Source organism: Astatotilapia calliptera, chromosome 4, assembly GCF_964374335.1.
Source record: "Astatotilapia calliptera chromosome 4, fAstCal68.1, whole genome shotgun sequence".
Taxonomy (NCBI): Eukaryota; Metazoa; Chordata; class Actinopteri; order Cichliformes; family Cichlidae; genus Astatotilapia; species Astatotilapia calliptera.
The window spans coordinates 32,896,881-32,957,828 of NC_137425.1; the positions used below are offsets into that span (position 1 = coordinate 32,896,881).

The 60,948-nt window shown below is 41.0% G+C and overlaps 1 protein-coding gene and 1 long non-coding RNA gene across 3 annotated transcripts; one reads left to right on the plus strand and one right to left on the minus strand.

Moving 5' to 3' along the window:
• Nucleotides 1-7,859: 7,859 nt before the first annotated feature.
• LOC145428619 (uncharacterized) lies at nt 7,860-13,327 on the minus strand. Its single transcript, XR_013908921.1, has 2 exons — nt 13,133-13,327; nt 7,860-8,207 (listed from the first exon to the last, which is right to left on the minus strand). It is a non-coding gene; the product is annotated as an uncharacterized LOC145428619 (long non-coding RNA).
• An 11,969-nt stretch (nt 13,328-25,296) lies between these two features.
• On the plus strand, nt 25,297-56,520 carry LOC113021421 (serine/threonine-protein kinase BRSK1-like). 2 transcript variants are annotated; one of them, XM_026166074.2, is made up of 20 exons: nt 25,297-26,434; nt 26,814-26,908; nt 30,246-30,331; nt 30,539-30,679; nt 31,983-32,099; nt 32,480-32,513; nt 32,592-32,660; nt 33,822-33,968; nt 38,624-38,655; nt 39,325-39,489; nt 41,516-41,613; nt 41,774-41,924; nt 42,051-42,111; nt 43,405-44,011; nt 44,258-44,306; nt 46,645-46,768; nt 46,893-46,994; nt 52,231-52,339; nt 55,935-56,024; nt 56,117-56,520. In XM_026166074.2, the coding sequence occupies exons 1-20, from the start codon at nt 26,347-26,349 to the stop codon at nt 56,329-56,331; spliced, it is 2,580 nt and encodes an 859-aa protein (XP_026021859.1). In that variant the 5' UTR covers nt 25,297-26,346; the 3' UTR covers nt 56,332-56,520. The 2 variants fall into 2 exon arrangements, with proteins under 2 accessions (XP_026021859.1, XP_026021861.1); XM_026166076.2 differs by having other exon boundaries at nt 43,741-44,011.
• The last annotated feature ends 4,428 nt before the right edge of the window (nt 56,521-60,948 follow it).

Genomic DNA, 60,948 nt, shown 5'->3' on the forward strand with positions numbered 1-60,948 from the left:
TAAATTGTCGACTTGAAATGAATACTTATAAATGGTAATAAAAAGTATGAAATACTTGGTATAAAAACCAACTTGTGATTTCTGGCCTCTTGATTTGTAATACTGAGGATGCAGCAACCTTTGACCCAATCCTAGTTGTGCCTTGTAGAGGTTAGAGGTTAGCATGTACACCAAGACAGTAAATACGCAGAATAACTTCTAAATAACCGAGTAGCAATCTGAACATCTTTGTGATCATCAAAAGGATAGAGTGATGACACTGCTTCTGACATCAATGCTAGTTAAAATGGCTGTACAGAGACACATTATTGTATTGCTACAGTATGTCTTTATTTTCTGCAACATCTCCAATTTTTCCCAACATACTGACACTTTTTCAAAAACATATATATTAATTATTAATGACAGTTTATAAAGTAAATATGTCGTAAGGACTGGTTTGTCTAGTGACTGTTAATGCTTAGCTATCTTCAGTGTTAGCATTTTGATGCTAAGGATGAAACAGTGGAGTTCCAAGTTATCAGCTAATGCTAGCTAGCTTAGTTGCAATACACATATAATAGGGTGACCAACCATCCTCTTTTCCCCGAACATGTCCACTTTTCACGTTCTGTCCGGAGCGTCGGGGAGGATTTTCGAGATTGATGAAAATGTCCGGGTTTTTCTATAGGCCTACAGAGGAACCATATGTGTGATGTCATCTCCGAGCTGATGCTTTGTGAGCGCTTGTTCTGCGCTCACAGACCGGACAGACAGCGTGCAGCAGCGCGCCTGATGATGTTTAAAAGACGTCAAAGCGCAAGTGGAGCTTTTCAGATAAACTGCAAAATAAATTTCCCTCATACGGTCCCGGTAATTTTTCTTATAAAGGTGAGGCATTCTTTCTGCACCATTATTTAATTCCAGAGGTTTTTGACTTATTTTTTTTGCCCATGATGACTTGTAAAAGCCTAAATGACATTTTTGTTTCACCATTCATTGACCGCACAGAGAAGGCATTGTTTAAATGTGTTAAAAATTTCTTTAAGCAAACAGTATTATTAAAGTTGGGAATCAAAATATGGTCACCCTAACATATAAGATAGTTAAAACTAATAAAATACTAGAATCTCACTCACCAAGTCTGAAGGACAAATTTGTTGGATGGTTTGTACCACACAGCAAAGCACGTGATCAGTCAGGCAATCTGCAAAAATGCTCCAAATGGCACTAACAGCACACACAAAGAGACAAGGTCAAGTTCAATGAGTCAGAGTAGTGAAGGAGAGCAGATTTGATGGGGACACATCAGTAGGGATGGGTATTGATAAGATTTTAACGATTCCGATTCCATTTTCGATTCTGTTTAACGATTGGATTCTTTATCGATTCTCTTTAAAAAGGAGAACACTAAGGTCGATTAGCTTAGAACTTTGTTTTATATCTTCTCTTTGAACAAGATAGAAATTTAGGAGTAACATGGCCTTACAAACCCAACAGTGAGATCTTAAGAGATCCAGCCTACGGCTCTTCAATGGGGTGTCACAGGGTCCCCAGGAAAAAAAATGTAAATGTAAAATAATAAAATAAATATTCTTCTGTAGCAATAACAAAGTGTAACATAAATTATTCTGTATCAATTACACAAGAATATCCAGAAATGTCCCTGCCTACAATTAAACACATTCACTTACCAAAGTGAAATCGGGGGCATCTGCTGTGGCAAATGGGTGCAAGCCTTTGACCACAAACTCAGTCACTGCTCGGTGACATTCGTCTATCCTGGCCTGAAAGGAGACGCTACCGGTAGACTGCAGCGAGAACTGCCAGCATCTGAGCCAAACTCTGTCTCTCTCATCATGGTCGCCTAAATGCACAGTAATGGCAGGTTTTGTAATAAGGCAGATCGCGCTAACATAATATGCACCGTTAGTTGATTATTTACCTGCCGCATTAACGGGAGAGGACGTGCAAACGTTACCGCTGCTGCTGGGCTGAGATTCACGAGTCCGGAGCGGAATTAAAAACACCACATTCATTTAAGGTCATCGCGTGTTTTGTGAGCAAATGCTTTTGCATATTCGTAGTGTTTCCTCCTTTAAATGAAATATCTACTTTGCAAGTATTGCAAGTTGCCCTGTTGTCATCCGTTCTCGTAAAGTATAACCAAGCTTTTGAGCATTTGAGCCGCTGGCGCCGTGTTTCCTGCCAGGTAAATGACGCTCCGCAACGTGGTGACGTCATTTGGGGTGACTGGAATCGATAAGGGAATCGTTTGCAAAAATGGCAAACAATTCCAAGGAATTGAAACAGTGGGAACCGGTTCTCAACAAGAACCGGGTTTCGATACCCATCCCTACACATCAGTGCTGACATGTCCCTAACATAACTGGACAGGTGGATGACTTTTAATGAAGGTGTAAACTATTAATAGAGGTCTAAACTTTTTATTATTTTTTATTATTTTCTTATTTATACCTGGCTTTTTGACCATGACTGTTCTGTTTTCCGTCCGTTAGATCAATCAGCTTTGCTTGATTAACTGTATTCAGACTAAAATACTTTAAAGGCTAGCTTCAAAGCCAAATGGTGCTCAACTGTTTCTTTGTGACAGGACTGGCAGCCAGTATGACCCAAAACACAAGAATCAGTTTTTAATGAAGAATAAAGTCTATAAAAAGATGATTTTTGAGTTCTAGAGGTTGTTCCTTTAATGAATGTTGGCAATCTTGATAACCCAGCAAACCAGAGTTTTCACACAATATTTTAGGTTACATTATAACTAGGGATGGGTATCGAAAACCGGTTCTTGTTGAGAACCGGTTCCCACTGTTTCAATTCCTTGGAATTGTTTGCCATTTTTGCAAACGATTCCCTTATCGATTCCAGTCGCCCTGAATGACGTCACCACGTTGCGGAGCGTCATTTACCTGGCAGGAAACATGGCGCTCAAAAGTTTGGTTATACTTTACGAAAACGGATGACAACAGGGCAACTTGCAATACTTGCAAAGTAGATATTTCATTTAAGGGAGGAAACACTACGAATATGCAAAAGCATTTGCTCACAAAACACGCGATGACCTTAAATGAATGTCGTGTTTTTAATTCTGCTCCGGACTCGTGAATCTCAACCCAGCAGCAGCGGTAACGTTTGCACGTCCTCTCCCGTTAATGCGGCAGGTAAATAATCAACTAACAGTGCATATTATGTTAGCGCGATCTGCCTTATTACAAAACCTGCCATTACTGTGCATTTAGGTGACCATGATGAGAGAGACAGAGTCTGGCTTAGATGCTGGCAGTTCTCGCTGCAGTCTACCGGTAGAGTCTCCTTTCAGGCCAGGATAGACGAATGTCACTGAGCAGTGACTAAGTTTGTGGTAAAAGGCTGCTGCAGCAGATGCCCCCAATTTTCGGTAAGTGAATGTGTTCAATTGTAGGCAGGGACATTTCTGGATATTCTTGTGTAATTGCTACAGAATAATTTATGTTACACTTTGTTATTGCTACAGAAGAATATTTATTTTATTATTTTACATTTACAATTTTTTTTCCTGGGGACCCTGTGACACCCCATTGAAGAGCCGTAGGCTGGATCTCTTAAGATCTCACTGTTGGGTTTGTAAGGCCATGTTACTCCTAAATTTCTATCTTGTTCAAAGAGAAGATATAAAACAAAGTTCTAAGCTAATCGACCTTAGTGTTCTCCTTTTTTAAAGAGAATCGATAAGAGAATCGATAAAGAATCCAATCGTTAAACAGAATCGAAAATTGAATCGTAATCGTGAAAATCTTATCAATACCCATCCCTAATTATAACTTTACATATCTTGCTGTTCTCAGTGCAAAAGACAACTGTTTGGGCAAAGGTTCTACAAGTTGCAACAAATGGTAGCAAGAAAAAAAAGAAGAAGAAAGAAAGAGCAAGCAGCTAATGTGCCAGTTACAGTTCAGCATTGTAGTGGTCCTTTCTAGTAAGTCCACAACTTCCTGTATTTTTAAAATTCACTGACAACACACGTAAGTGCGGTAGATCAAGATCTTTGTGTAGGTCAAACTTTTTCTGACACATCCTTGAAATGCTCGATTAAATTTAGACCTGAGGGAGTTTGGAGACTGGACTTCAACAGTATTTGCATTTTGGTGAGGTGAAGTGTCTGAGACCACTTCCACTGTAGCAATGGTTTATTGGGTAACTGAATGTCAGAAATCAAGAACATTGCACTGTAACAGAATGAACAGTATTATACACTATTATATATTGTACATATATTTATTAGTTTCAGGTTGGCCATTCTTGTATTTTGCTCGTTTGTGTTGTTGTGTTTGCACATCTCTGTTGCTTGTGGGGCTCGCACACAAGAATTTCACTCGCATGTGCTGTGCCAGTGTGCCTGCACATGTGATGTGACAATAAAAGTGATTTGATTTGATTTTGATTTGATACATGAATCTTTTATGGTTTTCCTGTTCTAGTGTAAATATTGCAGATGATCAGTGTATGACAGAGTAAGTAGTAAATCCAATATAGGTGCTACAGTATATATTACCATCCTAGATACCATTTGGACTTATACATAATCATATATATCTTGCATGTTGACATAGATACACCAACAGCAGGGATTACGTAAGGTTATAAATTGCCGAAGAGAGGGAAATTCAACATCTACCCCCAGTCATTCAACTTGTTCAAGTAAGAAGCCTCAAACATGGGCCTTAACTGTCAGCTGTCTGTTTGGCTGTCCTAATCCAGCCCCAGGGGGTAAATTCGGACTCTTTTTGGCATCACACCCATACATTCCCAGATTAGTCTGTCCTCAGCTTTCACACAGAGCCTTGCTTTCAAGAGGTCTCGAGTTTGTACATGTTTATGATACTTCAGACATATAGAAAAAGTATATTAAGACTGCATAATTTGCAGTAGTACCGTACAGTCACTTCAGAGGTATAAAAGAGGTATTATTACATTCAGAAAGTAGCACCAGTGTGATAAAAACATTTTTCTAGACACCTCAAAACACTTTTTTTTTTTTTACTCCTGCAATTATTTTTCTTTTACTTTAAAAAAAACACGTTCATATAAAATCTGTCCACAGTTGTATCTAGAGCAGGGCGATATGGCCAAAAATATTTATCACGATATATATTTGAAAATTTGCGATAACGATATAACCGACGATATAATTGATGCGAGACAAAATACAACTCCACAACATTACTAGCGCAAAAAGACAACCTTCCATTTATTTTCACTTAAACAAGAAGCTGGTTTTTATGTACATTAAAGCTTTATAAAAATGTAACAGTGCAAATGCAAATTCCTTGCTGAACGTTTAACCCAAAGGCATTTCCAGTAGAAATGGGCTGACATATCCTGAGCATAACCATGTATAATATCCACTGAAGTTAAAAAGAGGTGCTTTGCAACATTAAACTGCAGTGTGCAGTACGTATTTTTCGGACCATAAGGTGCACGGGATTATAAGGCACATTAAGCGAAACAAAGCAGTCAGATAAATCAAACTTTATTAAACTCATTCTTCTTGCTTCCTCCACTTCTGTACCATTGATTCATTAATGTTGAATTCTCTGGCAGCTGATCTATTCCCATGTTGTTGCAGTATATTAATGACTAACCTCATATTGTGGATGGATTATCTCAGTTGTTCTCCTGACTGAAGTTTGGTCCGTTTACAGCATCCTGCCATGCGATTGCATTTGTCTCTAACCATGAGGAACCTTCACGTTAACTTTTATAAGTGGAAAAGTGTTAGTGTTCGTCCTCCAGCTTCACTGTTTATGTTATGCTAACATAGCTGTGTCGCTAGCGATCACGTAGCACATCATTATATACCAGCTAGCCCAACTTCAGTAACCCTACAAACGTCACTGCTGTTTAGTTTCCTGTCTTCATTTATGTTGGAAGTGATAGCAGAGCTGTACGTTTGATTTTTTTCAGAAATCTCTCAGTCAGAACATGCAATATCATGCTTAGGTAACTAGCGAAACTAGCGAGCTAACTTCTGCTAGCTTCCTGCTAACTTCTAACTCCGTTAAATGTAATAACTTTTGTTTTCATGGATGCCTGGAAGTTAAACTTCATAGTTACACCTGGTAAAGCAGCAATGCTGATTGTTTTATTAAAGATGAAAGAATTTAGACAGTTTTCAACTCTAAGTGATGCTGCAGTGTTGTTTGACCTGAAACATACGGAGTTTAGGACCCAGATTACTCCCAGATTTAAGAGCATCTTAGTCCGACAAATACGACAATAACGACGGCTGCTTGCATGTTCTGCAAAAAAATGTGCTTTGTTGTGTATCTGACGGACAAACACCAAACCAGTTCCACATCACGGAAGTTGCACCATTTTTACAAACCAATTCTGGTTCATTTGTTTCACTCAACAATCGGCCATGTGCGTATGAAAACAAAGGCACTGTGCATGCGCGTTTTACTCCCATTCTATCGCGATATTTCATTTTCCTATCGTTGCCTAACATTATACCGGTATTACCGTGAACGGTATAATATGGCCCAGCCCTAGTTGTATCCACTTCTTTTATTTGTAAAAGTACCCATAGTGAGCACAAGAGGGAGCCAAAGACCCTCCGCTCACTTTCCATAAGGTCTTCTTTCTTCTTTGAAATTGTCTTTCCTGTTTAACCCGCTGAGCTCTAAGGGATCTTCTGTGATGAGTTGAAGGCAGGGTTAAGATTATAACCTCTGCTGATCTGGAACTCAGAGAGTCTAAGTCAACTGTACTGAAGAAAATGTGACCAGCAGCCCACATTATGCAACGTTACACATATGCACATATTGTCAGAGCAGCCCCGCTATGTTTCCAGAAATATTCCCCAGCTATCAACACCTGACAGGACACATCATGTCCTACATTCTCAAACACAGATGCACATGTATCCCTGTAATGTCCACAGTCAGTCTGTAGGCCTGACTGTATAAGGACCAGGCACGTGCAGCGGGGGGGCTAGAGGGGCTTGAGCACCCGCCCCTTTCCTGATGGGTGCCCAAGGTGCCCTTTTGTTGAGGCCACTTTTTTTTAAAAATTATTATTATTTTTAATGTGTGTATGCGTGCGGAGTCCTGTCTGTGCTCCTCAACAATAATATTTAACTATTAATCACAGTTTTGCTAAATAAAAGGATCTGGCTCGCATCAGTCACATGATCACATTTAACCAATGATCGCCCTTGACGGCAGAACACGCTGGTTACGAGCCGGGAACGAGCTCACAAAGAGCACGCGCATTTTTAGCGGTCCGGAACTGTAGGAAAAACACAAGTTAACTCAGAGACACAGACTAATGCGACAAAACCAGTAAGTAGGTGTACAGCGTACACTGTAGTGTGTAGCACACAGGAGTATTAGCTTATTACGTACACGTTGGTAAGCTGTCTTGTTGCAACTGACGAACTGAAACAAACGAGCGTGCTGTGTGTGCAACAGCGCGACAAACATTACCTGTCCTTTTATTAACTGCACAAGTAGTGCTGGTCATAGCTGCTGGCTACCTGTGTAAGGCTGTCATGGGTCTGTAGCTCTGTCACCGTTTTAGGGAACATATTTAGTTTTAAAGTAAGTTACAGCGCTTTTCCTGCCTTTCTGGAGGGATTATATTTCACTAAAAAACGATCTAATATGCATGTCCACATAATTATGCATTATTATAATTATAATATATTAAAAAACACACGCTGTATTTTAAAGAACATACATTAAGAAGCAGTTTATATTAGATTTATATTTTAAATAAGACTGTAACACACGATACTTTACCACTACTGAATGTAGAGAAAGTTAGGATCTTAGGCTTATGGTCTCTAGGAATCGACTAAGGAGCGAATGACACACAGCTAAAAGAACAGTCGACATTTATTCAAAACAAAACCAAAAACAGTCATTCAACAGTTCACAACAGTTCCAATTGTCCATATTTGTCAGTCTGTGTATTCAGTTTTAGAGTTCAGAGTTCAGTGTTCAGAGTTCTTTTCAGTCTTTTCAGTTCAGGCGTGTGAGTGTGTGTGTATAGTGTTAATGTTAGTAGTACTACCCGGGTAGTGTATTGTTCTGAGATCTCATAAGCTTATCTGTCAAGAAGTAACGCAGTTGTCACTTCTAAGTAGGCTGGAAATCTTTCCTGCATCGCAGCTGGGGATCCGGAATCCTGGCTCGCAACTTTAGACTCCAACAAAAAAAACCAACCTGCACAGGGCAGTGAACATATTTTACATGAATATCATATAACAACTAGAGCTGGGCGATAGAACGATAACGATATGTATCGCGATATAACTTTTACTCGATAGAGAAATTAAGCTATCGCGATAGACCTCGCCGCTCTTGTCCTCTTAAAAAAAAAAAAAAAAAAAAAAGGTCAGCCAATCCAAATTAAGCAGCGCAGAGCCGAACCAATCACAGCCGCAGCGTCACGTCGCGTGACTTGTTAGGTACAGCACAAGTGCCAAGCCGCACGTGTGTTTGTTTGGGAAGCAGCCAGCGCATAATGGAGGAAATGAGTGTGCCGACTAGAAAAATCAACCGAGCGTGACCGAAGAGAAAACAGATGATGGTTCCAATGCCGGAGAGATTGTCAAACGGAAGAGCCATAGAAGTTCCGTAGTGTGAAGGTATTTCGGCTATTTCAAGTCTGACAAAAAACAGAGTAGCGTGCACTGTAAATTGTGCCGAAAGCAAGTCTGGAAATACAATAAACTGGTGCATGCGTCACACTGTGCGCCACGTTATTGTTTCGGTGAAATTAACTTCTACAATACTGTTACTGTTAATTCTACTCTCTGCAGTGTTTAAATGCTTACATATACACACAGTTACTGTCCGTCCACACATACGACTCAGTTCTGCTTCTATGCCCCAGCTTTGTTTACTTTTTCCCACCGAGGCTTCTAGACTTCTGATTGGCCAACATTTCGGCACGGTTAGGAATCTAGCGCCACCTGCTGCTTTGGCATGTTCATAGCAGCGTTTTCCTTCATTTCTGCCTTTATGTGCGGACGGGATTATTTTTTAAAACGAAAACGGAAAATCTCCGTTTTCAAAAATACTAGGGGTGCAACGATACACAAAATTCATGGTTCGGTTCGGTTCGATACTTTGGTGTCACGGTTCGATATTTTTTCGATACAAAAAAATGTTCATGCATTTTTAATTTGTCATTTATTAAAATTATAAATATATATTTTAACTCAAAAGTACAGTTTTTAAATTTAACCCTAACCCTTGTGCGTGTTTTTTATTTTGACAGCGAATGCGCACCTGCGGACCACTTATGTGCAGCCCTGGTTATTTAGCTCGTCATATCACAGCCACAGAAATTCTTTTGTCCATGAAACCATGAAGCTGCACTTTCTTTTTGCCTTATAGTCTGATTTGTCATAACTTCTCCGTTTTGTGGTAAGCTTTTCTTTGGCTGTCACTTCTTCACCCTGACCTGTCTTATTTGGCTCAGCAGAACTGAAATGCTTTTACACACACACACATAAGCTCAGCGATTCTCTGCGCGATCAACCTCTCACATGTTTAAGCTTGCTGCGGGAGATTTCACTTGTCATGTTTGCATAGTAAGCTAACGATTAATAAGACGATGTCAGAGGAATTGGTGCACAAATTATCATCACTCACAGATCAGTGCTGTCGCTCTCTATACACAGTTCGCACGATTGCAAAGTGAAAGCAAAAAAACGAGCGCAAATTCAAACGCGACTTCAATATGTCACATATTGACAGTGGCTCACCGATGCCAATGACATAATTACCCAGCTACATTTCTGAAAGAATGCAAAAGCATTGACATATATTTTTCCTACAATAGCCCGACGGGCAGGGCAGAGATAGATTTTGGTAGCCCGACTGAAAAAAATCGCTAGCCCCAGGACGTCGGGCTAGTGATATTGCAAGCCCTGTATCTGATTGAGGAATCACTCATCTTTGGAAAAGAGAGTTTATTACAGAGAAATGGCTCTTTCCAAAATAAAAGCTATACTATCCGCTTCTTCTGGGCTATATTCTTAGCAGGATAAGGAGAATCATGTGATAACAGCTGTCTAAATGACTCGGCTAAAGTTAGTAGCATGCTTGCTTTTTTTTGTCTGCTTCCACTTGTCTTTGCACTAGGATGATGTCGGCGTAAATGTGCAGTCATATTCGTCGTGTTCCCACTAGTGCTTTCAGGTTAATCTCGTTGAAATGACCTTAACGCCACAACACGGCAAATCTCCGTTAACGAGCTACCGCCGATCGCTCTGTGCATGGGGCTAGACGGCCAACACGTTAACGAGCTAACTGCGCTAACACACTAGTTCCCACCCATGTAATTGAGCATTGCATGGCACATCCAACATACTGTTTTACTTTAGTCCATGACTCGCTTACCTTCAGGGTCATACGTCACATGAAAACCAAAATAATTCCAAACGCCAGATCTGAATGAGGGTGGGGGAGGTGCCCTGCGGTCTTCCTTCTGACGATGCTGTCTGTGTTGAGCGCTCAGTGAATCTGCGCTCGACAGTGCAGCCTAGGCGGAGTAGTCGAACGCAGATTCACTGAGCGCTCAACACAGACAGCATCGTCAGAAGGAAAGTTGATAAAATAAATTACAAATGTTGTATTGTTCGATACATATGCGTAGCGAACCGAAAGCACTGTATCGAACGGTTCAATATCGATACGAATATCGTTGCACCCCTAAAAAATACCCGTGTACGTGTGGACGTAGCCTCAGTCTCTGACTGGAAGCGCTAATTCGTCATTCGGCTTTTGTCAGACTAAAGTAACTGTTAAAACTGTTTGAAAAGCTAAGCTATACAACAAGGAGAGATTGAGAATTTCCTTTTAGTTCTCAGTTTATTTGATATTGACAAAAGTTAGTCAGTTTTGTCTGTTCTTCTGTAAAACAAACTAAGATTTATTTTTAGAATTAATATTTTGTTTCTAAGTGGAATTGACAATTTAGTAGTCTGTTTTGTTTGTTCTATTTTGAAACTTAAACGCTTTAGCGGCTGCCTTTTGTGTAGTTTGCAATATTTGCCTTTATTTATCTGAAAAAGTCTCATGTTTCTTAAGTACATCTACCCTGTTGAACTTATTATGGGAAATAAATATTTAAATAAAAACAAGCTGCTGATTATTTCACATTTTACTTGTGAGCAACGGCACATTTAAATCTTACAAATATAGTTATTTGGCTTATATCGTGATAGATATCGTTATCGCCTGAAATGAAAAAAACATATCGTGATTAGAGCTGGGCGATATGAGATTTTTTCATATCACGATATGTTTTTTTCATTTCAGGCGATAACGATATCTATCACGATATAAGCCAAATAACTATATTTGTAAGATTTAAATGTGCCGTTGCTCACAAGTAAAATGTGAAATAATCAGCAGCTTGTTTTTATTTAAATATTTATTTCCCATAATAAGTTCAACAGGGTAGATGTACTTAAGAAACATGAGACTTTTTCAGATAAATAAAGGCAAATATTGCAAACTACACAAAAGGCAGCCGCTAAAGCGTTTAAGTTTCAAAATAGAACAAACAAAACAGACTACTAAATTGTCAATTCCACTTAGAAACAAAATATTAATTCTAAAAATAAATCTTAGTTTGTTTTACAGAAGAACAGACAAAACTGACTAACTTTTGTCAATATCAAATAAACTGAGAACTAAAAGGAAATTCTCAATCTCTCCTTGTTGTATAGCTTAGCTTTTCAAACAGTTTTAACAGTTACTTTAGTCTGACAAAAGCCGAATGACGAATTAGCGCTTCCAGTCAGAGACTGAGGCTACGTCCACACGTACACGGGTATTTTTGAAAACTGAGATTTTCCGTTTTAAAAAATAATCCCGTCCACACATAAAGGCAGAAATGAAGGAAAACGCTGCTATGAACATGCCAAAGCAGCAGGTGGCGCTAGATTCCTAACCGTGCAGAAATGTTGGCCAATCAGAAGTCTAGAAGCCTCGGTGGGAAAAAGTAAACAAAGCTGGGGCATAGAAGCAGAACCGAGTCGTATGTGTGGACGGACAGTAACTGTGTGTATATGTAAGCATTTAAACACTGCAGAGAGTAGAATTAACAGTAACAGTATTGTAGAAGTTAATTTCACCGAAACAATAACGTGGCGCACAGTGTGACGCATGCACCAGTTCATTGTATTTCCAGACTTGCTTTCGGCACAATTTACAGTGCACACTACTCTGTTTTTTGTCAGACTTGAAATAGCCGAAATACCTTCCCACTACGGAACTTCTATGGCTCTTCCGTTTGACAATCTCTCCGGCATTGGAACCATCATCTGTTTTCTCTTCGGTCACGCTCGGTTGATTTTTCTAGTCGGCACACTCATGTCCTCCATTATGCGCTGGCTCCATTACCCGCTGGCTGCTTCCCAAACAAACACACGTGCGGCTTGGCACTTGTGCTGTACCTAACAAGTCACGCGACGTGACGCTGCGGCTGTGATTGGTTCGGCTCTGCGCTACTTAATTTGGATTGGCTGACCTTTTTTTTTTTTTTTTTTTTTGAGGACAAGAGCGGCGAGGTCTATCGCGATAGCTTAATTTCTCTATCGAGTAAAAGTTATATCGCGATACATATCGTTATCGTTCTATCGCCCAGCTCTAATCGTGATATGAAAAAATCTCATCGCCCAGCTCTAATAACAACTTAATCAACACTAGTGACCAAATGTCTCTCACTCTTTGTATATAATGACTTAATGCAATCAATAATAAAATTAATCAAAGAACCTTAAAACAATTTCCACATCATACAAATTTAACTCAAATCTCATATTTTGTTAACAGCAGTCACATCAATCCAATGAATTGAGAGAATGTACATTACTGATGCACGAGGAAAGTGCAAAACGTGGTCGCAGTACTATTTAGCCAAAGACTTCTCATATTTATCATCTCATTACAATAAATAAAACTTACCTACTAGCTTCCAAAGAAATATTTCCGATTGGTTTAAAACATTCACAAGTGAAGAAATAAAAAGATAATACAGCACTTAAAAGGAACACATGAAATTTACATTATACTAAGCTAATGATTAGCTAACGATTAGCTTGCTATGCTAGCACAGTTAGTCAACTCACCGGAAATGAACAAAAAACACAAAAACAGAGGTACATCAGCATCAACAAAAAGTGTCCGCGTTTCCCAACAAGCGGAAAAGTAAAATCCGATTTGTGGCTTCACACACAACCTTTTTCTTGAACAAGGATTAAAGAAAAACTCGGTGAGTAGCTCCGACCAGCATACGTAGCCTTAGCGCTATTCTCCTTCTCTATCCGGTTGTTCAGTGATGACGCGACGAATCCTACTTCCGGGTCTAAAGTAGTCTGCGTTTAATATGGCTTTTGTGTTGTTAACATGTTTAATGTTATGTATTTTCTTCTATTTGATCTCAAAAAGCTCATAAAACAGTCAGTGATCACTGTTGGCCTCCCTCGGCTTTTATTACCGCTAATCATTTATTTAAGCTCAGTTTTTAAAACCTTAGAATGTAACTACAGCCCAGCCCATGCAGCAGTATATGAATGACTAACCTCGTATTGTGGATGGATTATCTCAGTTGTTCTCCTGGCTGAAGTTTGGTCCTTTTACAGCATCCTGCCATGCGATTACATTTGTTCCTGACTGTTCCGTTATTTGAGGTTATGGATGTTGTTTGACTGGAGGCATACCTCACAGACACACGAGACGCGCCATTACTCCATGAGTGTCCTTTATTATTTTCCATCCCCCCCTACAACAACAACCCAGCAGAAACGTTCCTACCACTTAACATTTACCTGATACTACATCCCCCCTACTAAATAGGATGTGATGCTGGAATATAACCAAGAAAACAGATTAGACCCGCACGCTTTAAAGTATACTATTACTATGTCCTTGTGCTTTATCTGGTAACAGCTTGTTTACTGAACTCGCTTGGTTTCAAACCAGACTACTCAGAATGTCCAAAAATAAACTCTCAAAGTATACAACTCTGAACACTAAGCATAAGTGCACATTTCTGAACTATTCAGTGCAGCTACAAACAACATGTTTAAACAGTGCAACCATTTGCTTTATTTCTCATTGTCTCTATGAGGGATGGGGTAGACTACCCAGCCCTCAGCCTGAGTGTGGGGATTATTCTGCCCCAGTGCTCACTCAGTTCCAAGCCCTATGAGCAAACATAGTCTTTTAGGTATGCTGGAGGCCTCCTAGACCTGGGTTGGATTTGGCTCCCAGCTTCAGGAGTCTGCTGGCTGGCCTCCTGTGAGATAGTGTCTGGAACCGACACAATCTGTGCAGCTGGAACAGAGTTCTCAGGTGAAGCCTCTGGTGGATCGCCAGAAATCTCTGGTGCCCCAGGTGTCCATGTAAGATGGTAACGGTTTCTTCTCAGTGTGCCCTTTGCTGTCTCGATGATGTAGGACCTCGGTGAGCCTGCCATGGACACGACTGTCCCTCTAGTATCCATGTCTGAGACCCACACTTTGTCTCCAGGATTGAGCTGTAGCATATCATGTGCTCTGTGTCTGCGGTTGTAGTTTTGTCTTTGCTTTTGTCTGTACGATTGTTCTATAGCTTTGAGCTTGTCTGTGTCCGTACCTCTTGGATGTAGCTGTGATGGGATGACAGGAATAGTTGTCCTTATCTGTCTACCCATGAGAAGCTCCGTTGGGCTGTAGCCATTTGCCAATGGAGTGGCCCGGTATGCCATAAGGGCGAGATAGGGATCGCCAGACTTTTTAAGAAGACTTTTGATGGTCCTGACTGCCCTCTCGGCCTCCCCATTGCTCTGAGGGAAGTGGGGACTGGATGTCTCATGGCTAAAACCCCATTCTTGTGCAAATCTTTTGAAGGAATCAGACGAAAACTGAGGTCCATTATCAGAGCGAACCCGCTCTGGTATGCCATGACGTGCAAAGATTGATTTACAGTGCTCGATCACTGCCTCTGATGTTGTAGATGTCAGTTTGGCAACTTCGAAGAATCTGGAAAAGTAATCCACAATGACCAGGTACTGTTTATTCTCTATCTGGAACAGATCAGTTCCCACCATGGCCCACGGTCTTTGTGGGAACTCGGTAGGTAGCATGGTTTCTTTGTGGTTAGTCCGCTCACGGCAACAAGTGTCACAGGTCCCAATCACTTTTATCAGCTCACTGCTCAGGCCTGGCCACCAAACAGATTGTTTAGCTCTCTCTCTGCATTTCGTTATTCCTAGGTGTCCCTCATGTAGTTTAGACAGAATGTCTGCTCTGAGCGATGTGGGAATCACTATTCTGCTCCCATAAAGAAGCAAACCATTGTGGACTGTGAGGTCACCTGAAAATGGCAGATAAGGCTGGAAAACCCTTCCGATGGAGTACTTATCTGGCCATCCTTCCACACAGAACTTCTTCAGCTGGCTTAGAATGCTGTCATTGTCCTGATGTGTCTGGATTTCTCTGAGTCGTGGCTCTGTGGCTGGCAGGCTTGCTATGACGGACTCCACATACAAGTTGATTTCTTCCTCCGGCAAACCCTCAGTTGTGTCACATACAGGAGCTCTGGACAGTACATCTGCTGTTGCGATGTCTCTACCAGGAACATGAGATATGGTATAAGAGAACCTCATCAATCGCATGCGTAGACGTTGTATACGAGGTGGAAGCTCGTCCAGGCCCTTGGAGCCAAGCAACGAGACCAGAGGTTTGTGGTCTGTTTCAATGTGGAATGTTTTCCCAATTAGGAACTCTGCAAACCTCTCACAGGCCCATGTTGAAGCGAGGGCCTCCTTCTCAATTTGAGCATATCGCTGCTCTGTCGCGCTGAGAGCTTTTGAAGCGTATGCTACTGGTTTCCACCCTAGATCGGCGTGCCGCTGGAGAAGCACTGCTCCCAAGCCATACGAAGATGAATCAGCTGATACGCACGTTTCAGCATTTGGATCATACAGAGCAAGCCCTGGGGGTGTTGTCAGTTCTTTTTTGATGCCGTCGAAAGCCTGCTGCTGCTGTGGCCCCCATGACCACAGGTTGGACTTCTTCAGTAGATCTCTTAGGGGGCGCGTTTTTTCCGCCAGGTGAGGAAGAAACTTTCCTAGGTGATTCACCATGCCCAGGAAGCGTCTCACCTCACTTATGTTGCTGGGCTCATCCATGGAACTCACGGCATGCGTCTTGTCAGGATCTGCGCTAACCCCCGATGCCTCAATGACCTGCCCCAGGAACTTTATCCTGTTCTTGGAGAACTCACACTTGTCGTTCAATGTTACTCCAGCCTCCTGCAGTCGAACCAGTGCTTTTCGAAGTCTCTCATCATGCTCTGCTTGTGACGTCCCCCAGATGAGCACATCATCCATCTGGCAGAGGACTCCTTCTAAACCCTCAAGAATGCGTGCCATCCGTTTCTGGAAGTGTTCTGGGGCTGATGAGATTCCAAAGCACAGACGATTGTAACAATACCGACCAAAAGGTGTAATAAAGGTCGTGAGCAAAGAAGAGTCCCTGGATAAGGGAATCTGCCAAAATCCTGCATTGGCATCCAGCTTTGAAAACACTTTTGCTCCTGCAAGCTGTCCTAGTGTGTGTTCTACTGAAGGGAGTGGATGCTTCTCTCTCATGACATATTTGTTTAGTTCAGTGAGATCGCTGCATATTCTCACTTTGCCTGTGCGCTTAGGAACCACCACCATAGGCGCGCACCAATCAGTGGGCTCCTCCACCTTGGAAATGACACCCTGCTGCTCCATCCTGTTCAGCTCTTCTTTAACCTTTGGTAAGAGTGGAAGAGAGATTCGCCTAGGGGTCGAGAGGGAAAACGGCTGTGCCTCTGGTTTCAGAACAATATTGTACTCCCCCTCCATTTTGCCTAAGCCGTAGAAAAGCTTGGGGAATTCTTGTTTGACAGCGTCAATAGATTCTAAGCTAATATGATTAACTCTAGCAACCAGCTGTAGTGCCACTGCAGCATGCCCGCTCAGCAGCGGTGTGCATAAACCCTTTACGACATAAATGTCTTCTTTGGTTTTGTGGTTGTTCTTGCTGAGAGTGGCTGTGAACATGCCTTTTACCTTCAGACGTGTTCCTCCTGGGCCCTGCAGAACCCTTTTGGGCTTATCCAATCTCCCCAACTGATGCTGTGTGTAGAAAGTCTCTGGGACTGCTGTGACATCCGCTCCGGTGTCGATTTTAAAGAATGTGTTGCATTTGTCCACATGTATCTCTGTTACCCATGGACTCTCTTTGGTGTCCGCAGAGAGGGAACCCAAGAAAGCGACCTCATCATCTGTATCGCTGTTCTCTGAAACTGTTGCAGCATTGACTTCACACAGTTTTTTGTTTCTGCACATCCTGGCAAAATGTCCTTTTTTCTTACAGTAATTACATGCGGCTTCCCTCGCAGGGCATTGTTGAAGATTGTGACCTTTTATGTCTCCACATCTTCTGCATTGTGTCTTTTTTTCTTTCTGTGTTTTGGCGGTTTGTTTATGTAGCGGTGTCAGCTGCTTGGGACGTGCCCCTTCTTGCCGTTTAGCATGGACGCGGTTCAGTTGTGAGTTGGTAATATCCATTTTAAAGTTAGTGCTTAGCATCTCTTGTTGCTTCTTTACAAGCTCACTTTGTCGGGCTCTGTTAAGCGCTTTCTCTAGCGTTAGTTCTGGATCCATTTGTAGCTGTTCTGACAATCGTTTGTCTTTCAGACCCACGACAAATCTGTCTCGCACCATTTCGTCATGCAAAGTCCCGTATCCACAATGTTCTGCCAGACAATGCAGTGCAGTATGGAAGTTGTCAACTGACTCACCCGTCTCTTGTTGGCGCTGGTTAAACTTCGCTCGCTCAAATATGATGTTTCTTCGGGCTACGAAGTGAGCATCCAACCTCCTTTTAACGGTCTCATAATCGCTCGCCTCTTCGGGAGTCAGGTGCAGGGATACCAATATGTCCTCTGCCTCCTCGCCCATAGTGTAGATAAGGGCGTTCACTTGATTTTCGTCCGCTTGCGTCTCCAATCCAGACGCGATGCGAAATCTGTCAAAACGCTTTATCCATTTGGTCCAGTCGTCGGACCTAAAAGTGAACTTCTCCGGCGGGGTGACTTGAAACTGACTCATGACGCCACGTCTCTTTTCGCGCAGCTCCTCTATGGCCGACCTTTAACCTGGCACCGACGCCGAAACCTTTCACTTATGCCCAACTAACGTTTCCAATCCCACCGCTGCCACCATGTTCCGTTATTTGAGGTTATGGATGTTGTTTGACTGGAGGCATACCTCACAGACACACGAGACGCGCCATTACTCCATGAGTGTCCTTTATTATTTTCCATCCCCCCCTACAACAACAACCCAGCAGAAACGTTCCTACCACTTAACATTTACCTGATACTACACTGACCACCGAGAACACTCACGGTAACTTTTATCGAGTGGAAAAAAAAGTTAGCTTGTTTATATTATGCTAACGTAGCTGTGTCGCTAGCGGTCACGCAGCACATCATTATATTGTCATGATCCTGGGTCTTTTGACCCAGCGTTTTAAGTTTGAGTTCATTTTGTTCATTAGGTTATCTAAGTTCATTTGGTTATTAGACTCCTTGTGTTTTCTTCCCCTGTATTTAAGTTTCCCCTCAACCTTCGTGTTTCATGCTGCGTGTCATTTGTTATCAAGTTTGTATTATTATGCCTAAGTGTTTCTAGTTATTATTTTCCCCTCGTGTTTCCAACCATGTTAAATCTCCCCTGCTCTTCATGCGTTTCATGTCTGTGTCTTACGTTGTCAAGTTCGGGTTGTCATGTCTATGTCTCATTATATTTCCTGTTTTATTGTGAAGAGGTCTGGTGTTCTGTGTTCATCATGTTCAGTTTTACTCTCCCACTGTGACGTCATTATGTTCATGTGTGCCAGCTGTTTCCTCATGTGTCTCCACTTCCCCTAATCACCTCCTGTGTATTTAAGTCCTCTGTTTTCAGTGTGTGTTGGTCAGGTCGTCTGTTGTTCACGCCATGTTCTCCATGCCATGTTTCTCGGTTTCATGTCCAGGTTTTTCCATGTTGTTTGTTTAGTTCTCCCAGTTTAGGTTTATGTTAGTTTTATTTCTGTTTGCCTTGCCCGTTATTTGTACCTTTTCTGCCAGCCTCATTAAACGGCTCGCTTTTTGTTACTCAAGTTTTGATCCAAGTTCCTTGGTGTCTGCATTTTGGGTCCACTCTTCACAATACATACAGTCTGCTCTCGCCAGACTGTGACAGAACGACCTGACCAACACACACTGAAAACAGAGGACTTAAATACACAGGAGGTGATTAGGGGAAGTGGAGACACATGAGGAAACAGCTGGCACACATGAACATAATGACGTCACAGTGGGAGAGTAAAACTGAACATGATGAACACAGAACACCAGACCTCTTCACAATAAAACAGGAAACATAATGAGACATAGACATGACAACCCGAACTTGACAACGTAAGACACAGACATGAAACGCATGAAGAGCAGGGGAGATTTAACATGGTTGGAAACACGAGGGGAAAATAATAACTAGAAACACTTAGGCATAATAATACAAACTTGATAACAAATGACACGCAGCATGAAACACGAAGGTTGAGGGGAAACTTAAATACAGGGGAAGAAAACACAAGGAGTCTAATAACCAAATGAACTTAGATAACCTAATGAACAAAATGAACTCAAACTTAAAACGCTGGGTCAAAAGACCCAGGATCATGACATATATACCAGCTAGCCCAACTTCAGTAACCCTACAAACGTTACTGCTGTTTAGTTTTCTGTCTTCATTTATGCTGGAAGTGATAACAGAGCTGTACGTTTTAATTTGTTTCCAAAACCCCGCAGTCAGGACATGCTATATTGTATTTAGATAGAAGCTAGCGAGCTAACTCCCTGCTAACTTCTAACTCCGTTAAATGTCATAAATTCCGTTTTCATGGATGCCTGGATGTTAAACTCAATTGTTACACCTGGTAGAGCAGAACGCTGATCATTTTATTAAAGATGAAAGACTTTAGACAGTTTTTCAACTCTCAGTAATGCCACAGTGATCGTTTGATATATGGACCTGCAGCAGAGTTTAGACCCAGACACGGCTAGTGACGTCAGACTGAACAACCGGATAGTTCTCAACTCAAGTTCACAAGCACTAAACAATCTCATAGTGCCACCTACTGATATTCTTTGGGAACAGCAGTTCATTTTCATGAGGCAAATTTTAGGTGGGTTACAAGACAAAATGTGGATTTTACAGCAGTAAAATGATTGTATCTCTACAGTTTAAAAATGTAATAAGCTTTGCCCCTGCACAGAGTGGATAGTGAAACAAATGGAATCATCATAATGACATTATTTCATATTTATTACTTCCCCCTCCTCTTTGCTTTATTATTGTAGCTCTAGTAATAAATAATAATGTAAGGATTCTGGATCAGCACCATGATGCCCATAGTATATACAGTATTCTGAAGAAGGTCTAAAATGTCACTGTGTGTGCGTGCATGTGTGTGTTTTATTTAGACGGATTTTTAAAAAAAATATTACTCATGATATAACATTGTCCAGACATGGCTGGTAAGGACATGAGGAGGAAACAGCAGGAGCTGTGTGAGGCTACTAAAGGCAGTGCTATAACATTTTTCTGTCATCATTTAGATTAAGTGCAAGAGTTGTTAGGTGTGGATAATTAGATTATAGTTTATTGCAATAGCAAGTTGTGCCTTGTTCTCACATAGACAGCAAGTGGAGAGTGATATATGAAAAGATGGGATGGAAGGAAGAAGAGAAGCAAAGAGTGATTCACAGGCAGAGCCTAAATTATTTCTCACAGTTTTTTGTGTCCTTATGGTTCCAAGCGCTGTCACCAATCTTTGCATTTTGTTATTATCTCATGACACTTGTTTAATCAGCTACCATCTCTCCTATGGACTTTTTAATGTCTACAGTCTCAGATCAACACAGCCCTGCCCTTCCCATATTAGATTCTTGATGAATGTGTGTTGTTGTTATTCAGCCTGGTTTAATGTGCCCCTTTTTAACTTTGAGCACCCGCCCCTTTAAACCTCTCTGCACGGCCCTGATAAGGACCCTTTCTTCAGCACAAGAAATAGTAACATCAATCATAACGTGGAGCATATGTTACAGGAACACAGTGTCGAACTGCCTGCTCTGTGCTTGACATCAGATATACCGTGTCCAACAACCTAAATGCTAAATGCCTCAGGAAGATTCCCCTGAGGGGAGGAGATGCAGTATTTCTGTCTGACTCTCAAGAGAAGAGCCTAAAAGGGGAAGTGTGTGTGTGTGTGTGTGTGTGTGTGTGTGTGTGTGTGTGTGTGTGTGTGTGTGTGTGTGTGTGAGCAAACATTTTAATATATATTATGAAGTAGTCCTCCTTGGTCTGTGCAGATACCAGCCTATGTAGCTGCACAGACATGTAGCTGCATGTATTTCTTTGGTGCCATAAATGAGGTCACGACGGATGTTTGTGCATCCCTTTGATTCTGGCAACCAGGTTGCTACCAATTTATGCCAGACTGGTTCCAGCTTCACACAGTGACTGAACTGTATGGATTCGAGCTCCTCTTGGAGCCAGATATTGCACGGGAGCCTGATGGTGTGCATTTGGTGGACAAACCTTGGTCTGGTGGCACCTGGTCAGGCACATGCCAAGCTCCCACATTTTGAAACCACTACGCTTTAGGCTATAACCGTTGGAATGAAGTGCTATAAGATACACGGCGGGTAAGGAAGGATGAAGATCACCTGCCCATACACTCAGAAATGCAAAGCCAGATATAAACAAGATTCAGACTTGCTCCTTTCTTCTCTGTTAATGAATCATTTAACATTGGCTAAGGCAGAAAACTGCCATGTGGTCTGATGTGTCAAAATTTCAAATCTTTTATAAAACTGATGGACACTGCAACTTTCCATCAGGAGAAAAAAGAAAGACGCTAGTGTAGTAGCCTAACAGCACCACCCTGTGGTTGGAAAATGCACTTACACCAGCAGTTGTACAGACTCGTCTATGAAAACAAAAGATTTATTTTACTCTTGTGAAAATCAAGTTTTGTGCTCCTCTATCTTTGACTAATGAATAATGTGCACAAATGTAGAATTTTAATGTGCAATGAGATAAAAACAGCATCTGTGACACAAAAGATAACCTGGCATGAGTGGACTTACAGACTCACAAAGCACTGTAGGATAATCTGAGCTACATCAACCTGACTCTATCCACAGATTAAGATTAAAAGGGATTAAGATTTGGATACGTCATACAGTTATCACAATGTGGAAATTTAATCACATACAGTGATGCAGCACCCAGTGGTTTTGCGTTGGTTTTGTGTGTGTGTGTGTGTGTGTGTGTGTGTGTGTGTGTGTGTGTGTGTGTGTGTGTGTGTGTGTGTGTGTGTGTGTGTGTGTGTGTGTGTGTGCGTGCGTGCGTGCGTGCATCACTGACGTCTGCTATACATGAAGCACTTCATACACCTTTGACAGATCAGCCTAATGCTAAATGTTTCAAGCATGGCTGGCCACACTCTAGTCTTAACATCAGTTGTGAACTAGATTAGCAATGAAAGAAAAGAAACTAGAGTGCTGCTATATATACACTGCTTATGTGCAAACCATGTGCCTGTAAGCCAAGTTATTCCTGACCCTGGAAACAACTGCTATTAAAGATTTTATTGTCCACTTACTTGATTGATTTCTTGCTTTTGACCCCATTGCTTTATCCTCCAATAACAGAGTAACGTTTCCTCCTAGAAATCAAATGCTCACTGCTACAAGCTTAGTGAAGTATGGCTGATAGCCCGTAATAGCTACTGCTGTGAGTGGGTTTATAGATTTTATTCTTCATTAAAAACTGATTCCAGTGTTTTGGGGCTGCCAGTCCTGTCACAGAGAGACGTTTGAGTGCAAGCTGGATCTTAAGGAAGCACTCAAAGTATTTTAGGTGGAATAAAGTCATGCAAGCAAATTCTTAAGATGGAAAACAGAACAACAACAATCAGCATGATCACCACAAACTGTATGTAAGAGACCAGCACAAAGTCACACATTGGTTTTTGCTAGCAGTCAGTGTTTAGGCCATGTTGAGGGGGGTTGAGTCAGAAGTGCACATATTTGTACAAGAGGGTCGAGTGCTAAGTTATCATGCTTAGATATCAACAAGCAACAGTAAAGGTTGCAAAGCACACTAGTCACAAATACCTGCTCACTGGTGCTAAATAGCCGAGCATACATATATCAGAATTGAACTCACCAAGAGCACAGACCTCTAGGATAGGCTGTTTGTATTAGCAACAAAGCATTATTTGTTAGATAATTCCGACAAAAACACACCTAAAAAGGACCAGCACCACAAAAACAGTGACTCCACTTAGTGGAGGAGAGGTTCTGCACACAGCAAGGCCACAAGTCACCACTTTTAGGATCCATCTGTCAGTCTAAGAAGCCACACCCCTAACTTTAAGCCTTAATAGAGTATAAAGGCTGCATTATAAAATAATCCCAGGCTGCCAGACCACACAGTAGTTACAAAAGAGCAAAAAGCGGTGGTGGGGGTTTTCTTTTTGCCAAACTCTAAAAAGGCAGCTGACACAAAGTCAGCTGTTGGACATTTAACTTGGGAGTGTTTGGGGGTTGATTAAATCCTGTTGGATTCGTTTTTTCAAACTGGGAGGTCGTCTCTTAGCAACCACAAGTAGGAGGAGGAGTGGCCCTAGTATAGAGCCTTGCTGAACTCCTGCAATTATTTTCAACTTCAGTAATCAGAAAATATATTTCACAATTAATGACAAAGTGCCCAAAATATTTGTAAGTTTGAATTTCTGTGACAGTCAAGCAAATTAGAAATTTATTAGTAAGTGCCTCCCACCTGACACCCACAGAATCAGATATTTTTTTTAGTATAGCAACTTTGGCGTAACCGTTGAAAGCATACAAAAATTTACCATTGCATTTTTGTTTCTTAGATGCAGTAACGGTCCTCAGGTCTGAGTTGGCTGTTTTTCATTTATTTACATATTTATTTTTAATTAAATTTTCATTTATTTATTTATCTGCAATCTTAAACGTTCATAACTTCTTAAATATGGGGGGATTAGCATTAGCATTAGAAGAAAAACTGAAACAGAGCTTTCTGGGTAAATGTTAAAGGATAACAGCATGTGGGACAGGTATAAGCGGCTGGTCAAACCAAGTTATAGTATATGAAAGTTCTTCTTTTAATCTACACTTTGACACCAGACTTGTCTTCTGGCTGTGACTCCTTCCATTTGTTGAATACAGTACACTCATTTTTTCATTTTTAACACTCACTTTGGAGCCTTCAGTGCTTTCAGTGTTATCCTTTCAAATTTTACCCTGGTAGTATTATGTTCTTGATGCCCACCTCGTTTACTTCAGTGTTTCCTGTAACCGAGACAGGTATTAAAAGAAAAAGAAAAAGCTGATTCTGAGGGGTTAACAACTGGCAGACTGGATTCATTTAATATGGAATGATCCTGTTACAGTGCATCCAATTTTGCAGTCATATACAGTAATAAAATCTAAAACCAGAACCTGGACAGCAGCTGCCATCTAACCTGCAGAAAAACAAAGAAACAATACAATCGAACTTTTACACTTTCTTCATCTATGTGTTGTTCAAAAGTTTTGCCAAACAGATTTTTCTGTGTGCTGAACATGTGCACATCGATTGCGTGACTGGCTGCATTATAACTGGCGCTATAACTTCTACTTTACTTTGTGGAACTTTGCAGTAGTTAAAAGGATGGGTGGGGAGGGGAGGAAGGGAGTTGGATGGTGGTGAGGGGGAGGTGGGGAGTTGGATGGTGGTGAGGGGGAGGTGGGGAGTTGGATGGTGGGGTGGGGGAGTGGGGAGTTGGACGAGGTAGAGGCGTAGCACCAGGGAGGGGTGGGGCGGGAACTATGGAACCCGGATGCTGATGCTGACCCATGAAAAGGAGGAGGAGGAGTGTAATAGGTGGAGGAAACAAGAGGGGTAAAAAACGGGTAGCGGCAGAGTAGAGGAGGACATCCCGTCAATGATAAACACTCCCATGGATGCGGCCAACTTCGGACTACCTGAAAGACTCGAAACTAAAATGTTTTTACTTATTTAGCGTTTTTTTTCTGCTCCTTGTGCACGAAGCAGCCGGCTAAGGGAGGAGATGCGGTGATATCATGAGCAAAACCGGCCAGCGAGAAAGAAAGGAAAGACAGAGAAGAAGAGAGAGGGAGGGGGAGAGGGAGCAGGGGAAGAGGAGAGGCGGGGAGTCGGCTACCACCAGGCCAGCTGAGGATGCTTGTTGTTTCTAGAAGCGGGATTAATCACCGGGTTGAGCGCTGATCCTTCCCCCGGCGCACCGAGCGCACCTCTCCACGCTGCAGCTGTCCCGAGCCAGCACGCCTTTCGGCCGTCTGGCCCGGTCTGCCCCCGAGGCTGTTTGCCTTTTTGATGCTCTTCCCCCTCTTCCTCTATTTCCTGATGCAGGGCCGGGGAGGGGGCGAGCCAAAGTGTGCACCGGATATTGGAAAACCCATTCTTCTTGCTGATGCTGTTTGTGATAATAGATTGTTATCTGGGCAACGCCGCATCTACACAGAAAGGCAGATTGTGACCAAATGAGGCCCGACTTGACAGGAAGAGGGGAATGTATGGGCTCGGGAGGATTATGAAAACAGTTTTTTTGGACGGCAACAGAAGAACGGGGGTCCCTGATATCGATCAGGGCATTCTGGCTTCGGATATTTGAGACTGCTCTTACAGAAATCAATCTGTGGCAAATGTAGCCTTCCTGTCCAGGTCTGAATGAGATTTTTCGTTACTGCTGTACTCTTGGCCAGCTGAATAAGCTATATAGGATCAATCAGCTTTAAACTACAGTTATTTATAGCAGGGGGTGGGTTTAATGTGACTGTTCGCACCTCTGTGGACATCTCCCATCTCTGGTACCGGCTAAACCTCACACGTCCTCATCTCTGATCTTTTCCTACCTTTCCCTTGAATGATGCCGCTTCCTGTGCTTTGGTAACACTGACTTGAAAGACTCTGGATTTACAGAGTGGAAACAGGACCGGTTCTCACTCCTGACCGCATGACAAACAATTGCATGGGAGTAGCCTGCGAGGCCCGGCTTTAGATCACGACCAGTCCGCACCTCCTCTCTTCTCCTTTCCTCCTCTCTGCACCGCCGTATAGCCGCCTGTAATGTGCGTTACGGCATTACGCACGGAGCAGGAGCGAGCGCTATCTTGATTTGCCTTATATCTGGAATAGAATTTCATCTCGGGAAGGATGAGCAGCAAAGAGCTGACGGTGGGCCAGTCCAGTCAGTTTGTGGGGCCTTACCGGCTGGAGAAGACCCTCGGGAAGGGACAGACAGGTAGGCACCCTGCAGAGTAACGCAAAAAACAGGGCGTCTGCAAGGTGCGCCGGGGTGTAACACCCCACTGCAAAGCTACTTTAACATTTCTGTAATATCGAAGCTCATGGTTTAATCCGTATTTATTCTGTACACTAAGTCTTCTCATCTCCTGTAGTTTTATCCCTCCACGGCCTTCTTAAAGGGCCTCCCAAAGGCTAAACATTTTTGAGGAGGTTTCTGAGAATGGAGATAACTCTAAATCAGTTTTTTGAAGCTGAGTTGGAAGAATAAAGCTTTTTGAATTAATCATGACGTCCCTTCCTTCCTGTTATTCACACCGCATCATGATCTGCGATATTCAGATGCTCTCTTCTCCTCCCTCTGTCTTGCTTCTCAGGACTTGTGAAGTTGGGTGTCCACTGTATAACAGGGCAGAAGGTGGCCATAAAGATCGTCAACAGAGAGAAGCTCTCTGAATCGGTTCTAATGAAGGTACAGCACTCCAAATTCACCTCATCTACTTATCCAGCTGTCTTTCTAGCTGTGCCGTGCACTGTGGCTGTCATTATGGTGGCTGCCAAGCTCAAATCATGTTAAGCTTGCACTCTGCAGAAATAGCAGCAGAAAATGAGTCTTTATTTTTGTCAAGAAAAGCCCGGCAGTGTGTTGGAACTTGGAGCTGCCGAGTGTGTGTGGGCACTGCTTCTGTATACCGAACAATAGGGATGATTTCATTCTGCTAATTAAGCCCTCTGATGAAAGCAACTGCAGCAGAAATACACTGGACTGAACTGAAATCTAAATAGCTTGTTCATGTTGGCGTTTTTAATGTGGTTGATTGCTTGGAGCTTTACAGGGTATGTCTTTTTTAGAACTGGCAGGTTGCACAAGGCACACTTTAGGCGCTAGACGTGCAGCACGGTGCTAGCATATGTTTTAAGATGTGCAAAAATGTCAGCATCCTAAAAACACCGGATAGCTCAAGATTTCATGGTGAGGCAGATATATATCACACATCTGGTATGTTTGGCTTAAACATCACGAACCTGCTCCTGTCCCATTTCCATGTGTGTGTTTATTTTATCAGAACGATACAAAATAATGTTTTCTTTCTATAGTCTGATAACTGTGTTGGGAAAAAAGCAGCATTCACCAATAGCACGTGACAAATGCCCTGAATCACTCAAGCTTAAAAAGGCACAAAATTCAAGGGATGAACCAGTGCTGTGTCCACACATAACGGACAACTTAGCAAAGAGTTAGTGCTAGTGCTGCAAAAACACATAATTTGTACCAATTTCTTTAGCTGAATATGCAAAATGAAATGTCAAAGAACAGTTTGACAGACAAAAAAAAATAAATTTTTGTACCAACAAAGTGATTCCAAAACATGGCAAATCTTGTCATGTGTGGTGTGTCTTTAAAAACAAGTGGTGGACAAAAGAAATGACAGGCCTAAAAACTATCTGCAGTCAATGACCTGAAGAAGGAGAACCATCTCAGAAACGCAAAAGAAGTCTAGGTGGCTCTCTTTGAAACTTGAACAATATCTGAAAGTTGACCTCACTTGTATTGAAGCAGAGTGGAATCATGCTGACAGACAACAAAAGGCAGCCAGTTTCCAAAGAAGATTTTTTTGATGTCCTTCAAGAAGCCTTGAGGACTATTCCTGAAGACTAGTTTAAGAAATGACAAGAAAATGGCCTCAGAGAGTTCAGACTATGGTGAAGAATAAATGTGGTCATACTAAATGCTGACTTATATTTAGTATGACCAATATTTTTTTTACGTCATATACTGTATTGCTGTACATTTTTGAATGTTTCAATAAATTGCTGCTCATATTTCCCAATTTCCTACCAAAATATAAAGATATCACTGTGTGGCTACAGACTTTTTCATATATGTTTAGTTTTATGCTGTCTTAAAATATATTTCTTGCGTCACAGTCCTGTTGTATTCAATTAAACCAAGCAGTTTTTCATAGATGTGTTTTACATAGACAACAAGTAGTCCTTAAATGGCCTCACAAAGGTCTTTGTTTAAACTTTTAGGGCATTTCAGACTATATTTTTCAGCTGTAAAGTTTATTTAAAAGACAGTAGACATGACATGAATTTACTGTCAAGCAATCAATCTTCCAGTGTGGAAGGAAAATCAATGCTGCGCCTAGTTCTCTGCCACGTGTTCTGCTCTATAATAGGTCATGCTGTGGACAGCTACTAGAGCTGAATGAATGAATAAATATTTAAAAGGAACACTTAAAATTACATTTCTTTTAAAAAATAGGCATCCATATTTTCATGTATTGTAATAAAACATAAGCAATAAGCATAAAAAGTTTAGCAATAGCTAATATGAGGGCTGTCTGCCCCTGTCTAAGGAAGTACAAGTACTGAATTTAGTCAGATAAATCTTGAGAATGGCCTTTAGACAGAAAAACTAGCTTTTTTCTTTGGTTTCATCATATTTGACTGATCAAAGATTAATAAAAAAAAGTGTGACTATATAAGTTTTACAGAAAACTGCTCCTGGAATCAACTGACACGGCCTGGTCTCAAGGCAAAATGTGAAACAGTCACCGAAAAGAAATATTTTGGTTCATTTAAACACAGGTAATGTGCTACAATAGGAAGTAGATTTTATGCCTTAAGCTGTGCTCTTTGGACTCTTCAAAAGGGATACGTCACCTTGACAGAGCTTTGAAAAAGTGGCAGCCATATTTGAATCCAAACCGTGTTTTAGTTCATAAACCTAGAAAGTTATTTTGGTTTTCAGATGCTAACCAAACATCATTAACATCAATTATTAATTCTGTGTGGAATTTGAACTATGGTCTCTGAGAGACAAAATGACTCAACCATAGTAGCCCTGCTAGCTAAGAAGCTGCTTGCTAAAAAAGGCTAAAATGTTAGCAGCAAAATTACGTAATTATGTATTTCTTTGGAGGTTTGTTAGCTATGAGTTGTAAATGTTATTCATCCATAAAGCAGGAGTAAAAAAAAAACAAAACAAAACACAGGCTCTAAAAGGGGATGCACTAATAATTTGTCAGAATAGCTCTATAAGCTAATACGGGCCTTCGTGAACGATATCTGCGTATTGTCAAAGTAAGATGATATTTACTGCAGCGGTACACGTTTATGTACGGTGACACATCAATTTTGCACTAGTTAAAATGTTCAGAGATGGTGTGGTGAAGAGCTAAAATACTTTTAAAAGGTTTGGTTATTTTTCTATAATTAAAAGTTAAAAGACAAACAAACAAAACAAAAGAGAAGCGGCTGTGCCAAACTGTTATTTTTAACTTGGATAGTGGCCCAGAAATTCACAGTCACACTCTGTACATGCCAAGTCTTTATCTTCATGAAAGTTTAGATAAGACACAGGCTTTAAACTAGCATTTTGATTAGTAACTAGCATAATGGAGCTAGCTTACTACGGCTTTGACCTGCTTACTAGCTTGCGCAAAGTAAATAATGGTATTAGAACAGGGCACATTTGATTCATGATTTCTTAACAATTTCAATTTCAGAACTTTTTGTTCTAAATTATAATTTGTGTATTGCATCTCTACTTTGTTACTATTTCTGATTATTCTGCACTAAATGTAGCACACTATTGAAAAGAAGTTGAAAAACAAGTCTGCCTGTTCTGAATTTTTACCCAACTTTTTTTATATGCTTGTGTCCTCCCTCTTGCTGTCTTACATCATATTTCCCTTCCTCTTCTGTCTGACATTTCCATTTCTATCATTTCTAACTTGCTCTTTTCTCTCTCCCTCTCTCTTAACCTTTCTCTACACCTCTCCCTCCCTCCGTCTGTGCAGGTGGAGAGAGAAATAGCTATTCTTAAACTAATAGAGCACCCTCATGTTCTGAAGCTGCATGATGTCTATGAAAATAACAAATACCTGTGAGTACATCTCTGTGTCTTTCTCCTTTCTGCTGACATAAAATAATCTGCTTCTGGATCTCTGCTAGAGCAGAAACAACACTGAATTAAAAAGGGAAGAATGTTCTGTAAGACAAAAGCGAGATAAATAAGCACATGGCATAGAAGATATACTGCAGAGATAAACCTTTTGTTTTTTATGTTACTTATTTCTTGTCTGTGACCCAGGTACCTTGTGTTGGAGCATGTATCTGGCGGAGAGTTATTTGATTACCTGGTGAAGAAGGGTAGGCTCACCCCCAAAGAGGCCAGGAAGTTCTTCAGACAAATCATCTCTGCCCTGGACTTCTGCCATAGTCACTCCATATGGTCAGTGAGAAGCTACAGGAAACCTTTCTCATTTGTCGTTTGCCTGTTGATGACTTTTCTTTAATGGCTTTAAGAACTAAATCATTCTCAGTTTTTCTGATCCTTTACTTAGTTAAAGTAGCAGTATGACAATTTAAAGATCTACAAGTAAAAGCAGTGCTTACAAACTCCTACTCAAGGAACAGTATGAATATTATCAGATAAACTGCAAGCAAAAATACTGATTCTGCAGATATTTGCCGCCTGGGCCTTACAGGTTGTTATGAATAATAATTAGACCTGGGTTTGTTTTATCTATTTCATATTCAAGCAGCTGGTTTAGCCCACTGGCTCCCAAGATGGAATAAATGAGAGATAATTCATTATTCATTTAGCCACATTCTAGCTTCTCATCGTCTTTTTATAATAGAATTTGGCGAATTAAAATAAACACTAATAGTTTCAGATCATTTTTTCTACTCTTGTGTCTTCATGATTTCAGTAAGAGGGAAAGATGCCTAATATGGTCATATCGGGCACCGCCCACTTCCTATTTTGTTGTTTGAGGGGCAGAAAAATTGTCTTAAAGAGAGGCTAGCTTTAAGGAAAGGATTATTTTAAATCATCAGTTGTGGAAAGCTACTCTAGTAGAGTTCTTCAATAAAAATGAGGATTTGGAAAAGAGCATAATCAGTCCACTTGAATGAGGAATTGTCTCTGGTGGAATTATTACCAAATGCAGATTGAGCCCCAAGGTTTTCCAAACCTATACGCTAGCTGTATGTGATTTTTTTTAGGCCCATCATATACTTCTAATGAAGAATTTTTGTTTGTTAATAAATTGCTGATTGTGGCTGTTAGATAACAGCGATTTTTCAAATTCCTCATTTCATATTTAGTGGTGACTCAAACAAAATTGCACTGTGGATACAAATTTTGGTGACTGTTAGTAATGTGTGGGTAACGTACACTGAACGTGACACATATGCAACTTGATTGGCTTACATGTTTCACTGCTGATTGGCTCTTTGGAGGCATAGTCATGACAATCACCATCTGTGTTTGAATTCTAACACAGGTTGATTTTTTTAGCATTATCTGAGTGCCATGTCACCTGCTTATATAATTGGTCTGATTGAAACCAGTTCCCTATTAGAACCACATGGAGGCTTTCTCTTCCAGAAGCCTAACCTTTAATAAACACTGTGCTATGAATGTTCACGTCAAACTAGTCAACCAAATATACAAATAAGTACCTTTCTTCTTTCTACTTACGGCTTGGAAAAAATACTTCAGTGCTTTCATTGAGTGTTTGTATGTTCAGTCACAGAGACCTTAAGCCAGAGAATCTTCTCCTGGATGAGAAGAACAACATCAGGATAGCAGACTTTGGCATGGCCTCGCTACAAGTTGGGGATAGTCTGCTGGAAACCAGCTGTGGGTGAGTATGGGCAAAGACCACAAAGAAGATTTTGTGGTTCAGTTGTCTTATCAGTTTTATTGTAATGAATAAAACAGATAGCATGTGTGCAGTATCTTAGTATTTTAATGAATTTAAGCAACCCATAAAACATCCATTGTGCTTTTTACATAATCAATGGCAGCATTCACCAAGAGCTCAAACGCTCAGCCCATTGGGAGGAGTGTGGATTTAAATGATAAAATTAGCAACAGATTGTAGGTTTTACCTGGATTCACCTTTTCAGTCCGTGGATTAAAAAGCAGGTGTTCTCAGTTTTTGTACTCTCAGATCACAACACAATCAACATCCATGAAAGCGTTTTTGATATCTTGGTGAATAAAATAATTATTTCCTTTCAGATCTCCCCACTATGCTTGCCCAGAGGTCATAAGGGTGAGTTACCTACTTTAAATGAATGATGTCTTTTGTGTGTGTTTGCATGTGTAACATTAACCCACTGCGGTGTTTCAGGGTGAGAAGTACGATGGTCGTAGGGCGGACGTTTGGAGTTGTGGAGTCATTCTGTTTGCTCTCCTCGTGGTAAGAAGATTCTCTCAGCTTCTGGGGTTTTTATATCTCTTTCTTATAGTGTGTACTCTTTTCTTTTTTGTATGATTGTACGACTTATGTCTATTTAGAACATTTACTCTTTGAGCTCTCAGTTATTAGCTGTAACCACGTAACCCAAAACTGAACCTTGTGGTTGAGAGATGAACAAAAAGTGCTTTTTTGACGAAAAGAAAGAAAGAAAGCTGGGGACCATATGCTGTAAGGTTATTAAAGAGGTCCAGGTGGAATCTGCCCTGAGGCCATATACTGCAGGTCTTCCCCCTGCTCTCCCTCCCAGCTTTTCCACAGTCCTTTCACAATAAATGCTAAACAATGGATAATATTTGATGTGGGTTAATAACAGTGATCTGATTTCCAAGATCTTGGCTGAGGTCTGCCATGTGCTTTTACCCCTGAGGTCACCCTGGGTGATTTGTCCTAACTTTATATCTTGGAGAAAGGCCAAATGGATCATTCTGGAAAAAATCTGAATAGTTTTTGAAATGTGTTAGAGTTATTTATTTATTATTTTTCTTTGTTTCCTGATTGCCAAGACAAGAGAGAACTACTTAACACGAAGATTGCCCTGGGATGGATTTAGAGTTAGGGTTGGACTGGGTTCGTTACAGATGATGACTTAGAGCTTATCAGTTCGACACGGCAATCGAGGGTCCACTTGGGTCTGAGTGATGTCAATTGTCACATCATAAATGCAAGGTGCCATGCACATGTCTAAGTGCTTTCCAGTTTTTTGGGACTTGTCTGCAAGACACTATACCACATTGCACAAACTAATCCTCCTTAAGGTGGACTTGAAGCAGCCTTGGTTATCAGTGGTGTCCACAGCTTCACATGTTCATGTCCTTAGTCCTCAGGATATCGTAAGGTGTAACGTGTGGAGCTGGTACTTACTCTGAATGTCACCAGCTATTATTAGATGAGATACATCTCAATTTGGATAGAAGAGTTGGACCAAAAAAGCAATTCTGATATCTGTACATAAAGACTTTAAATGGTTAGGGTTGACTGGGAAAACAATTTTGACACAAAGTTGCCAGCTGCAGACTGGTGAGCAGTTCTTCTTTTTGATTAAACCACCAGTACTTCTTAATCTCATCCTTTCTCTCTCCATCGTCTGCCGTCACTTTCCAGGGTGCCTTGCCTTTTGATCATGACAACCTGCGGCAGCTTCTAGAGAAAGTGAAAAGTGGAGTATTCCACATGCCACACTTTATACCTCCTGACTGCCAAGCTTTGCTCAAAGGAATGATAGAAGTCAACTCTGACAAGAGACTAACGGTAAGAAGGGAACATGTCACTATTACCAACATTAGCTGATGGTGATTTACCTAGATTTTCTGAGCCCATGTTTTAGTTTTCGTTGATTATATAATAATAATGCAGCAACGCACAAGATATGTAACTACAGTGACATTGAAGAGGTTATCCAACATCATGTTGGAAGCAAAGATGAAGAGCTCTCTCTGAATTCTTTTCGTTTTCCTGTTAAAATCTGTCGGAAGGAGAATAAAGGAGCTTCAACCCACAAGATTAGGCATGACTGTACAAATCAAAAAGTGTACTCTAATTTGATTCATTTTGTCTACAACGAACACAACTAAACATTTTGTAATTATGGCTGACTTTAAGCTAACTTGTCAGGCTATGGATTGTTCCAGATAAAGACATTGTTGGACTTGCTCATCTGACCGACATTCATTAGCATATCTGCAAGCTAGCTTCCTACTAACAGTATTAACTGGGCTTTACTTCCTTAAGAATACCGCCTGCACAGATAGCAGGTTGGTCCTGCTTGTCGCAGTAGGAGGTCCTAGCCAGTGTTACCAGCTAAGAGTCAAAGCCATAAATTATTACCCATTCTGTGAGTTGTTTGCCTCATGACATTGAAATAAATTATATTTATTGAAATATGAACACATAGGCAGCATGGTGGTGTGGTGATTAGCATTGTTGCCTCACAGCAAAAGGTTCATGATTTGATTCCACCATCTGGCCGGGGCGTTTCTGTGTGGAGATTGCATGTTCTCGCTGTGTTTGTGTGGGTTCTCTATGGGTAATTTGGCTTCCACCCACAGTCCAAAGACATGCAGTTAGTGGGGTGAAGTTAATCGGTAATGCTAAATTGCCCATCAGTGCGATTGGTTGTCTGTCTCTATTTGTTAGCCCTCTGACAGACTAACACCATGTCCAAGGTGTACCTTGCCTCTCGGCCCATGGTAGCTAGCATAGGCTCCAGCGCAACTTAGCAAGGATAAGTGGAATGGATGGTTGGAAATATGTCTGCGAAGGTTCTCAGTCATCCAAGTCATCGTAGTCTAAGGAGCTTGGAAAGAAAAGCTTCTGGAGTTCTTGGAGTTGCTTGAAGCCGTTTCACCTCTTCACCCTCTTGGGGCGGGGGACACTCCCACAGGGCTTAAATCTGGGACTCTCCACCATTTGACCTTAGAACTGAAGAAGCTTCTCAGATGAGAGGTGAAACGTCTTCAAGCAACTCAAAGAAGTCCAGACGCTTTTCTTTGCAAGCTCCTTCATTGGTTGGAAATATGAACACGTGCAGTAGCCTAATAATTGGTAAAAATCAGTGTAATCTCAAAATGTACTTATCTATCAAAATGTACTTGGTAACTATCTTAACACTAAACTACAATTCTTTTTCTCCTACATGAGTTATGGAACAGTACTGTGTGTGTTACCAGTCTGTTCACGTTTCCCATTTTTAAAATTTCGAAAAATAAAGGTGGAGATGCTGTTTCACTGAACTGTGGAATGTAGTGTTAACTGAACTAGCTAAGTACCTGCAATTTGTATGATTTGTCAGTAACATTTCAGCCAGATAAACTGTAGCACCATTAAAATGAAAGGCCTGTTTTTGTCTTCCTCTATTTAAAATCAACATCATGCTGTTTCGAAAACTAATTTTAATGTTAGATCTGCTTCCATAATCCTTGTAAATTGCATCAAATGTAAAAGCCTTTCAGGTGTCGTAAAAGTAGCAAAGGAGGGTGGGGATTATCGGATTTTTTACAGCACGTGGCCTGGACATTTAAAAGGGTGGATGAGGGGAAAAGAAAAGACCCGGCCTCTGGGTTTGCTTCAAGATGTGACAGACATTAAACCTGACACGAGACCTTACAGAGGGAGGATGAAGGAGAGAAACGAGGAGGGTAGAAGGAGTGAGCAGAGGCATGGCCGTAAGGTTTTGCTAAAAGACAGAAGTAGAGTCAGCAATGACAGAACTACCACTATTTGTTGTTTCTATTCTTAGACGCAAGTTTGTAGTTTTTAAATGAATCCAGGAACTCAAAACCTTTTCTAACTACAGGTCAGATTCTTGAAAAAGAAAAGACTGGTAGGGTGAGTAAGTGAACGAATAAAGAAATGAGTGAATGCTCTGGGCAGCTAGATGAAGTTCCATTGAACTCAGGTTATAAAATGAAGCTGAGATAAAGCAATCGTGTGGAAATTAATTCATGCTTAACAGGCAGGTAGATGGGGACAACTGTGACAATGTGTGTCACAGAGGGCTGTAAAATAAGGACAGAGAGGAGGAAAAGTCTGGTTAGTTAGTCTACTACAGCAGATTTAATCAAAGCTGTGAGTTTGTCTGATGAGCTGTTGATTAATGGAGCCTGAAACCAGGTCAGACTGTCTCTCCCTCACTCTCTCTGTCTCTATCCGCTTCCTCGTTGCCTCCATGGAAACCACCCACTGCACAAGGAGACAGATTCCACACCAGTTTAGTAGTAGTTAAGATCAAATAAAGCAACACATCTTTAGTGTTTCATCACATTTAATTTATAACAGGAGGCGGTTGGAAAGGCTCCTGTCTGCAGTCCTTTGTAAGCAAGTTCACCAATGCAAATCCCTAGCTGTGTGCAGATGCTTGCAAGTTTCCTCTCTGCAGATGTATAAATGCAGTGCTTACACAGTAGGCCCACTTTCTCCTTTTATACACTTGCAGAACTGCAGCTGCTTCATTATTCTAGCCCCAAGAGATGCTGCACAGGACCGATGGGATGGCTTCTACTTATATGCAGTCCTAATGCAGAGAATCTAATGTACGAGGGCATGTAGGACTGCTGCAGGGAAACTTTTTACCATGTTGTGAAAACTAGAATCTGTGGCCCTTTACTGGCTAAATGCTCCACCAGTTAGCTCATATAACTATAATGACCTTGCTGACATGTTGATATAATGAAGATAAAAATAGTTAGCATGTTTACCATCATGTTAGCCTGTCAAATCTGCAAATCTTAGCTAGCTAGAAAGAGTAGCTAACGCCTAATAAATAGAGCTGTGAAAAACAGAGTACATTAGCAGCGTGTGGAACCACCTTTGGTAGCAATAACCTCAAGTCAACTTCATCAATCACTCATCATCATCACTGTGGAGGAATTTTCTGTCCGCTCTCCCTTACAATGTCGCTTCAGTGCAGTGAGGTTTGTGAGCAGTCATTTATGCATCTCAGTGAGGTTGTGGTCTGGACTATGGCTTTGTGGTTTATTCAGATATACCTTTGCAAACCAATGCTGTAGTGGCATGTTCTTTTTAAACAGTCCTGAGATGTAGCTCGTGGGTCCTTCTGGGCATTGCATGGTTTGACCTGGGTTTTATGTCCACTCCTGATTGAAATATTTCCAGTAATAAGATGGGCTTCACATTGTTTCATTACCTTCCCTGTAAGAAAAATGGCTTCTTTTAGAACATGTCTTTAAAAAGTTAGGATGGGGCAACAAAAGGCGATAAAAGTAAGTGGTACTAAAAGAAACAGCTGGAGGAACATTTTGCAACTAATAAGGTTAACCGGCAACAGGTCAGTAATACAACTGCGTGTAAAAAGAACATCTTAGAAAGACTCAGAAGAAAACATGGGTAGGGGTTCACGAATCTGCAACAAACAGACACGATTCTGTCCTGTAAATCGCTGCATGGGCTCAGGAACAATTCCAGAAATCACTGTCTGTGAACACACGACGCCACACCCAAATGCAGGTTAATGCTACTGTCTTCTCTGGGCAAAGCTCATTTAAAATGGACTGAGGCAAAGTGGAAAACTTTTCTGTGGTCGGATTAACTGAAATTTGAAAGTCCTTTTGAAAAACATGGACCTGCATCTCCTGGACTAAAAAGGTGAGGGACCAAAGATGAGAGTTTCTGAACTGAGGGGGCATCAGTACACGTTTTAGAGCAACATATGCTTCCATCCAGACAATGTCTTTTTTTCACCAATGGAAAACATCGTGTAATTAAAAAATTAGGCTGCTGAGTGTTGAACAGCTCGAATGCAATAGCAAACAAGAAGCAGTGGTTTCTATTTTGTGAAAAAACTGTGAGTTTGTGAGATTTGCAAATCATTCTGTTCTGTTTTTATGTACATTTGATACAACTTCACAACTATTTTTGGACTTGTAGTTGTAAAATATGGGTTTGAGTCAGAAGTCTGGGTTCATTTTGAGATGTTTTTTGTTTTTTTTAATGAAGCAAATGGTCCGATATAACACGAAACTGGTCAAATGAGACAAATGACACACAGACGCTAAACATACTGCTTCTTAAAATAGCGCACGTATTTCAGCTGTGCTAACATAATTAGAATAATGGTATTTCTATTAACAATCATCATTTTAGCATGATAAGCTCACATCAGGTAACACAATATGACATTAGAACATGGGTGGAGTTACTGAAAATGTAAATCTACTAAAATTTTTATTCAAAATTATAGGTAATTTACGATTAATCACTCAATCATTATCATAAACGTGATCATCTTATGTTATATCAAACATAAACAGATGTGCTTTCCTTAAAAACGCTGACATTTTTCCCAGAACCCAGAGTTGAGATGTGATTATACATGTAAATAAGTCACAATAATTCTCTTTAATATGCTTTAATGTGCTTTAATATTGGCTTGTGTTTTTTCAATACAGCTTGAAGCAATACAGAAACACCCCTGGTACCTGTAAGTATATTTAACTTTTTATTTTGTTCTTTTGTCCGTCTGGCTTTTTTTTTGCATTTTACATTTTCCCCTCTCTATTCAATGCACCTCCACCCCTGCTGACTTTTTATACATACCAGCTTACTATGATCCTTCAAAGGAACTGTTTCAAAGGCAGCGTAAGAAATCTCTGCAGAATTTCCCCTTGTTAAATTTAACAAAGTCAAATAGCATTTTATGGAATCATAAGATGTCTTTCCTAATTCTAATTCTTAAATATAAAGCTTTTAAGTCATGCTGGTACTGAAATACCGTGTCTCATACATAAAGTACACCATCAGTGAGCGTTAACTACAAGTAGGTGAGTGAATCCTGTGATCTATTTTGGGATTTCTCTCTTCAGTCCTGCAGTCTTGGAGACCAAGAGTAGCTCCCGGCCTGGATTTTGGAAAGCAAAATTAAGCTTTTCAGTTATTCTCACATTTTTATTTTCTGTCAGGGTGTAAGTGAAACAATACTACCTCTACTATCTCTTTCAATAGTCATGCTTAAACCAGATCTATTTATACTTAAACATGAAAGCCTGTGGCTGATGTGGCGGTGTTCACTGCACCACATGCTAAACTTTCTTCAGAGAAAGCATTTTTAATTACACAGCCTAAATAGACTGACTTTTTGTTTTTGTGCCAGGGGCGGTCGGAACGAGCCCTGTCCAGAGCAGCCTCCCCCTCGCCGAGTGTGTATGAAGAGGATACTGTCCTTAACTGAGCTTGACCCTGATGTCCTGGAAAGCATGTACTCCCTAGGGTGCTTCAGAGATCGGGTTAAACTCACACAGGACCTTACAAGTGAGGAGTGAGTAAATACAACACAGAAATGTCCACTTTTACATCCGAGATATTGCCGAATCTGTGCCAACCACGGTTCAACTCACAAATCAGATTTACGTCCACATGCCTGTTTCTCCGTTATTCCTCCTGATTCCTGAGTTTACAACATCACAGCCGCTGGCATCTCAGCTCTTGCACAGGCGCTAAGTGCAGTTTTTAAATGTAAGTGTGCTTGTATACATACTGAGCAAGTAAAAACAGAAAACACGACTCTGTGTTGCTGATTTAATTTCTCTTTTTCTCATTATCTCTTTGTCTCATTGTGGCCAGCCAGTTACTTACATCATGAACTGCCTGACATGGCAGGAACAAGAGCAACAATGCAAACAATGCCTCTCGCATTTTCCTCTCTGTCCGTCCTCTCCGTCTGCAGAATTAACGTGGATGTTCACCCACCACACGAGGCTCCAAAATAAAATTGTATTTAGTCTCTTCATGGCAGTAATAAAAACAATACATACATAAAAGAGTCATTAAAAAAGTTATTAAAAAACTTTGTTCTTTGTGAAGTGAACTCAGCCTGAGGAAAGGAGCTGGATACTACTGTATAAAACCAATCACCCTCTGAATCAACTGAGATGTTTTTGGATGTATATTTAATAAATGTAACACATGTCAGATTTGACCTTATGACTTAAACAAGTTAGCCACATGAAATTTTCAGGGATAAAAAGCTCCTTTAAATTCTCTTAAAACCTGCAACAATTGCAACATCATGGGATATATGACAGTTTAATGTCTGTGATATAGAGTAACAGAAACAAGAATTGGTAGCCTGGACAGTTAATCTATTTCCTGAATATTCACTTAAGAAAATTCAAAAAGTACATTTTCAAATGTCCTTCGAAGGTCGCCGCTATGAGTGGAGTGGCTCTGCACATAGTGTGAATCATTTGTTCTTTATTTTAGCCATTTAAGCTCCCTTTCTGTTGCCAACTTTCTTCTGATTGGCTGCCCCTTGGAAGGGTTTGAATAGCAGGTGGGCAGGACGGCTTTGGTTACAGTTGGAGGAGAATTAAAGGTGACGTGATTTGAAAGAGTCCTTAATCTGATCTCTAAACTTTTTTTCTGATTTAGTATATTTCAGTTGCAAGTATTAATAATTTTAGGGGGAAAAGCCACAAAATAACAATAAGAGTAAAAGTGAAAAGGAGCAAAGTGCAATTATTTATATAGAGAAACCATCAGAAAATCCTCTTAGACGCATATATAATTATCCAGCTGTGCAGTCCTTAGCTTTATGAAACATGTCTGCAGTGCAAAATAATTCGTATTCTTATCCTTATTATATCCTGGCTCTTTTACTTGCCACAGCAGGGGGAGCAGTTTTTCATACTACAAGCATGCAGACAGGGTTAGCAACCACTGTAGCAGAGGCGCTAGCAGCTAGCTGATCCGTGTGGCAGCAACATGACTTCCAAAACTGCTAATGTTTGTAATAACTTGTTAATTTGTTGCCTCACCTTCAAATAATTCACAAAGGCAGGTTTAGAGTTGACACTGAACTTTGTTGACATGAACAATGAATACTTACTTTCCCCAATCAGGAAGTGACCCAAAGCAAGCAAAAAAAGTTAGCTAGTAGTGTGTCTACTTTATTTAGACATTATGCATCAAAATGTACTTACTGTATGACCAAGTTACTCTAATACATGGTTTTTTTTTCACATATAGATATTAGATTTAGCAAAAGATGACCACTTTCTCTCAGTTATATAGTTTGCTACCTAGCCAGCTAGCTAGACATAGATACAGGTAGGTTAAAAAAGTCATTTCTTTTTAATGACCACTAGCACACAATCCTGCAAAAACACTTCAGGTCCTGTAGAACTTTAACTAGCAATCCATGAAAGCAAACAAAGACATCATCGCCTTGCACGTCTTTTTTAACATCTTTGTAAAGTCTTTATGATGACCAAAGACTGACCTTTTGGCTGTTACATTTTTCCCCCCAGCATTTAATTCCTGCTTTACTACGCTTGTTTCTGCAGGGAGAACCAGGAAAAGATGATCTACTACCTCCTGTTGGACAGGAAAGAGCGATACCCCAGCTGTGAGGACGAGGATCTGCCACCAAGGAATGACATAGGTGAGATCGTCCTGACCATAAAAAAATAAGATGTAAAGCTCTAAATGTATATGTTGACCTTCGTTCATGCTACTATTTATTCTTGAAAATGTCCAGAGATGTTTTTAATTATTTCTTGCATTTCCATTTCAATTAATTCACAAATATTTTTGTCTCGCAGACCCACCCAGGAAGCGTGTTGACTCCCCCATGCTGAATCGTTATGGCCGCAGTCGTCCGGAGAGGAAGAGTTTAGAGGTCCTCAGTGTCACAGAACAGGTTTCTCCCACCCCGCCTCGCAGGGCCCTGGACACTAATGCATACAGCCAGAGGTACTAACTGTTTAAAACTACAAGTGAGAACAAAGTGTTCAGCTTTGGAAGAGATTAGAGCTACAAACTGCCAGAATATTTTTTTGATGATTGAGCGCATGTGTTACTTTCTGCTGTCTTTGAAAGGTCTCGTTCAGTCAGTGGGGCCTCCACAGGTCTGTCCTCCAGTCCTCTTAGCAGTCCCAGGGTAAGAACTTCACCCTATATTGTTTCTGTGTGGATCTCGGTGGCTAGGTTTAGGCAATTTTTCTGTTTAGTTGTTTTAAATGTTTTAAACATAGTCCATATAACCAACCTATATCTATTCAGAATACATATGCTGTATTTTATATTATTTGACAACATGATTGTGTAAAAGTATAGGAGTGGCACAGACTGTTACAGTTCATTTGTAATGTGCACCCTTGTGACAGAGTCTTTATACAGTTATTGTTTTTGTAAGGAGACTAAGCTACAGCTCATCTTCATTACTCTCTCAGATTTGATACAGTGTAACTTGCTAACAGGTGCACAGTTTCTCAGTTTTATTGTATTAGCTACATATGCTAATGTAGCGCTCCGCAGATTTGCTGTTATTGTTTATGAGCACTACAACGAAGAGTTAACTTTTTAAACGATAAACCATTAGCATAAAGCTAGTAGAGCCAGAAAGTTAGCTTAGCTGGACACAAAGACTGTACATAATGAGCTGCTGGAAATATCAACTAGCAGACAAAGTGTGGATTCTTCCACAGCAGGAATGTTTCCATTTCCATATCTTTTGCTAAAAACTGAATTTCTAAAGTAACAGTAGTGTGAGGCTGTGTTTGGATTCAGATGGTTATTTAAAGACACACAAACACATACAAAAACATTATTCTTTGCCCAAAATACATTTAATAAAATGTAACTGCAATATACAAAATCACAGGTCCAATAATTAATCATTTAGGAATTTATCAACGGAATGTTTATTTAATGTATAATTTCATGGAAAACTTACATTTTGGTAGTTATTAGTATTATTAATATATCATTAAATATCATTCTCACGTGCTTTTCTGCAAGGTAGTGTGTTGTAGCGTGGTACCAGTAAAACACAAATAGTGTGTCTGTGTGTGTGTGTTGTCAGTTGCTTTAGTACATGCATCATCAGTTCACGTCTTGACAAAAACAAATTTCCTGTATTGTGACTTTTTCATATATATCACAAGCTGTCATCGCTTCTCATGCCTCGCCATCATATCGTTACATCCTGAGTCATATGCATTGCCATGTCATGCTGCCTCATGCAAAGATCTCTGTTCTCATGCTGACATGGGTAAAAAGTGTCTGACAGATACACATTTATGATAGAAGTAGAAGTAATTAATTCCATCGTTCGTTGTTGCATCTCGATGAGGTTCGCTGATAAATCATATCCATGAATCATATTTCATGACCATTTCTTCCTCTCACATCTGTCTGTACCTGTTTCCATCTCTCTCTGTCTACCAATCAGAGTCCGGTCTTCACTTTCAGCCAATCAGAAGTCACCTCCACCTCCGCTTCCTCCTCCAAAGACCCCAAACCAGGAAGTGCCACCACCCCTCGACCTACCCGCCCGGCGCCTGACCCAAAAACCCAGACCTTGCCCTCAAAAGGCCCCGCAGAACGGCCCCAGCTTCACACCATGAAGTCCCTCCCACTCCAGACACCACGCTCCCCTTCCCCTTCGCCCTCCCCTATACTCTCCCCCATTCCACGCTTCTTCAACTTCCCGTCACCATCTGTCTTCAAGTCCAAGAACGTCCACTCGTCCTCTAACTCCTCTGCCACCCCTCCCCCTGTGTCGCAGGTCACACCGCAAGGCTCGCCGCTGCCCACCCCGCTGGGCACGCCTGTGCACCAACTCCAACACCCTTCCTCCACCACCCCTCCCTCCTCTTCCTCCTCGTCTTCTTCCTCCAGAGCGGACGGAGCTGCCTCGCTGTCGCTGACCCCGCCCTCCAGCCCGGGGGGCAGTGGTGGGATGGCTGCCTCGGGCTCTGCTCACTGGAGATCCAGGCTCAACTCATTCAAGAACAACCTTCTGGGCTCTCCGCGCTTCCACAGGCGCAAACTACAAGGTGAATAAGGAGTTTAAGACACACAATTAAAGAAAATAGTCTTTTAGCCAAGAGCAAATGAATCTTATGAAGAGATGAATCCAAGATAGAATCTATTGTTACTAAGAAAGTAGCACGTGTTCCAGCCTGATGCCTGGGGCAGTGTTAAGTAACATCTTATTTTCTAATAATATGTAATTACAGCAATTACATTTGAGCCTGTCATCAAGAATTACTGACCTTTTCTTTCCCTCTCTCTGACTCCAGTTCCTACATCAGAGGATATGTCCAGCTTAACGCCAGAATCCAGCCCAGAGTAAGTACACACATTCAATCAGTTTTCTTTCCTACAACTCAAAGGGGCGCACTGTGTTTTGCAAAATCCTCCTTGTTTCACTTACATGTCTAAAGACCCACAAAGTAAGAGAAAAGCCCATCCCCCATCACCGATCAGATCATCCTCTCACTTTGTTCCTTTCCTTCTATAGATCAGTGGGCTTGTCTCTGAATCAACAATTCAAGTTTGCAGTCATTTCTGATGTCGTAACCGAATGAGCAGCAATTTTTAGATGTTGATCTCTTACATTCAGAATGAATGGAGCCATTCCTGCTAGCTCTAAACTGTCACAGCCAAAAAACAAATATCAAACATTTCTTGGCTGCCAGGGTGAATACAACAATGTTTATTTATTTCTAAAGAACCGGTTTGTGTTAGCACGTAGCATCTAATGCTGCTACAGTCAACATCAGCACTGACTGTCCCCCGCAGCACACAGATGTGTTGAAAGTGTAATGCTGAGGCAAAGCCAACAGTTTTAAGACCGATTTGAAACCAATATGCAGGAACTGTGTATTGGTTGTTGGTTGCTCTGCTTTTTTCATCTTTTCTTTTGCCTTTTGTGCTTCAGTGCAAACTACACTTAGCTGGCTTTCACCTCTTTAGCGCTGTTTGCTTTTGTGCTACTATCTCTCTTCGCATTTACTGTGTTTTAATACAGCCAACTTTCCATTAAAGCTCTTCTCATGTATATAATTTTTCTGTTTCTGCTGTCAGACAACAGAACAGGTATGGCACGTTAACTCCTTGTTAATTAGCCGTCACTTGCAAGCCATTTTCCAAGATAAAAGTCACGATTTTACCAAAATCACCATAGACATTGGTTTAAGACACAAGTTAAAGCTGCTGTTTGCAGATAAACATTCAGAAACTGAGAGTTTGAAGCATCATGTTCACACCATGCTTCACACTGAAATAAGTCATTTAGAACAGGGCTAAAGGGCTAGTTTATTATAACACAGCAGAGAGTAAGTTTGCTCCAGTATCTTAAGTTTAAGATTCAAACACACACTCTGGGGAGGAGGTGGGCAGATCGAAAATATTAATAGCCTGAATATCAGCACTGGTATCAGTATTGGACCAATACTGGCGCGACAAGATCGATACTTTGTTTCTATCCTCTGTGTTCAGTATGTAGCCGACTGAATTCTTTTTTTGAAAATGAAAAACATTGTAACCTTTGTTGATTTTATTCGTAGCCTACAGCTGACCCAAAGTCGTTTAGAGAAAGACACATTGACATTCCAGGTCTCCAACAAAGCTTGTTTCAAACTTCATGAAAGGCTGAACAGGGTTTTTTTGTTGTCTGAACTTTTTTAATGTTCAAAGTAAAAATCACAGAGATTTAGTGGTGAAGATTTATCTCGTAAGTCATGACACACTGCCCTCCACTACATAAGCTGCACTTATTGGTTGAACATATCGCTGTTGGTATCAGCCTCGGTTTAGGCCATGTAAGTATTTGGTATTGGATCAATACCAGAATTTACAATATGGCACACCTCTACTGGGGGGATGTACGTTGGCCAAAAGCACTTCAAATTAAAAAACAAAACACCAACACATAGAAAAATGCTACAAAAGCACTCAAAACACAACAAACACTTGAGCGAGTGTTTTTTGGAGAGACGGTAACGTCATGGACCAGCTGCAGAAGTGACAAGCTTATGGCAAACAGCTGATAGCAAACATTTATCTACAGTATTAAATGAATCTCATCTTTTTGTCCCTCACGGCACTCTCTCAGAGGACTCCTTTACATGCTCTGGTTTCAGTCACGTTATTTCCTGTCCAAAAACACCAACATTTGCTGGTGTTTTCTTAAGCTGCAGTGCATTTGACCTCTCAGGCCACCGTAGAGATGCCTGACTTACATTATCATATTAGAAAGAGAGAACATGTGGAGCTTGTTATATGGTTTTAGACACTGTTAGACTTTTATTTGCAGTTCAGCCTAAAACACTCAGCAGCAACATATCTGAAAAAGAGTAAATGACAGTAAACAGTCATCTTTCACTAAATAACCAGGTAACTTTTTACCACTTTTACTGTGCTTCACCCAAAAGCCAAAAAACAACTCTGTTACTGTGGGCTGACACATCAAGGATGAAAATACATGTTGCTTAGCTCTCCACTGTGACGTGTGATATTACTGTGTTATCGACTGACTTGGTTGTAGTTGTGCTTTCTTGTCCATTTTTAGTGAATTTAACCTTTAATCTCTGTGCTGTGTCAGTGCTTATGGATGAGTGAGCCATTATTTTTCTATTTGTACTGTATAAAACGTGTGACTGAAACTAATCTGATTAATTTGCAGGCTGGTGAAGCGGTCCTGGTTTGGTAACTTCATCACGCTGGAGAAAGAGGAGCAGATCTTTGTCTTGATCAGAGACAAGCCGCTCAGCTCTATCAAGGCTGACATCGTCCAAGCTTTTCTCTCCGTGAGTGCAGACAAACTTAGATAAGCTTCGACATATTAGTACGATTCCCACGGCGGTGTTAAACGCACAAATTTGAGATTCGATCGTCATAACTTGGCATCACTTTTTTCTTTGTCTTCTGCAGATCCCATCCCTCTGCCACAGTGTGGTGTCTCAGAATAGTTTCCGGGCAGAATACAAGTCCTCTGGTGGTCCTTCTGTCTTCCAGAAACCTGTCAAATTCCAAGTATTACTCCGTTCTTATTACCTCCTCAGCTCTAACAGAAGTGTTTTGCATGTTGTCAGTCAGTCTTGTAAGGAATAAGCACTTTTGATGAACGCTTTGAAGTTCTAAAACCTTTTGGTGGAAATACTCCTTCCTTAAAAGAATTGAGGGTTATAAAAGTACTTAAAACCCCATTTGTGGATCTTTGTTTAACACTTTTTTCAAAAGAAGCTTTGAGGGATGTAAATGTACAGTGAGTGGTCTAGATGGTAGATGTAGGGGTTGTCCAAATTCATAGGCTGCATCCTTCTGAGGACCCGGCCTTCATGGTCTACGTGGACCGGGTCCTCCGAAGGCCGGGTAGGCCGTAAGTGAGCGGCTGTGAAATGGGTCTAGTCTTCAGTTTTGCGTCACCACTGTCTCGGTGGAGTTTAATAAACTCAGCCGTCTGCTCCTTGCTATCTAAAATATAAGAAACAGGACACTGGCGGAAATCCTCGACCATCTCACACTTCTGTTTAGTCAGTTTTCCGTTTGACATTTATTCAGCTGTGTGAAAACTATAACTTTAATCACAGCCAAACCGATTTACTCATGAACAAATAAAACACTGAAAAAAGCCAAACAATGACATTTTTAAGTTATCTAAGTGACTCATATATCCTGTTTACCCAGAGTTTACCCCCGTGGGGGGTTTGAAACGATGTGCCGGGAGTTCGCTTTACTCGCCCTGGCTAGCTATCAAGCTGGTGGGTAACAGACGTCTCCGAAACTGTCGGAGCATTATATGCAAATATGTGGTGTCTTGATAAACAGAGCAGATATTTGAAGTTTACACAGCTACATTCTTGCCTGAAAATATCTTAAAAGTTTATTTTGTGACCCAGAAAGAATAATAAGAGTAATATTAAAACTAAGTACAGTGGGGCAAAAAAGTATTTAGTCAGCCACCGATTGTGCAAGTTCCCCCACCTAAAATGATGACAGAGGTCAGTAATTTGCACCAGAGGTACACTTCAACTGTGAGAGACAGAATGTGAAAGAAAAATCCATGAATCCACATGGTAGGATTTGTAAAGAATTTATTCGTAAATCAGGGTGGAAAATAAGTATTTGGTCAATAACAGAAATACAACTCAATACTTTGTAACATAACCTTTGTTGGCAATAACAGAGGTCAAACGTTTACTATAGGTCTTTACCAGGTTTGCACACACAGTAGCTGGTATTTTGGCCCATTCCTCCATGCAGATCTTCTCAAGAGCAGTGATGTTTTGGGGCTGTCGCCGAGCAACACGGACTTTCAACTCCCGCCACAGATTTTCTATGGGGTTGAGGTCTGGAGACTGGCTAGGCCACTCCAGGACTTTCAAATGCTTCTTACGGAGCCACTCCTTTGTTGCCCGGGCGGTGTGTTTTGGATCATTGTCATGTTGGAAGACCCAGCCTAGTTTCATCTTCAAAGTTCTCACTGATGGAAGGAGGTTTTGGCTCAAAATCTCACGATACATGGCCCCATTCATTCTGTCCTTAACACGGATCAGTCGTCCTGTCCCCTTGGCAGAAAAACAGCCCCATAGCATGATGTTTCCACCCCCATGCTTCACAGTAGGTATGGTGTTCTTGGGATGCAACTCAGTATTCTTCTTCCTCCAAACACGACGAGTTGAGTTTATACCAAAAAGTTCTACTTTGGTTTCATCTGACCACATGACATTCTCCCAATCCTCTGCTGTATCATCCATGTGCTCTCTGGCAAACTTCAGACGGGCCTGGACATGCACTGGCTTCAGCAGCGGAACACGTCTGGCACTGCGGGATTTGATTCCCTGCCGTTGTAGTGTGTTACTGATGGTGACCTTTGTTACTTTGGTCCCAGCTCTCTGCAGGTCATTCACCAGGTCTCCCCGTGTGGTTCTGGGATCTTTGCTCACCGTTCTCATGATCATTCTGACCCCACGGGATGAGATCTTGCGTGGAGCCCCAGATCGAGGGAGATTATCAGTGGTCTTGTATGTCTTCCATTTTCTGATGATTGCTCCCACAGTTGATTTTTTCACACCAAGCTGCTTGCCTATTGTAGATTCACTCTTCCCAGTCTGGTGCAGGTCTACAATACTTTTCCTGGTGTCCTTCGAAAGCTCTTTGGTCTTGGCCATGGCGGAGTTTGGAGTCTGACTGTTTGAGGCTGTGGACAGGTGTCTTTTATACAGATGATGAGTTCAAACAGGTGCCATTCATACAGGTAACGAGTGGGGGACAGAAAAGCTTCTTACAGAAGACGTTACAGGTCTGTGAGAGCCAGAGATTTTCCTTGTTTGAGGTGACCAAATACTTATTTTCCACCCTGATTTACGAATAAATTCTTTACAAATCCTACCATGTGAATTCATGGATTTTTTTTTCACATTCTGTCTCTCACAGTTGAAGTGTACCTCTGGTGCAAATTACTGACCTCTGTCATCATTTTAAGTGGGGGAACTTGCACAATCGGTGGCTGACTAAATACTTTTTTGCCCCACTGTAGCTGCCGCCATTGTTGGAAACTGGAATTGGCTCCGCTATGCATTCTGGGATAGGTTGGGCCACAAAGGATACACCGACCCATCCTTCAAAAATGGGGAAATGAAGGACGCATTTGGAGGAGTCTTCGAATTTGGACAGCCTTCGTCGCGTCACTGTGATGTAATCGGTCTACAAAAGCAGCCTGATGCTATGATTTTGGACACCCCTGTAAACTAAGTAGATGTAAAACTAAAATGTAAATGTGAACAAAGGACAAATATTTGGCTCTATGAATGAACCAAAACAGAGCAAAATTAACCTATTTTGAAGAAATAAAAAAATCGTCATTTACAGAGAATACACTAGGAGAGATACACAGATGCTTCATCAAAGGAAATAGGGTAGACGGGACTACAGGGAGTGCAGAATTATTAGGCAAGTTGTATTTCTGAGGAATAATTTTATTATTGAACAACAACCATGTTCTCAATGAACCCAAAAAACTCATTAATATCAAAGCTGAATGTTTTTGGAAGTAGTTTTTAGTTTGTTTTTAGTTTTAGCTATTTTAGGGGGATATCTGTGTGTGCAGGTGACTATTACTGTGCATAATTATTAGGCAACTTAACAAAAAACAAATATATACCCATTTCAATGATTTATTTTTACCAGTGACACCAATATAACATCTCCACATTCACAAATATACATTTCTGACATTCAAAAACCAAACAAAAACAAATCAGCGACCAATATAGCCACCTTTCTTTGCAAGGACACTCAAAAGCCTGCCATCCATGGATTCTGTCAGTGTTTTGATCTGTTCACCATCAACATTGCGTGCAGCAGCAACCACAGCCTCCCAGACACTGTTCAGAGAGGTGTACTGTTTTCCCTCCTTGTAAATCTCACATTTGATGATGGACCACAGGTTCTCAATGGGGTTCAGATCAGGTGAACAAGGAGGCCATGTCATTAGTTTTTCTTCTTTTATACCCTTTCTTGCCAGCCACGCTGTGGAGTACTTGGACGCGTGTGATGGAGCATTGTCCTGCATGAAAATCATGTTTTTCTTGAAGGATGCAGACTTCTTCCTGTACCACTGCTTGAAGAAGGTGTCTTCCAGAAACTGGCAGTAGGACTGGGAGTTGAGCTTGACTCCATCCTCAACCCGAAAAGGCCCCACAAGCTCATCTTTGATGATACCAGCCCAAACCAGTACTCCACCTCCACCTTGCTGGCGTCTGAGTGGGACTGGAGCTCTCTGCCCTTTACCAATCCAGCCACGGGCCCATCCATCTGGCCCATCAAGACTCACTCTCATTTCATCAGTCCATAAAACCTTAGAAAAACCAGTCTTGAGATATTTCTTGGCCCAGTCTTGACGTTTCAGCTTGTGTGTCTTGTTCAGTGGTGGTCGTCTTTCAGCCTTTCTTACCTTGGCCATGTCTCTGAGTATTGCACACCTTGTGCTTTTGGGCACTCCAGTGATGTTGCAGCTCTGAAATATGGCCAAACTGGTGGCAAGTGGCATCTTAGCAGCTGCACGCTTGACTTTTCTCAGTTCATGGGCAGTTATTTTGCGCCTTGGTTTTTCCACACGCTTCTTGCGACCCTGTTGACTATTTTGAATGAAACGCTTGATTGTTCGATGATCACGCTTCAGAAGCTTTGCAATTTTGAGACTGCTGCATCCCTCTGCAAGATATCTCACTATTTTTGACTTTTCTGAGCCTGTCAAGTCCTTCTTTTGACCCATTTTGCCAAAGGAAAGGAAGTTGCCTAATAATTATGCACACCTGATATAGGGTGTTGATGTCATTAGACCACACCCCTTCTCATTACAGAGATGCACATCACCTAATATGCTTAATTGGTAGTAGGCTTTCGAGCCTATACAGCTTGGAGTAAGACAACATGCATGAAGAGGATGATGTGGACAAAATACTCATTTGCCTAATAATTCTGCACTCCCTGTATGAGTGGAGACAACTGGGGAACAAGCCACAGATGAAAACAAGTAAAGACAATCAGACCAACAAGAAGTCTAAACCAAGCACTAGAGCAGGGGTGTGGAACTCCAGGCCTCGAGAGCCGGTGTCCTGCAGGTTTTAGATATCACCCTGGGTCAACACACCTGGTAATGGCGTTCATTATTCAGGCTTTTATCAAAGAACTGGGAGCTGCAGTGTACTCGAAGAGGTCTTATAATATACTGAAGATAATATAAAGAAAAGCATCAAATGTACTACAGTACAGTAATGTCACCTTCATGTTCTAAGTAACGGTATGTATTTGTCATGGAGCTGTAGCAGGTGATTACCCTCAGGGTCCCGTGTGGCCCACAAGCAGCTGATAGTGCTGAATGAAGCAGGCACTAAATTTGGTTTTATTTAACACAAACCCAGCTGAGTCGGACCTATTATTTTGATAACACACAAATACTGCCTTACACAGTGTACAGATCAGAAATGTTATTCATATGTAAAGTGGTAAACCACTGAAAGTCTTTGTCTGCCTGTATTTTAATTGAAAATAATAATTAAAATTAATAAAAAAAATGTTATAGTCTAATCTTCCATGGAGTACGGCTGAAGGTTGCTCGGTTTATTTTACAAACTCTTTAGCCGAGGTAATCTGGTGTCACTATGTGTAGAATTTGAAAATTTCCAATGACAAAGAAAGTGAGCGTTTTCAAAAATGCAGCAATTACGTGGGCGCTTTGATTTACAGAGTCCTTTTCCTCCCGTAGGTGGACATCGCTTTCTCTGAGGGAGAGAGGGAGCGAGAGAGGGAACGAGCAGAGAGAGAAGGGAGACGAGAGCTGGGCATTTACAGCGTGACCTTCACTTTAATATCAGGTAGGAGACCAGAGTCCTAACGCTTCCACATGTGAGGAGTTACCAGACAGATGCAAATGAATGCTGCACTGTGTCAGGGGCATACTTCAGTTTCTGCAACCTCACCCATTCAGCAGATTAAAGCAGAACCTCTGTGAGTTAAGGTTTGGTTAAACAAGGGGAAAAGGGGGGAAATTAGCCATGTGATACGTCTAAAACAAATTTAATATTCAACCAATGGAGGAAAAACGTCTCGTTTTATAGTTTAAGATTTATAGTATTAGATGAGAAGTCACTGTCAGTGATGAACACATTGGAAAATACACTATTTTTGTTGCAGCTGCTTCACAATAAAAGCCCAGCTTGTTTTCCTAGAAGATCTACAGCGTTCGGAGCAAGAAACAGCAAGGCTGACACTAATGAAACTGTATTACTCTCTGTTATATGCATGTGTTATTTCATTCCTTCACAATCTGTTTGAATCCACTGTGAGGATGGTTGACTGCATTCCTAAAGGTGACAAATACAAGATAGAGAAAATTACTGAAACGATCACAAACACTTAAACTGGGTCTGACATCATCATGTTTGAGCCAATAACAGCACCTGATTTATCAGCTAACAGAGGAAAATACAGTGCTAACTAAAGTCTTTAGATTTTGCTGTGGAAATCAGAAGATGTGTGCAGTGATGTGCAGTTGAGCTTGACAGACGGTATTTGGTAGGACCACCTTTATTCTTCAACATACTTTGAACTCTCAGGCATGTTTTCTCCTTATTTCTTTATTAAGTAGTCCTCAGGAATAGTTCTCCAAGGTTCTTGAAGGACATTCAAAGCTCTTCTTTGGATGTTGGCTGCCTTTTGTTCTGTCCTCTGTCAAGATGATCCCACGCGGCTCTGGGGAGGCCAATCCATGACCGATTGTGTTCCATTGTGCGTTTTTCTATCCAGGTTATGTTTTTACTGGATTGGAAGTGTGTTTAGTATTATTGTCATGCTGAAAAATGAAGCCATTAGACATCTAATCAGACACTTTCCAGATAGTACTGTCACTGTTGTACCTTTCTGCTAACCTTCTCAGCACATGTTGACAAAGACGTGTTAGTACTGACTTTCAGTCCAGTTCCTGTGTATCTCCAAATGTTGATTGTTGATTGTTGTTCATCTGGACGTAGCGTTTTGTGGGAGAAACGTTTCGTCACTCATCCAAGTGACTTCTTCAGTCTCAGCTGACTGCAGGTTTCCCCAAATATTATAAACAGTAGTAGTAGTCCGTAAGAGATTACAGGATGACACCAACCTCAGCAACAGGACCACTCTCAGCATCGACCAAGTGTGTTTGCTTTTGGAACTGTGTCTTCATTCCACCTACTTCACATACAGGGGTCAGTTCCACAGGCAGAAACATGGGTGTGCCATGGGCTCCCCAGTTTCACCCATCGTGGCCAATTTGTACATGGAAGAAGTGGAAAAGAGGGCTTTGCTATGCTACCCTGGAACACCACCAAGCCATTGGTTCAGATATGTGGATGACACCTGGGTGAAAATCAAATCTCAGGACGTACTACATGTCACGGATCACATTAACTCAGTGGACCGACCCATCAAATTCACCAGGGAGGATATGAAAAGTGGCAGGTTAGCCTTCTTAGACTGTGAGATTTCCATCAGTAATGGGGGACATCTAAAAGCTGACGTGTACCGTAAACCTACACATACGGATCAGTATTTAAGGTTTGACTCTCATCATCCACTGGAGCACAAACTGGGTGTCATCAGGACGCTACAACACAGAGCGAACACCAGCCCCACTGACACAGCAGCCAGGGAGGCAGAAGAACATCAGGAAGGCCCTGAGTAAATGTGGTTATCCCAGCTGGACTTTTGTCAAAGCAGGAAAGGCTCCTAAAGAAAGCTGAGTTGAGACACATTTTTTCTAAACACCGGGTCTCTGTGGCTTTTAAACCCCAAAACACGCTGCGCCAAAAATTGGTCCACCCCAAAGATCGGGTCCCCCGACACAAACAGAGTAACATAGTGTACGCTGTTAAGTGCCAGGAGGATTGTCAGGATTTATACATCGGGGAAACCAAACAACCTCTGGCGAAGCGGATGGCACAACACAGAAGAGCTACCTCGTCAGGCCAGGACTCTGCAGTCTTTACACCTACAGGCCAGTGGACACTCTTTCAATGATGAGGATGTAACATCCTGGACAGGGAGGAACGCTGGTTTGAGGGCGGAGTCAAGGAGGCCATTTACGTGAAAAGGGAAAGACCATCTCTGAATCGAGGAGGGGCCTAAGGGTACATCTGTCACCATCTTACAATGCTGTGATTGCAGCCATTCCCCAACTCTCTGTGAATGGGACTCATGGCCATTGATCAGTGGGCTTTGATCAGTGGGTTTTGGTCAGTGGTCATGAGAATTTGCATAATTAAGATTAAGGAACTGACCTCCCAGCCCATTGTTCTTTCAGTCGGCTGGTTTCAGTCATTATGCAAATGTACTGTTTATAAGATCGGAAACCTGCAGTCAGCTGAAACTGAAGAAGTTTTTCCCACAAAATGCTACGTCCAGATGAACAGAATCAACTTTTGGAGATTTACTTACCTGGATGACTGAGCATGCATCAAGATACTTCCTGTGTAATTTGGCCAACCTCAGCCCTGTTTCCCTTCCACTGAGATCATTTCTGATGATCAACTGAAGGGCAGTTCAGCTCTCAGGTCCTGTGCCAGGTCTTTGCTGGATTTCTTCCTGTTTCTTAAGGTCATGACTTTCACATACTGTTCATCTGCTATAGATAGCTTTTAGGCCTGCTGCCTCTTCTATTGTCCTCCACTTGTCACACACATCATGCTGAGATATGCCAAGAATTTACTTAATAGCTGAGCCCCTCTAGTGGGCAATGAAGGTATTCCATGTGGGTCTGCATATTAAGAACTTATTGATACTTGGAGGATTTGTCTTTTCTTTTTTTAATTATTGTTTTGGATAAATAAAAAGGGATAAAGGTATTCTCATCTAGGTTTTGGTATTTAGCTTAGATATACTAGGAAAGCCTTACAGGAGAAACTCATCTAATAAAACAAATTCATCCATTTGGTTCTTGCTACCAACACTCCTGTTTTTGACCTGTTTTTCATCTTGGATATCTCCTCATAGGAAAGAACGGTCAAGCATGTAATGGCGCAGTTCAACAAGTAAATGATCAGAAGATCAAACTGTATTACTGAAAATACAAAGAAATACTTCATATTCTCCATGTGTGATGATCAGAGTTTTGATTAAAGGTTTGGGTGGGCCAAACATGACCCAAAATGAGTTACTGAACCCATAAACTCAGCAGGTAAGTGTTCACGAAGGTCGAGTTCAGAAAGCTGTTTTTCAATTCCTTCCAAAGGATAGGAAGTCGCTTTCCAACCAGAGATATTGTCATCTGGTGCAGGTTTAAGGTGCTTTCACATCGGCTTTATTGTTCTGACTCAGAAGCTGTTTCCACTTTTTATGCTGTCTGTGGATAAACCCAGTAGAAATTGGACTTTTAGACTACTGTCCTTTTACCTAAAATACTAACTCATAAGTGACATACTGATTTTTTCCTCTATTCAGGTCCGAGCCGCAGATTCAAAAGGGTAGTGGAAACCATTCAAGCTCAGTTACTGAGTACTCATGATCAGCCTTCTGTGCAGGCATTGGTTGGTGAGTAGCACCAACACACCACCAACAGCACACGGAGTAGTAGCTTGTTAGCTTTACTTCATCTCTCCCTAACTTTACCTCTTGCCGTTTAGATGAGAAGAACGGTCAGCTTTCCCGCCAGCCCAGCACTCCTACACGTCAGAACTCCAGGAGATCTGAAAGCGGATCGGAGCGGGGAGAGGGGGAGCATGCGGCAGACGGGGGGAGCAGTAGCGGAAGCAGCAGCGGAGCCGTCTTACAAAGACGAGGGTCGGGGAAAGACAAGGCCAGACTCTCGCCGTCCAACGGGACACAGGCTCACCCTTGAAAAGAATGTTGTGGAAGAGAAGTGAGGGCCCTATGCCGGGCCCTTTTCTCTTCCTCTCTTTAGTCCTTTCCACATTCTTTCCTTTCCTATTTCCTTACTTCCTGCCTTGCTTCATACTTTTAGTCCTAAGCAATGGGATGGAAAAAGGGAGAAGATTTTCCTTGAAGCTGATCTAGGGATTTAATGAAGATTTCCCCCTGAAATGGCTCGTTTTCTCAGAAATGTATATTTTTGGAGACTACTGGAGCTGATCTCTAATTAGCCCTAAAGGATAGCTTCACCCTGGTGGGACAAGCCTAAAAACAAATGATGTCCAAAAAGCTCCACTTTACTATGAAAATAGAAGAAATTTAGTTCACCTGTTCCTATGGATCGAAAAAAAAAGCACATGAAGTTCCCACTGACCAATCACATGCAACACATTGTTCAAACTCAACAATCAAGTTCCCACCCGTCAGTCAGAGTGGCTCGTGAAGATGTTGGTCAGTGACGGAGCGCATCAAGGCATTCTCATTCCTCATTTCCTGGCTGTCTCATGAATCAGCAAGTCTTTTCAGCATCACCTAACATGACAGGAAACCATCTCTGCTCTCGTCTCATCAGTTTCTAATTGAAGGCTGCGTTAAGGAATGAAAGTAACAAGAGCTATAGGGAGAGTCCTGTTTTAGACTCGGTTGTGAAAATGGATTTAATTCTTAAATTATTAGCCAACTTAATGCTGTGCTGACAATGGATCTGATGTAGCTATGTAACATAACCCTACAGCAAAGTGAATATCTTAATCAACAAACACAACTTGCTTGAGTGTATGAGAAGTCCCACAGTCATTTCTGAATTACACTTATTTAAAGCTATGATACCATATTGCCTTTAATGAAGGAGAAGAAAAAGTGGATATCCAGTTAGATTTAGCCCCATTTTAAGGACACTAGGACACACCACAGGCAATGCTAGGGGAGAAAAAGGTGGATACATAAACACAGGAGGTCGAGCAGTATCCGTTCAGTAGTAGAAAAGAAGAACAAGTTGTGAAAAGCCTCCAAAGCAATCTTGGAGAAATATTTTGTTAAAAGAGGTTTGTCTCATATAACATTCACATGCCATATACACATGGTTTTATTGTTCACCGTAGTTCTGTTCTACATACTGGCTATGACGTCTTAAACTTGCGCCCTAATCGGAACCCCATTTTAACCCTACGCTGCAACCTTCTGGTTGTTTCTGGTTACTGCGTAAGTTAGGATGTAGATTTCCTGCAGAAGTCTAAATCAAGCTTTACCTTCCATAAGTGGATCTCCAACAAAGAAGTGACAAAATCTTTGTTCCCTGGCAAAGTGCACGCCAGCGTTCAGACAAAGCTAGTATGAAGCTTTAGCGTTAAAAATAACCAGTCTCCTTTTCCACAAACAGCAGTTGCACATGAAGGCCTTGCAAGTATGTGGACCTGTCAAATGCTGATTGTCTTATCTAAGCTTCTCAGCATTTCTCTGTTTTTCCTTTTTTGTCCTTGCTCTAACACAAGTCTGTGTTAGTCCAACCAGCGTCAGGATACGGTCACATTGGAAACCCACAAATATTCACCTGATAGCTTGACTTAAGTTACAGTAACATATTTTTAGAACTTATTAGGTCCTAAGAGATTGTTTATGTATCTACACATCCTCTCCATTTTTGTTTTTCGTGTCTTTATAAAGGCCAACTTGAATCAAACAGCTCCAGCTACCCAAAAGTGTTGTGAGTAAATTTGTCTTCAATTTCTGATTGTTGGTAGCATGTCTTAATGATGACTTGGTGATGAGTGAGAACCTACACAGATCGTCATTAAAATTTTGGTGAAACTGCCAGCCTTTAAACTTTGAAACACACTATCAGCAAATCGTTTAACTTAGCTTAACTTTCCTTTGGATGATTTCCTTGGATGATTGAGCATCCATCAAGGCTTTACTGAAGCACTGTGCTACAATCTGTAATGTAACCTGATGTATATCTCCCTTGAAATGTGACTACACATCACCATCTGACCATCCCGCTGGCATAAATTCTGGAAATGGCTACTTACGTAGAGATCCCGCACACAATAGGAGTTTAGGCTTGACATGTCTTTTTACTGCAACCAGATGGCAGTCAAGTAATTTGGTTTAGAAAAATGAGTCGTATATCTACTGTTTTTTATTTATGAAGTTCCGAATTCTGAAAGCTGCAAATAACTCAGTTATCTTATCCATTTCGCATGAACAGTGCTGTTTTCAGACAGCGATGACACGATGGAAAAACATTATCCACCCTTATTCAGATTTTAGCATTCATGCAGTATTCTTGGATGGCTGTACACACTGCTAGCTTTATAGTTTAGCTACCTTTTCTGTGTTACCTAAATAGATTGAAACAGAATCATTGAAATTAGCAGATATGTAATTTCCTTTTTGTAGTTCTTTTTAATAAGTGGTTTGTAAAATTCCTGATATTTCTTTCTTAAAAGTTACACACAAGCCAGCACATGCTGGACAAATATGACAATTTCATTTTGATAAATTTAGAATACAATGAGCTACAGCTCAATATTTGCTAAACCTTTATATGCAGGGTAGGGCGCTGATTCTACCGAGCAGCAGATATATGTGCATGTGAATATTGTACTGAGAAAAATTCAAACCTCTCCCTCAATAGAAAAGACAATTAAGAAATGACTTGCAGGGAACTTCTATGCTCATTTCCAGACCATGATATTTCTACTTTGGAACACTAGAGCATCATTGCATGATTTACAGTTTTTAAAATATAATTTCTTTAATCTTTTAAAAATCCTACCTGTAACCCTTCAGTCGTTTTAGACCAGGGGTGGGCAATTCCAGGCCTCGAGGGCCGGTGTCCTGCAGGTTTTGGATCTCACCTTGGGTCAACACACCTGAATCACATGATTAGTTCGTTACCAGGCCTCTGGACAACTTCGGGACATGTTGAGGAGCTAATCTAGCCATTTAAATCAGCTGTGTTGGTTCAAGGACACATCTAAAACCTGCCCTCAAGGCCTGGAGTTGCCCACCCCTGTTTTAGACCCTCCCTACAAGCCCACTTTCTTCCAATTGTCTTGTTTCTGGAAGCCTGCAGAGGGGCAGGACCCAGAGCTTGTAAACTGTACTGACTGAATTATGACTGTAGCAGATGAAGAAAAGAAACTCATTCTGGTTGATGTCAGCTTGTACTGTGAGTTGACGGAAATCCTTTGGCTCACTGGCATTACATTTACATATGTTCATTGCATTAATATGTTTGCATTAATATATCTTAACACTAGACATACAAATCATAATAGGTCCTCTTAAAGGTAAATGTGGAAGAAGTCTTTTTAAACAGGACACCCAGGTGTTTGTTTGCTTTTTTGCCCAACAGCTGGGCAACAGAAACCCATCCTCAGCTGCATTTCCTTTGATAACAATGCAAAACTGGCAGGTTACAAATAACTGCTTTGTGTCTGTAGTCATAAAGACTCTGTACACAAACTGCCTGGCAAGGAAAATGAAGCCACATCTAAGGAATGAAAGATGCTTTTTTTGGTTTCTACTGTATTTCATTTTTATACTCTGATCCAGCTTTTGCGTATGGGTATGTTTTGTTTTTTTAAGTTTTTTAAGTTTTAGAGTCTAACACCAAGATAGCACCAACCATGTGAATGTCAAGAAACGTTTTTGAAACTATTTAAGAGGGCAGAAATAGTTTGTTTGTCTATTTATTGAAAAATTTTATTTATTTATTTATTAATGTATTTATGTATTTGTGTATGTATTTATTTGCATTCCTGGATTATTTTCAATAATGGATATAGGTGGTTATAAAGACAGGGAAGTGTTAGTTAGATGTCTGGTACTGCAGACAAAAACTAAACAATTAGTCCAAAGTTTTTTTGTTTAAAATTCTAACATTTTAATGCTGCAAAACAGCCCTTTAAGCTTTATGTTGTGATTCTGCACTTTAGATTTATTTTGTTATTATTTTTGCCATTAGAGATGTCCATTTTATAATGCGAGACCAAGATTTCACACACATAAAATACCTTCAGTGCTGAGTCTTTGCCTCTTTTAGGTGTTTGTTCAGTTCAATTTTTTTTTCTTAATTGAGACCTCAAACGAAAAGACAGCAGGATGATAATCTGCTGGAATGTTATGTAATTACTTGTTGTAACAAAGAAGTCCGTGTTTCTGTGTGTCTCTATGTACAACACACACGCTAAGGCCTTTCAAATTAAAGGTCCTTTTCAGCCCAGTTAGATATGTGTCTTTGTGGATAAAAGGAGTATCATTATCTTAATTATTGAATTGATTTGAGTGGGAAAATTCCAGTTTGTCCACTAAATTGGCTTAGTAATTTGGCACCAAATTCATGTATTCTAGGTGGTTTTCTGCACTTTGTGTTTAGAACTAACTGGTAAATGTTAGCATGCTATTAGGCCCATCTAAAAAAAAGAACTTGGTGAGCATTATACCTGCTGAACATTTGCATATTAACAATATATACACATAGCAATTACAATCTTACTGTTTCAGAGCTACCAATGACTATTGCTGAGCTAACAGTTAGCTATCAGTTAAGAATTGGCATGTTTGCTTAGCATGGTGCATT

What these genes read in the sequence shown, in the direction of transcription:
- LOC113021421 (XM_026166074.2), top strand. Translation starts at nt 26,347, where the DNA reads ATGAGCAGCAAAGAGCTGACGGTGGGCCAGTCCAGTCAGTTTGTGGGG. An exon ending in TGCCATAGTCACTCCATATG is followed by an intron (nt 30,680 to 31,982) that starts GTCAGTGAGAAG and finishes TTGTATGTTCAG; the next exon opens with TCACAGAGACCTTAAGCCAG. An exon ending in GACCTTCACTTTAATATCAG is followed by an intron (nt 52,340 to 55,934) that starts GTAGGAGACCAG and finishes TCCTCTATTCAG; the next exon opens with GTCCGAGCCGCAGATTCAAA.